The 72089-nt window shown below is 46.7% G+C and overlaps 1 protein-coding gene across 1 annotated transcript; it reads right to left on the reverse strand.

Moving 5' to 3' along the window:
• Positions 1-20626: 20626 nt before the first annotated feature.
• LOC149444177 (uncharacterized) lies at positions 20627-29490 on the reverse strand. The gene is given in 3 exon segments (XM_089654853.1): positions 20627-22329; positions 22332-23522; positions 28682-29490. Coding segments are annotated over 2 exon segments (2700 nt in total). The 5' UTR covers positions 23521-23522; positions 28682-29490; the 3' UTR covers positions 20627-20818.
• Between the last annotated feature and the right edge of the window lie 42599 nt (positions 29491-72089).

Below are 72089 nucleotides of genomic sequence, written 5' to 3' on the forward strand. Positions count from 1 at the left end.
CAATGCTGCAGCTAAATGACATTTACGTCTTTTTTTTTTTTGTACTAACTGAGCTTTCTTTCGGTGGTATTTGATCGCTTGTTCGGTTTTTATTTTTTGCGCTATAAAACAAAAAGATCGACAATTATTGAAAAAATAAATATTTCTGACTGTTTGCTATTAAACACATCCAGGAAAAAAAATGTAAAAAATCCAGTTTTGTCATAAGTTTGGGCTAAAATATATTCTGCTCCGTGTCTTTGTGAAAAAAAATCCCAATACGTGTAAATTAATGAGTTAATGTGAAGTTGTAGCGTCTACAATTGGCGGTATAGATACGGGGATTTTATTTCTTTTCTACTAGTAATGGTTGGCGATCAGCGACTTATATCGGGACTGCGGCGGGCATTCTGACACTGGGGGGGGGGGTGACTTGGTGTCACTGACATCCCCGGTGACACCAATACAGTGTTACAATTAGAAATGGGTGCCGCGCCCTATAGATGAAGGAATCTCTATTTTGAACACTGGCTGTATAATATTTCCCCAGACCAATGGTGTAGTAGGGATTATACCCGGTAACAATATATATTCAATGAGGTGCTGACAATCTTCTAGTATAACCTCCATTCAGCTGCATACAAGGGTTTCCCCCCCTTCATGACCAGGAACAATAGGGAGATGGAGCAAGCAGTGTAAGGAGGGAGATCCCACCATTCCTACACATGGTCACATCCAGGAAGTATATAGGAGAGCCATCAACTCATCCCATCCTAGAGGAATCTATTCCATCTCCTCCCAGGAAGCCATGTCAGCCTAATATTAGGCTTTGAGGAAGGTGAGCGCATAAAAGAGCGACTATCCAAGTCTATTATCTGTATACAGCTCTCCCATCAGCAGGCAGAAAACACATTGGACTTTAAGCACCTCCCACCATATAGTCCAATGACGGGCGCAAGGCGGTTCTCTCGTTCTGATAGGACGTCATATGACGTCCTCCCATTCTCACTGCGCATGAGCGGCTCAGGGAGCACGCAGCACGACGATCGCTGATGCGCTGTGTCCCTTGGACACAGTGGATCACGGAAAGACCCGAAGATGTCGGCTCGGTCATGTGATCTACTGTGTCCAATCACAGCTGATCGCATGTAAACAGGGAAATGCCGGTTATCGGCATTTCTCTCCCCTCGAGCTGTCATGCTGACAGAGGGGAGGAGAGCCGGTAATCGGCTTTCCGCGAAGGGGACATGTACACTGATCATATGAGCACTGATGATCAGTGTGCCCTGATGATCAGTATAGCCCCAGCAGTGCCACCTGTCAGTGTCCATCATTGCCTCGTGCCAGTGCACATCAGTGCTACATATCAGTGCCCATCTGAGCTGCTTTTCAGTGTCACCCATCAGTGCCAGTCAGCGCCACCTATCAGTGCACATCAGTGCCGCCTATAAGTGCCTGTCAGTGCCGCGTGTCAGTGCCAGGTATTAGTGCTGCCTTTCAGTGCCCATCAGTGATGCCTGTCAATGCCCATCAGTGCCACCTACCAGTGCTTCCTCATTAGTGCCACCTATCAGTGCCCATCAGTGCAGCCTCATTAGCGCACATCAGTGAAGGAGAAAAATCACTTATTTACAAAATTTTATAACAAAAACTAAGAAAAAACATTTTTTTTTCAAAATTTTCAGTGGTTTTTGGTTTGTTTAAGAAAAAATAAAAAACCCTGAGGTGATTAAATACCACCAAAATAAAGCTCTATCTGTCACAAAAAAATAATAAAAATGTCATATGGGTACAGTGTTGCATGACCGCACAATTGTCATTCAAAGTGCAACAGCGCTGAAAGCTGGAAATTGGCCTGGGCAGGAAGGGGGTAGAAGTGCCCGGTAGGCAGGAAGGGGGTAGATGTGCCCGGTAGGCAGGAAGGGGGTAGAAGTGCCCGATAGGCAGGAAGGGGGTAGAAGTGTCCTGTAGGCAGGGAGAGGGTAGAAGTGTCCTGTAGGCAGGAAGGGGGTAGAAGTGCCCTGTAGGCAGGAAGGGGGTAGAAGTGCCCTGTAGGCAGGAAGGGGGTAGAAGTGCCCGGTAGGCAGGGAGAGGGTAGAAGTGCCCTGTAGGCAGGAAGGGGGTAGAAGTGCCCGGTAGGCAGGAAGGGGGTAGAAGTGCCCTGTAGACAGGGAGAGGGTAGAAGTGCCCTGTAGGCAGGAAGGGGGTAGAAGTGCCCGGTAGGCAGGAAGGGGGTAGAAGTGCCCTGTAGGCAGGAAGGGGGTAGAAGTGCCCGGTAGGCAGGAAGGGGGTAGAAGTGCCCTGTAGGCAGGAAGGGGGTAGAAGTGCCCGGTAGGCAGGAAGGGGGTAGAAGTGCCCGGTAGGCAGGAAGGGGGTAGAAGTGCCCGATAGGCAGGAAGGGGGTAGAAGTGCCCGGTAGGCAGGAAGGGGGTAGAAGTGCCCTGTAGGCAGGGAGAGGGTAGAAGTGCCCTGTAGGCAGGAAGGGGGTAGAAGTGCCCGGTAGGCAGGGAGAGGGTAGAAGTGCCCTGTAGGCAGGAAGGGGGTAGAAGTGCCCGGTAGGCAGGAAGGGGGTAGAAGTGTCCGGTAGGCAGGAAGGGGGTAGAAGTGTCCGGTAGGCAGGAAGGGGGTAGAAGTGCCCGGTAGGCAGGAAGGGGGTAGAAGTGCCCTGTAGGCAGGAAGGGGGTAGAAGTGCCCTGTAGGCAGGAAGGGGGTAGAAGTGCCCTGTAGGCAGGAAGGGGGTAGAAGTGCCCGGTAGGCAGGAAGGGGGTAGAAGTGCCCGGTAGGCGAGGGGTTAATATTTATTTGGGACATTATTTACATCATTAATCTAGTTTTATGGAATTCACAATTGATTCTTCTATTTCTTTCCTTGTATGCAGCTGAATGGAGGTTCTACTAGATTTCTTTTATGTAGAAGATTGTCAGCACCTCATTGAATATATATTGTTACCGGGTATAATCCCTACTACACCATTGGTCTGGGGAAATATTATACAGCCAGTGTTTAAAATAGAGATTCCTTCATCTATAGGGCGCGGCACCCATTTCTAATTGTAACACGTCACCACATATGCAGACGAGAATGTGATTGGGAGCCAGCAAACTTTTTCATAATGAAAATCAACATCTCCGTGGCTCACAAGTCATTTTATATTCATTTTTCCTGCTAAAAATAACACTGACACTGTACTAATGGCACTAGGCAGCAAGAGATTGACATCTGGGGGGGCGATCAAAGGGTTAACTGTGTGCTTTTTCTCTATGTCCTGTGTCTGTGTGCTTCACTGTAATCACACTGCTTTGCATGGCTGTGCTGTTTTCAGCCATCCAAAGCAGTGTGCACGATCCGACAGGGAGGAGAAATGTTTTGTTTACAAACAGTTCTCCTCGTCGGAGATCCTCGGCAAACACCGGGCACCGGTGAGTGATAACCGGCACGCACCTGGTGATTGACAGCCACGACCACCAATGGCGGCACTTGTAGGGCGCGTACACACCTCTCGTGCGCCCCCTACCACAAATACAATATCACGTGTGTGTGTGTGTGTGATTTTGCACACCCGTGTCGCCCTGTAGCAGTATTTCAGCTATGGGGCGGTCGGGAAGCTGTTAATAATGAAACTAATATTTATAATGATAATAATCCCAATAATAATGGTAATAATAGTATTAAGAATGGAAATAATCATTTTTTATTTGTTTTATTTATAGGTGCGCAACAAATTCAATAAATCGTAATCTTCTCATCCATCAACCAATCACATGGTACACATAGTACAGGACCTCTACCGCCATGTCATTGGTTATAATGTATGCGGAATCTGCGTTTTGTTGTATTTGCTTCTCACCTACAAATAAAAAAAAAATCAATTTCTAATCCTATTATTGCCATTATTATTCGGATGATTCTCATTATAAATATTATTTCTATTATTAATATTATCACGCCAATACTAAGGAGGCGAAGCAGCCATCTTGGATATTGCGTTGGCTGGGAATCGAACCCAGTTCAGCTGCTTGGAAAGCAGCTATGCTAACCACTACACCACCAACACGAGGTTGCATGTTTTTAGAGTGTGGGAGGAAACCGGAGTACCCAGAGGAAACCCACGCAGGCACAGGGAGAACATGCAAACTCCATGCAGATAGGGTCCTGGTCAGGATTTCAACCAAGGACCCCAGTGCTGCAAGGCTAACCAATAAGCCTCTGTGCTGCCCATGTGTGGCCTCTGATGTATAAGGCCCGCCCCCGCGGAGCGGGGTAAATCAGTGATGTCCAGTAGAGATTAGAGATGATGTCTTCAGCTGTACATTATTGGGTGGACGGGTTCGGGGATGTCGTCCATCTTATTTCCCACATGAGTGTCCTGTCTGTGAACATGAGGAGAACTCTTTGTGTGAGATGTTGGTCTGTGGAGCGGCCATGTGAAGAACGCTTCGTGCTCATGTCTTCTGATGGTGAAGGTCTCCTCTGTGCCCCCAACCTGACCCTTAGACAACCTCATATAGGACGTCGCTGGTAGTCAGAGTTCTCATTGGCCCCAGCAAAAAAGGCCTCAAGCTGGGATGACGACTCCTCCCACTTCTGAAGCCAAGAAGCGTTCCTGACGTTTCTCTGAGACTTTAACCTCCAAGGCCAGACTTAAGCCAGGGGTCCAGTTCAGTCACAATCCTGGGGCCCCTAATACCACAAACCTACAGACAAGTTCTATTAAACATCCTAAGGGGAAGCCACCATTTCTCAAAGTGGGGGGACATCTGTTGGCCTTTGGGGTCACCTGGTCAGAGACATCTCTGCTTGGGTAAGAGACGTGGTGTCCAGAGGCTACAGGCTGGAGTTCCACTCCCTGCCCCCACCACGCTTCGTGTTGCCTTTGTCCCCGCATAGACTACTGGTCCTCCATGCTGCTCCTGCAGATCTTTTTGTTCTTTTTTTTTATTTCATGGCTTTCAAACTAACTGCACCGTGCAGCTTAGTACAGAATTTCATCAATGTCAGGATGACTGAACTCCCACGCCTGCGCGAGATTGAAGTCACCTTGGCCCAGCCAATTAAAATGGCTGGAGATTAGTGCCCAAGAGCCGGCTGGCTGAAGATGTCAGTGGCTGGTGGGGAGCTCCGGTACACCTCAGCACTGGAGCCAAGAAAAGAACAGTTCTGCTTTAAGACCAATGGAGGGCCTTTTTGGTTGGTCTACGCTTCTTCCGTCGCCGCAATAATTTCTGTAGGATAGAACGGGCGGTATCGCTAGGAATTGCTCCTCTGGATTGGACACTGGGATGGACAGTCATGGTTGTCCATTCTCACCTATTGTCAGAACTCGATCGTAGGATCATGTCTTTTGTTGGAAAGACGCCAGAAGTCGTTGATGGTAAAGTGTTATCTAATGCTGGAAAGAGTAAACCTCTTGTTGATGTGCTGGAAGGGTGACCACGGATGGGATCCCTGGGAGGTGCGACGCTGGGAATGGGAACGTCAGTATGATCCGTAGGGCTGTCCACATTTTCATTTTTTGGTGGGATGGTGTCACTCTCTGGTGGATTAAGCTCGTGGTGCCTGAACCCCTTGGTTGGCCTGCGCCTTTTCATTTGCCGGCATAAATCCTTTAGGCGAGCGCAGATGGGATCCCTAGTAGGTGCGACGCTGGGAATGGGAGAGTCAATCTTGTCCATAGCGTTGTCTGCATTTTCCCCTTTTGGTGGAATGATGACACTCGGTGGGATAATTTCTGTCTTCCGTGGGGTCTCCTCTTTGTGCTTGACCACCATTTTTGGCATGCGGTTCTTCATTTGCCGGCATAGGTGAACACTGAGGGAATCCCGAGGTGTGATGCTGCCAATGGGAATGTCGGTATCATCCGTAGCGTTGTCCGCATTTTCAATTGTTGGTGGGAAGGTGTCATTACTTTCTGGTAGAATGATGTCACTCTGTGGGCTGATGTTGCTACTCTGCTGACCCAAGGAGATCTCCCCATTGTACCAACAGCAGAAAGGTTTCCGGGTTTTTACTCCAACCGTTTCCTTGTTCTAAAGCCTCAAGGAGGACATAGGCTGCATTTACTGGGGGGATTAGGGGGCATACAGGGGATTCCTGGGGCTGGGATCACTGTGAATAGTGGGGGGTTGGCATTGCTGAAATTTCGCACTGAGCTGTGCGGGTGCAGCTTAGTGTACTGGGGTGGATAGGCAGGTAAGACACACATCACTCCACAATTGGGATGCCATTGTGATGGTGACCGTCTCTTTGGTGCCTCTTGAGACATCTCCATAAAGGACGTCACTGGCAGGAAGGGTTCTCATTGGCCCCAGCAGAAAAGGCCTCAAGCTGGAAAGACTCCTTCCACTTCTGAAGCCAATCAGAGTTCCTTTCTTTTCTCCCAGGCTTAGGCCTCTAAGGCCAAACCTAGGCCAGGGGCCCAGTTCAGTCACAATCCTGGGGCCCCTAATCCCCAAACCTTCAGACTAGTCCTATTAAACCTCCTGAAGGGAAGTCCCCATTTCCTAAAGTGGGGGGATGTCTGTTGGCCTTTGGGGTCACCTGGTCAGCAGACATCTCAGAAGCTCAGGTAAGAGACGTGGTGTCCAGGGGCTACAGGCTAGAGTTCATCTCCCTGCCCCCACCCCGCTTCGTGTTGTCCAAACTGCCGGTGTCCCCGCAGGGACTAGCGGTCCTCCATGGTGCTCCTGCAGATCTGCTGACCCAAGGAGATCTCCCCATTGGACCAACAGCAGAAAGGTTTCCGGGTTTTTACTCCAACCGTTTCCTTGTTCTAAAGCCTCAAGGAGGACATAGGCTGCATTCACTGGGGGGATTAGGGGGCATACAGGGGATTCCTGAGGCTGGGATCACTGTGAACAGTGGGGGATGGGAAGTCTGTACAAAGCAATGACAGGCTGAGCCGGGACCATTCCCATGTATCCGCACATCCATCGGTCATCTGTGGTCAGGGAAGGATGAGCGATCCTGGCCCTAACCGTAGATGACCGATGGATGTGCGGATACATGGGAATGGTCGCGGCTCCTGTCAGCCTGTCATTGCTTTGTACAGACTTCCCATCCCCCACTGTTCACAGTGATCCCATCCGCAGGAATCCCCTGTATGCCCCTAATCCCCCCAGTGAATGCAGCCTATGTCCTCCTTGAGCTCGGGTTCACACCAATGCGGTGCGGGAAACGCTGCGAATCCTGTACGTTTCCCGCACCGCATTGCAATCGCATCACGTTCATGCGATCTGGTGCGGGAGTCAGTAATAAATTATTGACACCCGAAACAGATGGCAAGACGCGATGTGATTGCCAGAAATCACATGACATGGGTGAGAAGACCCATACCATGTGATTCAGGTGCGGATCTAAAGACAGTCCTGCACCTTTGTGGTGCGGATGCGATGTGATTTGAGCCATAGGAAGTGTATGGCCCAAATCGCAGCGCACAGACATTTGCATGAAATGCGCAGAGGAATGCGGTGTGATTCCTGTGCAGACTCCATGCAGTGTCCCGCACCACATAGTGTGATCCGGCTGGGAGGCTTTAGAACAGGGAAAAGGTTGGAGTAAGGCCCCGGTCACAGGGGGCGTACTAATCCGTACAGCCGTGGGGGGCCGTGTTTACTTGCAGGGGATGTACCGGTGTTCATGCATCCCTGTGCAGGCAGGTTCATTGATGTCAGTTGGGATGCAGCGGCTGCATGGATACAGACACTGCTCCCAATGTAACATCTGTGCGGGTGAACAGCTGTGAACACAGATAGTGTGCGTTCAGGGCCATGCATCCATACGGATGTCAGATTGGGATCAGCATCTGTGTCCATGTTACCACTACGTCCCAACTGACATCAATGGAACTGCCTGCACAGGGGTGCATGAACACCGGGACATCCCCTGCAAATAAACACGGCCCCCCACGGCGGTACACATTGGTATGTCCCCTGTGAATGTGGCCTAAAAACCGGGAACTATTCTGCTGTTGGTCCAATGGGGAGATCTCCTTGGGTCAGCAGATCTGCAGGAGCAGCATGGAGGACCGCTAGTCCCTGCGGGGACACCGGCAGGTTGGACAACACGAAGCGGGGTGGGGGCAGGGAGATGACCTCTAGCCTGTAGCCCCTGGACACCACGTCTCTTACCTGAGCTTCTGAGATGTCTGCTGACCAGGTGACCCCAAAGGCCAACAGACGTCACCCCACTTTAGAAAGTAGGGAAATCCCTGCAGGAGGTTTAATAGGACTAGTCTGCAGGTTTGGGGATTAGGGGCCCCAGGATTGTGACTGAACTGGGCCCCTGGCTTAGGTCTGCTCTTGGAGGATGAAGCTTGGGAGAAAAGAAAGAAACTCTGATTGGCTTCCGAAGTGGGAGGAGTCTTTCCAGCTTGAGGCCTTTTCTGCTGGGACCAATGAGAACCCTTCCTGCCAGTGACGTCCTTTATGGAGATGTCTGAAGAGGCACCAAAGAGACGTTCACCATCAACATGGCGCCCCGAATGCAGTGTGATGTTGCTGCAATTGTCGCATGGCAAGACGCATGAGAATTGCGGGATGACGTGTGTGTTACATCGCACCTGGCTGAAGGCACCAAAGAGACGTCCACCATCAGAAGACATATATACAATGTTCTCTCTATATTGGGGTGTCCCCCCCCCCCATCATATCTGTATATACAATGCTCTCTCTATATTGGGGTGTCACCCCTCCCCCATCATATCTGTATATACAATGTTCTCTCTATATTGGGGTGTCACCCCTCCCCCATCATATCTGTGTATACAATGTTCTCTCTATATTGGGGTGTCACCCCCCCATCATATCTGTGTATACAATGTTCTCTCTATATTGGGGTGTCACCCCTCCCCCATCATATCTGTATATACAATGTTCTCTCTATATTGGGTTCCCCCCCCCATCATATCTGTATATACAATGTTCTCTCTATATTGGGGTGTCTCCCCTCCCCCATCATATCTGTGTATACAATGTTCTCTCTATATTGGGGTGTCACCCCTCCCCCATATCTGTATATACAATGTTCTCTCTATATTGGGGTGTCACCCCTCCCCCATCATATCTGTGTATCTAATGTTCTCTCTGAGTCTTCTGGCCGGCCTCTTCGGTTGGCCCGCGCTTCTTCTTTAGCCGCAATACATTCTATAGGTGTCAGACACCACCTGACGGTATCTCTAGTGGCCCACAGTGCGGGGTTCCTCAGCACGCGGGGTCTAAGTCCCAATCTGCTTATGCACCAGGGCCCCTGATGGTGGGGATGGACTTGGAGCAGACCGAGACCAGGGCGCGACCCCTGAGTATGTCCAGCAGTGGTAGAGAGTACCGTCAGAGGTGTTGCGGGAAATAGAGCCTAACAAGAAGAGGCTGGTGGGCCTTGCAGCAGGGACTGATCCTTGCGGGATGGATGGATGGACAGTCAGCGTGACGTAAGGCGTAGTCAGGCAGGCCGGGTCAGCAACGTGCGGGCAGTGAGGTACCGGAGGAGCAGGCAGGAGAGTGGTCAGGGTCACGAGCCGGGTTCAGCAACGTGCGGGCAGCGAGGTACCGGAGGAGCAGGCAGAGAATGGTCAGGGTCACGAGCCGGGTTCAGCAATGTGCGGGCAGCGAGGTACCGGAGGAGCAGGCAGCAGAGTGGTCAGGGTCACGAGCCGGGTTCAGCAACGTGCGGGCAGCGAGGTACCGGAGGAGCAGGCAGAGAATGGTCAGGGTCACGAGCCGGGTTCAGCAACGTGCGGGTAGCGAGGTACCGGAGGAGCAGGCAGGAGAGTGGTCAGGGTCACGAGCCGGGTTCAGCAACGTGCGGTCAGCGAGGTACCAGAGGAGCAGGCAGGAGAGTGGTCAGGTCAAGCCAGGGGTCAAGCAGGAGACAACCAGCAGGGTCAGGATCAAGCAGAGGTCGGCAACAGGAAACTTCACAAACCAGATGACAGGAACAGGATAATAAGACATACCTCCTGTCCTGTTTAAATAGCGCGCCCTGCGCTGTCATTGGTGCCAGGCGCCTGTCCGCGATCGGGAGTGCGCATGCGCGGCCGTCGCCGCCGCCACGATCGCCCAGGGCCCACTGGCTAGAGCGTGTCGGTGTTCTGTGCATGCGCCACCCGGCGTATCGCGGCAGAACACCCGACCCCTGACAATAGGTGAATACGGCTGCGATATTTAGGAGGTGACACAGTCGAAGATGAAACAGTCTGCTGGACATATAACTGGATGTCTCCCGCACAAGATGACGGCGACCTGGTATGAGGTGGGATTGTTGAGATTTTTCACCTTAGGTCGCTTGTGCTTCTTCTTTCGCTGGAATAAATTGCGTGGATTAAAGCGGGTGCCATCACTAGGAGATGCACCGCTGGGATGGCCAGTCGGTTGGTCAGTCCCAGAACTAATGTCATCGCTTGGTGGTTGGATGATGTCACTGATTGATGACATGGTAGAATATCTCTTAGGAATGATGTCATGCGTTGATGGGACGGCATCATCACCCTGTGGAATGACATCACTCGTTGATGGGACGGTATCATCAACCTGTGGAATGACATCACTCAGTAATGGGACGGTATCATCGTCCTGTGGAATGACGTCACTCATTGATGAGAACATTTTGCCATAACTGAACTCTGTGGTTGTCCAGCGCCTCTTCATTGCCCGGCATAAATCCCGTAGGATAAAACGGGCGGTATCGCTAGGAATTTCACCTCTGGATTGGACACTGGGATGGGCAGTCATGGTTGTCCATTCTCGACTATTGCCAGAACTCGATCGTAGGATCATGTCTTTTGTTGGAAAGACGCCAGAAGTCGTTGATGGTAAAGTGTTATCTAATGCTGGAAAGAGTAAACCTCTTGTTGATGTGCTGGAAGGATGAACACGGATGGGATCCCTGGGAGGTGCGACGCTGGGAATGGGAAAGTCAGAATCTCCCGTAGCACTGTCCGCATATTCATCTTTTGGTGGTATGTGGTCACTCTCTGGTAGATTGAGCTTGCGGTGCCTGAACTCCTTGGTTGGCCTGCGCCTCCCCATTGGCCGGCATAGATCCCGTAGGTGAGAACGGATGTCATCCCTGGGAGGTGCGACGCTGGGAATGGGAAAGTCAGTCTCTTCCATACGAAAGTCAGCCTGGTCCATAGTGATGTCTGTTGTTAGATTGATGTCAATCGTCGGTGGGTTGATGTTGCTTTTCGTTGGTTGGATCCATTGGTGAAATGGCTTGAAATATTTTAGGAACATTACCAGCAGCAAGATGATAAGTCCCAACAAGCATTCTGATTGGTGCTCAGCAACAGTATTTATAAGCATGGGTAGCACTGTGTTCCCTAAGGCCGCCCACCCATTGGACCAGACTGACTGGAGCTCAGCAACCATCCATTGGTAGCAGTCAGTGGCATTTATAAGCATGGGTGGGGCTGTGTTCCCTAAGGCTGCCCACCCATTGGACCAGACTGACTGGAGCCCAGCAAACATCCATTGGTAGCAGTCAGTGGCATTTATAAGCATGGGTGGGGCTGTGTTCCCTAAGGCTGCCCACCCATTGGACCAGACTGACTGGAGCTCAGCAACCATCCATTGGTAGCAGTCAGTGGCATTTATAAGCATGGGTGGGGCTGTGTTCTCTGAGGTTGGCCCCTCGCTGTACCAGACATCGAGTAGTTGATAAAAGAATTCAATCAGCTCCAGGAACATCAAATATTGTTCTAATATTGTGGCCAGATGATTCCTGCGCAGGATGTACCTCAGAATGAGAACACTTATCAGGACTGTCCCCTTATACCAGAATGGAATGGTGGCCAGTAGTGAAAACCAACTGATGGGTCCTGGGGACTCATTTTCCAATTCTCTGACCTTTTCCTGCTCCAGTTCTTCCATCATCTTCATGGTCCTCCCCTCCCCCATGCGTATATCTGGGGAGTCTTTGATGAAATATCGGTGTTCCTCCATCATCTTCATGCTCCCCCCCTCCATGCGGATATCTGGGGAGTCTTTGATGAAATTTCTTTGTTCCTCCATAATCTTCATATCATTGTCCTTGTCCATGCCGGTCTTTGTGGAGTCTTTGATGTCCTTCCTGTGTACTCCCCAAGGGAGCAACAGGATAACAATCGCGGCAAAGATTCTGCACATTTTTGTTTGTTTTTTTAGAAAAAAAAACAGGAGCTCTGTAAGGAAGCAGCTGTCTCTGGTGAGAGAAAACAGCAACTGAGGACTCACAGTGAGGGAGGTCATGTGACCACAGTGAGGGGGGCGGGGTTTATGTGTGACCAATCAGCAGCCTCTGTTCAGCCTGCTTTACTCTGATTGGCTCATCTGGGATCCAGTCTGTTTACAGTGCAAAGTCACAGTGAGGGGGGCGGAGTTTATGTGTGACCAATCAGCAGCCTCTGTTCAGCCTGCTTTACTCTGATTGGCTCATCTGGGATCCAGTCCAGGCGGCTTTGGATTGGATGTTGGGATGTAGAGCAGATCTAGATTGGATCCTATTATATAACATTGATAACATTTCCCTGTATTTATAATATAGACGCCTCTGTTTATATTCATACAATGTTATTATAATGTCATTTTATTTATTTTACTGTATTAATAGGATTGTAATGATTGATATGAATTGTAATATAAACAATAATGGGTGTAATATTAATAATCCCAATAATTATAATACAATAAAGCTGTTCTGTGTATTTGGATGACAGAAATCTCCTGGCCATTCTCTGTGCTGACATTTCCCTGATGTAATGCACACAGGAGCCGCTAGAGGGCAGCAACACTCAGCTCCTCCTGTAGTGTCCCATCACCATAGATTTCCTCCTGGAAGACCCATCACCATGGAGACCAGGCAGGAAGTGATCGGTGTTTTCATGGTGTCTGGAGGGGAAGTTGGGGAAGCTGCGCCCCGGGGTGGCCGGGAAGGGAGACACTGGGGGGGGGGAGACATGGGGGGGGGGGGGGGTCAGCCCCCATTATTATTATGGGCAATAAGATGTGTAATCATATATAATGTTATAGTGATACATCGTCATAACTCCTCTGATAGTCACACTTATTGTTATCATTAACCATCATTTCTATACCCGCCCCCCATCATCACTATACCCCCCATCATTTCTATACCCCCCCATCATTTCTATACCCCCCCTCCCATCATCACTATACCCCCCCATCATCATCGCTATACCCCCCCCATCATCGCTATACCCCCCCATCATCGCTATACCCCCCCATCATCGCTGTACCCCCCCATCACTGCTATACCCCCCCATCAACGCTATACCCCCCATCATTGCTATACCCCCCCATCATCGCTATACCCCCATCATCGCTATACCCCCCCATCATCGCTATACCCCCCCCCATCATCGCTGTACCCCCCCATCACTGCTATACCCCCCCATCAACGCTATACCCCCCATCATTGCTATACCCCACCATCATCGCTATACCCCCCCATCACTGCTATACCCCCCCATCAACGCTATACCCCCCATCATTGCTATACCCCCCCCATCACCGCTGTACACCCCCCCCCACCATCATCGTTGTACACCCCCCCCCACCATCATCGCTGTACACCCCCCCATCATCGCTGTACAACCCCCATCATCGCTGTACACCCCCCCATCATCGCTGTACACCCCCCCCATCATCACTGTGCACCCCCCCCCATCATCACTGTACACCCACCCCCCCATCATAGCTGTACACCCCCCCCCCCATCATGGCTGTACACCCCCCCACCATCATGGCTGTACACCCCCCCATCATCGCTGTACACCCCACCATCATCGCTGTACACCCCCACATCATCACTGTACACCCCCCCCCCATCATGGCTGTACACCCCCCCCCATGTTTGGGACCCCCTGTATGACCTTTACCGGGGTAATCAGGACGGATGGCGGATGCAATGCTTTACAAGCTGCTAATAAAACAATTATAAATACACATTTTTTTTACCTGCAAAACACGGCATTTATTTATTTATTTCATTGTTTTTTAAGGTGAACTTCTATTGTTGGAGAATATTTCTCTGGCTGTCAGTTTGCATTTGTATCTTCTATGCTGGGAAAAGGTTTCTTTGAGTTGTGATGATTTGGTTTGTGATTATGATGGGTCACCATTGTGAACTAACCATCCGTTTTACTCTTCTAGAAGATCAGGAAATATTCCCGGACACATTCCTTGCTGACCCCCCAACATTAATAAAAGGGGGCGTTCAGAAGAGGGCGACAGACCCCAGTGTAGGCGAAGGGATGATGGCGTGCCCCCTGTCTTCTCTGACAGCCAATGGTGAGTTCACATGGGGAATGCCCTTCATCACTGAGCTGACAACACTGTCTCTGCTGCACTGAAATCCCAAGCAGTGTTGTCAGCCCCGGCCAGTTCTTCTCTGTATTACTAATAGCGTGTTAGGAGGCCTGGATCCCAAATGGGAAAACAGATTTGATGAAGAGAGGCAGCTCTGTAATGTGGGGTATCCCTGAGGGTCCCCAGAAAAGTGTCCAAGGATGAGAGTGCCCCCGGATAGTGTACGTCCAGTAAATGTTTATCAAATGTTACTTCAACTTTAAAGGATAAATGTAAAGGTGTACAACCCCCCCTCCCATCCCCTGATACCTGCTGTACTTACCTTTGGGGTGGGAGCTGTCAGGGCTCCCACAGGTGACCCAGTAGTCCAGGGATTCTCTGGGCAGCACTTCCTGGAAGGAGCAGATGGATTCTGATTGCTCGGCGCTGTCACAGGGAGTCTATCTGGTCCGTCTTGTGAGCGCTGCACAGAAAAGAGCGGATATTTCACATTCCCTGACCACTGGACCTGCTGAAGAAACCCTGACAACTCAGGATGGCCAGAAGTAAGTACAGAGGGACCTGGGGGGGGGGGGGGTACGGTGTTCATACACCCTCTGCACTGCATTTGTATTGTGGAGCTCACGGTGAGCTGACTATCTTCTACCCCCTCTGCTATGATATGTCCCCCCCCCCCCATGTATGTAGGATGGCATCGGTCTTGGGCAAGCGCCTGGTGCTGAAATCAGCGCCATCCATCAACTCTCATCCATTCTTCTTCAAAACATCACGGTCAGACAGCGGTGGGGGGGGGATAGAGGGGCGTGCTGTCAGCCACGCTAGCCCCCAGTCTACAGCACATGTAATACATACATGCACTCTGTCACCTAGAGCTCAGGATGAAATACACATTATAGATTCTCCTTTGAAGCTGGACTCCAGGTATGAAAAGAACATCAATGAATCCTCATAATCTCCTGTACAGCAGAGCTCAGGCTGGGAGATGGAGGAGCATCAGAGGGAACCAATAGGAATAGATAGAATTTGTGGTGGTTTTTGCCCATGTGATTGGTTCTGGCCTCTTTCACATAACCGTTCCAATCAGGTCCACCTGTCAGTTTTTGGATTTGGCTAAACAGGCCAGACTTCCCTCCCCACCTCCATCAATGAGACTTCCCTCCCCACCTCCATCAATGAGACTTCCCTCCCCACCTCCATCAATGAGACTTTCCTCCTCACATCCACCAATGAGACTTCCCTCCTCACATCCACCAATGAGACTTCCCTCCCCACCTCCATCAATGAGACTTTCCTCCTCACATCCACCAATGAGCCCCCACTGGGTTGTTTTCTTTTTGTGCTAAAAAGATTGGGGAAAAAAAACCAAACCGTTTTCTTTGTTCTGTTATACAATTTTGCACATTCTCCTCCAGGTTGCTGATGCCTCTCCAGTCGCCGTCATCTCGTCCAGCGTGCCCGCCAGTACTGGGGTGCACTTACCTGCGGGCGCCGTAGTTACTTTGGCTCCGCCCCCAGACATCATCGGGATGAAGGACAGCGGAGGAGATGTAAGTCCCTGATTTCAGTCTTCTGCTTCATTCTGCCTCAAGTATTCAGGGAAAGGGAAAAGCTGTCACTTTGTAACAGGTTCTCTTTATAGCCCCGCCTCCTCTGCGGCTCTTTTTGTATAAACGGTTTGGTTAGGAAGGGAAGGATTACCATACACTTACAGATCTAAAGCCAGCGAGTTATAGAGGAAATAATGCAGCATGCAGACCTTTTACTAAAGCGCAACTCCACCAAAAAGGGGAAATTCCGCTTTAAAGTGACATCAACCACTTGCCTACCGGGCACTTTTACCCCCTTCCTGCCCAGGCCAGATGTCACACTTTGAATAACAATCGCACGGTCATGCAACATTGCATCCAAACTAAATTTATATCTTTTTTTTTGACAAATAGAGCTTTTTTTTGCTATTTAATCATCACTGGGGGAAGGGGGGGGAGGGGGGGTTATTTTGTGCTAAACAAAAGAAAGACCAAACATTATGAAAAAAATATATATTTTCTCTAAAGTTTTGTAAATAGGTGATGTTTCTCCTTCAATGATGTGTGCAGATGAGGCTGCACTGATGGGCACTGAGAGCCAGCACTGATGGGCATTGATTGGTGGGACTGATGGGCACTGACAGCCAGCACTGAGATGGCACTGATAGTCAGCACTGATGGGTATTGATCAGGAGGCACTGTTGAGGCTGCACCAATATGCAGAACTGATAGACGGCACTGCTGGGCACTGATAGGTAGCACTGATGGGCACAGACAAGCGGCCCTGATGGGCATTTATTGGAGGGACTGATGGGTACTGACATCCAGCACTGAGGAGACACTGATAGTGAGCACTGATGGGTATTGATGAGGAGGCCGTGTTGAGGCTACACCAATATGATGCACTGATGGGACCTTAAATTCAACACTTATAAGCACTGATAGCGTGCACTGATGGCACCGATACAAAGCACTGATGGGGCTACACTGATAAGTGCCCTGATGATCAGTGTATTTGTCCCCTCTGAGAAATGCCGCTTCCCAGCTCTCCTCTCCTCATGTGCTGTGAGCGGGAGGAGAGGACTGCCGATATCCAGCATTTCTGATTTACACTGATCGGCTGTGATTGGGCACAGCTGACCACATGGTAAAAGGCTGCTCTGATTGGCCCTATTCTTGGACATATGATCAGCTGTGGCTGAAGGAGACAGGGATCAAAGAATTCTATGTTTTATTGTATTTGCTTCTCACCTACAAATAAAAAAAAATATTTTTTCCATTTCTAATCCTATTATTGCCATTATTATTCGGATAATTATCATTATAAATATTTTTTCTATTATTAATATTATCACGTCAATACTAAGGAGGCGAAGCCGCCATCTTGGATATTGCGTTGGCTGGGAATCGAACCCAGGTCAGCTGCTTGGAAAGCGGCTATGCTAACCACTACACCACCAACACGAGGTTGCATGTTTTTAGAATGTGGGAGAAAACCGGAGTACCCGGAGGAAACCCACGCAGGCACAGGGAGAACATGCAAACTCCATGCAGATAGGGTCCTGGTCAGGATTTCAACCAAGGACCCCAGTGCTGCAAGGCTAACCAATAAGCCTCTGTGCTGCCCATATTTTGGCCTCTGATGTATAAGGCCCGCCCCCGCGGAGCGGGGTAAATCAGTGATGTCCAGTAGAGATTAGAGATGATGTCTTCAGCTGTACATTATTGGCTGGACGGGTTCGGGGATGTCGTCCATCTTATTTCCCACATGAGTGTCCTGTCTGTGAACATGAGGAGAACTCTTTGTGTGAGATGTTGGTCTGTGGAGCGGCCATGTGAAGAACGCTTCGTGCTCATGTCTTCTGATGGTGAAGGTCTCCTCTGTGCCCCCAACCTGACCCTTAGACAACCTCATATAGGACGTCGCTGGTAGTCAGAGTTCTCATTGGCCCCAGCAGAAAAGGCCTCAAGCTGGGATGACGACTCCTCCCACTTCTGAAGCCAAGAAGCGTTCCTGTCGTTTCTCTGAGACTTCAACCTCCAAGGCCAGACTTAAGCCAGGGGCCCAGTTCAGTCACAAGTCTGGGGCCCCTAATCCCCAAACCTACAGACAAGTTCAATGAAACGTCCTAAGGGGAAGCCGCTATTTCCCAACGTGGGGGGACATCCCAATATAGAGAGAACATTGTATATACAGATATGATGGGGGAGGGGTTATACCCCAATATAGAGAGAACATTGTATATACAGATATGATGGGGGAGGGGTGACACCCCAATATAGAGAGAACATTGTATATATGTCTTCTGATGGTGGACGTCTCTTTGGTGCCTTCAGCCAGGTGCGATGTAACACACACGTCATCCCGCAATTCTCATGCGTCTTGCCATGCGACAATTGCAGCAACATCACACTGCATTCGGCGCGCCATGTTGATGGTGAACGTCTCTTTGGTGCCTCTTCAGACATCTCCATAGAGGACGTCACTGGCAGGAAGGGTTCTCATTGGCCCCAGCAGAAAAGGCCTCAAGCTGGAAAGACTCCTCCCACTTCGGAAGCCAATCAGAGTTCCTTTCTTTTCTCCCAAGCTTCATCCTCCAAGACCAGACCTAAGCCAGGGGCCCAGTTCAGTCACAATCCTGGGGCCCCTAATCCCCAAACCTGCAGACTAGCCCTATAAATCCTCCTGAAGGGAAGCCCCCATTTCCTAAAGTGGGGGGACGTCTGTTGGCCTTTGGGGTCACCTGGTCAGCAGACATCTCAGAAGCTCAGGTAAGAGGCGTGGTGTCCAGAGGCTACAGGCTAGAGGTCATCTCCCTGCCCCCACCCCGCTTCGTGTTGTCCAACCTGCCGGTGTCCCCGCAGGGACTAGCGGTCCTCCATGCTGCTCCTGCAGATCTGCTGACCCAAGGAGATCTCCCCATTGGACCAACAGCAGAAAGGTTTCCGGGTTTTTACTCCAACCGTTTCCTTGTTCTAAAGCCTCAAGGAGGACATAGGCTGCATTCACTGGGGGGATTAGGGGGCATACAGGGGATTCCTGGGGCTGGGATCACTGTGAACAGTGGGGGATGGGAAGTCTGTACAAAGCAATGACAGGCTGAGCCGGGACCATTCCCATGTATCCGCACATCCATCGGTCATCTGTGGTCAGGGAAGGATGAGCGATCCTGGCCCTAACCGTAGATGACCGATGGATGTGCGGATACATGGGAATGGTCGCGGCTCCTGTCAGCCTGTCATTGCTTTGTACAGACTTCCCATCCCCCACTGTTCACAGTGATCCCATCCGCAGGAATCCCCTGTATGCCCCTAATCCCCCGAGTGAATGCAGCCTATGTCCTCCTTGAGCTCGGGTTCACACCAATGAGGTGCGGGAAACGCTGCGAATCCTGTACGTTTCCCGCACCGCATTGCAATCGCATCACGTTCATGCGATCTGGTGCGGGAGTCAGTAATAAATTATTGACACCCGAAACAGATGGCAAGACGCGATGTGATTGCCAGAAATCACATGACATGGGTGAGAAGACCCATACCATGTGATTCAGGTGCGGATCTAAAGACAGTCCTGCACCTTTGTGGTGCGGATGCGATGTGATTTGAGCCATAGGAAGTGTATGGCCCAAATCGCAGCGCACAGACATGTGCATGGAATGCGCAGAGGAATGCGGTGTGATTCCTGTGCAGACTCCATGCAGTGTCCCGCACCACATAGTGTGAACCGGCTGGGAGGCTTTAGAACAGGGAAAAGGTTGGAGTAAGGCCCCGTGTTAAATATCGTGACACTTATATTATTTAAGTGTCTGTCTTTAGGCGTTTGAGGTAAAGTGTTCTAGTGCCAGGCTGATTTAAAACAGTGTGACTTTTATTTAACTCACACTTGGCATCAAAAATGAATACAAAAGATAAAATAAAATACAGAGTAAAATATAACAAAAGTTGTAGATTATGGAAAAAGAAATGAGCTTTGGAGAAATGTCTAATCTCTTGCCTGTTCTATGACAAGTGTTTCAGTCTCGGCAAGGAAGACAACAGGTGTATCAAGGCTTTGCAGGCCTTACCAGGAGACAAATATGTCAGTGCGTGTCAGCTGTATAATGTCTTGATGTATGAGTGTGAGTGAGTGTATGTGTCTCTCTATCTCTAAGGCACATCTTATATATATTTTACCAGACCAACCCACTAAACAGTTATTTCCTAATTCAGTGTGAGCTAAATAAGTAAAACCCTTATTTGTGCTTCTTCTAAACTTATACTCTTAGGGGTTTATTTACTAAAGCTGGAGAGTCCAAAATCAGACTCCCTTCTGCATAGAAACCAATCAGCTTCCAGGTTTCATTGCCAAAGCTTCATTGAACAAGCTGAGGTTAGAAGCTGATTGGTTTCTATGCAGAAGGGAGTCTGATTTTGGACTCTCCAGCTTTAGTAAATAAACCCCACAGTGTCCATATATGTAAGCCTTCTAAACTATACTTAGTATGACGTTATTTGAAAACCTCTTAGAAGACAGAAATACATGATACTGTAATATAATATACACAATGGCTTCACATATCTTTAGCAAGGGACAATGTTCACATAAATGCATATAACCAACTATAATTGATACTAAACTTATCACACACTATTCCTAACTAATAAATTGATTATATGAAATAATTATCCAACTAACTATATTATGGATTAGACATGATTTTCTTTATAATAGACATATCCTTTCTTTGTTCTACTACATATCAATATCTTTTTACATTCCAATTGCTATTCTTAAAACTAAGCTTATGACCTGCTGACCTCTTAGACATGAACATACCATGGTTCATCTTTAACACCTGTTTTCCAAAGCTTCATTCACACGCAAAGTTAAAATTACTTCTCAATGACTTTTGCTGTCATTTTGAAAGATATGAGACGTCTGTTTTATGGTGAATTAATTTCTACAATATTCCCCCTAAATATAATTTATCATATAATATTATATATACATTCATACTTCATTCATGGCCCAACTATACGCGCTCTGAATCAGTTGTTCCAGATGCACCATTTTCTATAACCAGGTCAGTTAGGTCAGAGGTAACCTTCCTTCTAATAATACCTGACAGGATTTTTTCACCTTTTTTCATTTGTTTCTTAATCAATTTGTAAAATTGTTTCATTCTAATCATAATACATATTTGAAATAAAATACATAAAATCATAATAATAAATATAATAATTAATGGGTGTAATAATATATTTCCGACAGCTGCTGTTACTGAAGTTTTTCCCCACATTGATACAGTATTTTTAAATTTTGACCACCATGAACGACCTGAAAATTCAGACCAATCATGTTCTATCTCTAGTAGCTTTCCTTGTTCATGCTTAAATATTATTTCTGCTTTCTGAAGTTCTTCAGACAAAGCAATTAATAATCCCTTATCCTTTTGTATGATCTCTGCCCATTCCTTCCATGGAATCTCATCTACTTGAGATATATTATATTGTATAGATAGAACACTCACATTTTTCGTAAGTATATTAGTTAAATTTACTCTAATTTCATTTAAACTAATTCCTGTAAGATCTCCTTCTATACAATACAAGCCTCGACTCAGGATATCTGTATGTGTGCAGGATAGGAAGAAAGCTTTCACTGTTTCAGTGTCTGTCATGACTTGAAAACAGACTTTCCTTTTTCCTACAACAGTGACTAGGTCAAATGAAGTTTTTACTTTTTCTATTCTTGCTGTACATAATGAATGATTATGAAAACAAGAGTGAAAAATACTTTTGTCCTGATTAGGCAAACATATTACTTTTGATTGAAAATGTAAACAAGAAGATAAATCTAGTTGTTCTGGTTCAGATGTATTAGTATCCAAAGCAAAATCTACAAATTGTAATTGATAATATAACAACTGGGTATTACTAACTGGCAATCCTAAGACTGTAACTGGAACTAACATTTGTTCTTTCCCAGCAATGGGAATCATTGAGGTACCATAGCATTCATGTTGATTACATCCTACCCATTTATTTACCCATAAATCTGTATGATTTTTTGCAAATACATATTCATTAGGTAAACTTTGCAAAAGACTTAGAGGAGTTATTCCACTTTGGAATGCTTGTGCAATTATTTTAAAATTGGTAGAATACTCTGTCTGTATTTCTAGACATGTTCTGGCTATGTGGGAATGTTGTTCTCTGTCCATTAAATTCAAAGTAACATCTTGTAAGTGGACTACAGCTGGGCCTATAACCGTAGCTGTCTTCATTAACATATTTTCTAATATTTGATTTACATTTCTTTGAACTTTAATACTTTTACTACCCACTAAGCCCGCTGTTTCCAGATCAGACTGTAATGTATTAATATCCATACTATTGGTAATACTTCCAATAGTACCAATTCCACCTAAAATTCCTTCTATGATACCTCGTTTATTCCTGTTGTTATTTTTATTATTAGCTCCAAACCATTTATCCATACCCAATTCCATATTAATTAAGTATTCTTGACATTGAGGATACTAATTTTCCATTCAGAAACATTAAATTTCCAAAGTATAATCACAAAATGTCCTTCTCTTAAGAGATGTCTGGGTTGGAAATGATTAATTTGAAATGGACTAGAAGGAATACATTTTTCATCAGTACACTTAATGTTCTTAGGAGATGAAATTATAACATTTGCAGTATCACATTTCATTGGATTATTTTCTAATGATATGCAACATTCATATATGCCTCTGTCATTAAGATTTGGACTACTGTGTTGATAAATAAAGTTATTGTTAGTCCAATCTACATTTCCAAGATTACTCTTACAAATTATATTAGTAGAGCTATGGAAAAGACTGCCCAAAAATTCACCATTTCTTTTCCAAGTTAATAGGGAATTTTGAGGTAAATATATTTGTGTAGTACATATCAAATTTAAATCATCCTTTCCTTCAATAATTTTAACAGCTTGAGGGGATACTTTTATATCTGGAATAATCAAGTCTACAATTGAAATAGTCACTCTCACTTTAACGTGAGCTGAACCTCTTGTTATTTGAAAATCCCATACTCTAATTACATCTCCTTCTTCATCTCCTGTAATCTTTAAGTGTTCAGGATCCATAAACTGTAAATAATATTGGGTCAAAAACCAAATATCTGTTTTGGATCCTCCTACAGAAGAAGAACCTACTCTATCTCCAGTTACATCGCCAGTCCAAATTGTAGACTCATTTCCTTTTAAAACTATGGACCAGAAGCCCATCTCAGTTAAATTACATTCATATGTACCAGTTTTATTATTATGTACATATGATCCTTGCATTTTTGTAAACTTTGTTTTAGATTCTATTCTAGCTTGTATTTCAATAGAGTTACTATGAAGAAAATAAAACTGCATACAACAAGTAGCTCCATGACCTATACAAGCAAGTCCATACAAGTCTACGGCTGTGTCAATGTCACTGTATCTTGGAAAATGTCTCTTGTTTCTGGATAAAGGCAATTCTCTTTTATGCAGGGTCTCAGACTTGATCTTCTCTGCTGGGCTGGAAAAAGTCATATAAGTTTTTAGGAATAAAAATGTCATTAATGAGAAAAGGAGTCCTGTGATGACGAATTTTCTCCTTTTAATGTTCTTTCTTTCTTTCCACTTTTCTGATGTTGTCAGTATTTCTTTTTGGAGTTTGATGTTCCTCCATATTTGATTATCAGATGTCATTTCTGCAAAAGAAACGCAGTATCATTATCTTGGCATAAACAGCTTGCATTGATCAGTGTGAACCCATATTTTTTGTTGTCTCCGTGCATTTTTAACAGAATTGAGAGGTCTTTGGACTTGTATCATTACACCACGTGTGTCCAAAATTTCAAAAGGACCTTCCCAATTACTTTGCCACGGCCCACTTTTTCTAAATGTTTTAATCATGACTTGTCCACCTTTCTCAAATTTTGAGGAGTGTGGAGGGATCATTTTCTGCATGTGAGTAGCTGCATGTGGCAAAATGGCATTTAGATGGTCTTGCAACATCTGTAACCATTTGGTTTTCTCAATTGCTTCTTTCTGCGGAGTTGACAAAAAACACGGTTCATGTGGAAAAACAAGCGGCATTTTTCTAACTGTCATCAGTTCAAATGGACTGTATTGTGTAGATGAAGATGTTGTACTTCTGATACTCATCAGAACAAAAGGCACGGCATCTACCCATGTATGTCCTTTGTCTAGCAACATTTTAGCAATTCTGGATTTGATAGTCCTGTTCATTCTTTCCACAATACCTGCAGATTGCGGATGGTATGGAACATGAAATCTTTGCTGGATTCCCAAAATTTTACACATTGCCTGCATTACTTTACCTGTGAAATGAGTTCCTCGATCTGAACTGATGTCAATTGGGATCCCCCAAGTAGGAAAAACATGATTAATTAACATTCTTGCAGTTGTTAGTGCATCGTCTGTGCGTACAGGTAAAATCTCAACCCATTTTGAGAAAACATCAACAATTATGAGAGCATATTTGAAACCATTTTTTCCTGTTGGTAATGGTCCTATATAGTCAAGTTGTAATGTGGACCATGGACCATTAGCTGGAGGAGTTCTTTGTAAAGGAGGTTTCTGTCCTTTTGGCCTGGGGTTCACTTGAGCACAAATAAGACAAGATTGAATTACATTGTCTGCAGTCTCATCCATTTTTTCCCAGAAAAATTTCTCTTTGAGAATCTCTAACAATCTCTGTTTACCTACATGGCCTAAACTTTCATGATTGTATTTTGTGAACTCCACTTGTAAATGTTTTGGTATGACAGGACGCAGAACCCCGTTACAGTCATGAAACAAAATCTCGTTTTCAAAAACAAAGGAAGATTCTGTATCAACCTGAGAAGCAGAAAGGGACGGGTCCTTTTTCTGTTCTTCTGCAAATGAGGGGATCTGTGTATCTGTTTTTCTGACTGTGTTTACTGAAACTACTTCAGATGGAGTCTCTGACTGTTCATTAACAGCTGCTTCTTTTGCTAATGTGTCAGCTATCATATTTCCTATGCTCAGTTCATCATTGTCTTTCCTATGCGCTGGTACTTTAACAATTGCATAGGCACAAGGGTTTATCCCTGCTAGTGCAAAAATTGACTCTAGTATCTCTCTGTGTGCTAAAGCTTTGTTTGAAGCATCTACAAAACCTCGTCTTTTCCAAATTGGAAGATAATCAGTAAGAGAACGCACAACATATGAACTGTCACTATAAATCACTAGTGGACCTTGGTTCTCTTCTTTGTCTACAGTTAACACTGTCTCAATGGCTATCAGTTCTGCTTTTTGTGCTGAAAAGTGTCCTGGAAGTCTGTGTTGTATGGCATATCCTCTCTTTGGAAACCAGATTGCATAACCTGAAAAATACTCCCCTGAGACACAATAACGTGAACCATCCACAAACACAGGTTCATCAGTCTTCTCTGCTTCTCTGCGAAACAGAGGAGAGTGAGTGTCTTGGACTTCACATGAACACTCATGTTCTGATCCATTATATTCCATCAATTGAGGGAGTACATATTTGGCATTATGTTCAACCTGGATCTGTTTGGGTGATAAAGCCAACAACCATTGTGAAAATCTTTGATTGGAAACACCTGGGATGTTTTTTTCAAGGAGAAATTTCAGGGTGGAATGAGGTGTTTGTAAGATAATTTTGTTGAATCCTACAATGTGCTCAGTTGCTTTTACTGCATAGTGAACTCCTACCAATTGTTTAACACATATGTCAAAACCTTTCTCAACAGGTGTTAAAAGCCTAGAGAAATATGCTAGGATCCTCCAATTTCCTCCTTGTAGCTGAAGCAACACCGAAGAAATAGCAGTTTCAGATGTATGCACCTGCAAAGCAAACGGTGCTTGCTTTTCTACTGTAGTTAGGGCTGGTGCTGTCTGCAAATCTTTTTTCAAAGATTCAAAGGCCTTTTGCTGAACTTCTGTCCAAGGACCAAAACCATTTTCCTCATTATTCTTTAGAAGTTCATACAGAGGTTTTGCTTTATCAGCAAATGACTCAATGAACTCTCTAGAAAAATTCACTAATCCTAGGAATTGTCTTAGTGCTTTGAATGTTGTTGGTACAGGAAGTGCAGCAATAGCATTAACCCTTTCTTGCAAAGGTTGGCATTTACCCGGACTGATCTGAATGCCGAGAAACTTGACCTCGCTTTTCATGAGCTGAACCTTACGAGTATTCAGCTTGAGACCTGCATCTTGCAGCAGATCAAACAATTCTGCCAAAAGGGTTAAATGTTCTTGGTTATTTTCTGTTGATAACAAGATATCGTTCACATATTGTAGGATACAATCTGGCCTAGAAAATTTGGATAGGACTTCCGCTAAAGCTTGATGAAATTCGCTAGGACTCAAATGGAGGCCTTGCGGAAGACGATTAAAGGTATACTGAGAATTTGCGAAGGAGAAGGCAAATTTATATTGACAGCTTTTAGATAAAGAGATTGAGAAAAATCCATTTGCAATGTCAATCACAGAGAACACTTTTGCTTTTGCATCAATTCGGGACATTATATCTGGTGTATCTGCCACTATTGGAGCGCAGCTTGGGGTATATTTATTCAGCATTCTGAGATCTACCAGAAGCCTGAATGATTTAGGGTCATCACGTTTAGGTACTACCCATAATGGATTGTTTGTTACAGAATTTGTTTTTCTGATAATACCTTGTTGCAGAAGCTCCTGTATGACTATTGATACTGGTTCAATAGATTCTGGTGGCAATTTGTATTGCTTCTGTGGGGGCGGATCCTTGCCTTGCACGTCTACTTCTATGTCTTTAAATAGACCGGCCTCATTTTTGCCTTGGCTTCAAAGATTTTTGTATGATTTGACCAATTGTTCTAATTGTTGATTGTCACCACTATCTGGCCATTTATGGTCTGCAGCAAGCACTTCTGTTAAACAGATGCTGCCGACCTCACAGTAATCTGCTGGGTCAATTACCACAGGCTTACGATTAATGGAACCTTTCCATACAATGCCATTACCAAGGTCAATTATCCAACCTCTTCGTTGAAGGATATCTGTCCCAATGATATCAGTATCCAAATAATCAGGGATTTCAAATGAAACATTTTTACACATTGAAGCTTTCGAGTTACCTGATCCGTTAAATCCAACAACTGTACATACTGTTGCATCTGTCAAAAGAGGTAATCTTACACCAGTAATAGAAATTTCAGCACCTGTATCGATTAGAAACTTGAGCTTTTGTCCATTCAATTTTGCTTTAATGTAAGGGCGTCCACATTTATCTAGACATATTGGTGTTACATATTCTAGATGATGAGATTTTATTTCCTTTTTATTGTCTAGTCATGGAGTAGGCAATAATGGAGCTGAATTAACAGTGGTTGACTGCAAGTTCTTTTCAGTCAAACCGCTGCTGACCGATAACTCTCTGATTTGTTTTATCAGAGGAGCATAGGGAGAAGAAGATTGAGTTTCCTTCTGACTAGGAGGAGCAGATGGTTCAAGAGAAATAAGTCCATTTTCTTTACCTAAATTTCTTGAATCCTTTATCTGCATATCCTTTAAGAATTTTTTACACTTCCATTTTAAATGTCCAGGCTTTTGACAGTAGTAACAAGTTATTGGCTCTCTCTGTCTCACCTGCTTGTATCTGTCACTTTTACTAAGAGCAGTCATTCCTGTCTTAGCTGTAGTTTGACCGTTCCTATTTAAAGTGTCATTTTGAACTAGAGCTATCTTAGACTTGAGATAGTTCTGTTTCATTTGTCTTCTGATTTTATCAATGAATGAACAAGCATCTGTAATCGAAGTTTTATCTTGCACAATGGCCAAAGAAGTTGGATCAAGATATTTAAATTTTTTTACAAATGCTTTTATCATACCTGTATCGTTTTCATCATCTACGCCCAAGACCATTTTGTATGCCTTTGTGAATTTAATTTTAAATTCATAAGGGTCTTCTCTAACTGAAGTCTGTAATGAGTCTAGTACTTCTAAAGAAGGTACTTCCTCACCTGTGGTACATAACAACAATTGTCGTAATCTGTCTGATGCGTCACTATGTATCTCCTGTCCGTCATCGTCAATAACAGGTGATTGCACAAGTCGTCTAGCAAAATGAGCTGGGATCCAAAGATAATAGATACGGTTACGCTGTTCGTCAGTCAAGTGATAACGATCTGTATAAGACTCGAAGATGTCCGCATTATAAAAGGCATCGACCTTTGAGTCATACGCTGGAATATCTTTTAAAATTTTAATTAATTGATCATGAATTTGTAACTTTAATTTAGCTGCACGGTCTAGTAGTTTTTTCTTTCTAACTTCGGCTTCGTCATTTGCGTCATCTTCCCCCATTTCAGGAATGCAGGAAGCTTGAGGCTTTGACTGTTTAGAATCAGTCTTTTTACCACCTTTTGTTAATACAGCAACCTCTTTTCTGTCATTCTGCAGTCTTAACAAAAGATTTGTTTTAGAATCAATTTGCTCCTCAAGATTTTCTATGTAGTTACAAAGTATGTCACAATTTGAACAATTAAGAGGATCTTGAGACAAATGTTCATGCATTTCTGTGTTCTGTACAGTGCTACATTCTGTCTGCTTTAGTGTAGAAACACTTTTAGCAGGTAAATCAATATTCAAAATCATTTTCTTGAATATTCTTACCAACTTTAAGATATTAGATATCTTCTTATGCTGTTTGTTTACAGTAAATCTAGATTTATCTATCTGAACATTGGCCTGTAAACATTCCTTGTACATGTACTGCCATAATTTACCATCATCAGGATATAAAGAAACATCCTTAAACTCTAACTTGCTTTCTATAGCTAGTTTATCAATAAATTCCATAACTTTTACTCACCGTAATCAGATGATTTTCTTTTTTGCAGCCGGTGGCTCCGTCACTGGACCTCTCGTCCACGTCTGACGAAACACAAACGCCTTCACTTCTAGGTTCTTTGCACCGTGTTTTTCCAAGACTTGATCAGTCTGTGCTCTCTCCCCCTTTATCAAGGAATGAAAAACCCGGAAAAACGGTGGCGGAGGCTGGCTTAGCCAAATGTTAAATATCGTGACACTTATATTATTTAAGTGTCTGTCTTTAGGCGTTTGAGGTAAAGTGTTCTAGTGCCAGGCTGATTTAAAACAGTGTGACTTTTATTTAATGCACACTTGGCATCAAAAATGAATACAAAAGAAAAAATAAAATACAGAGTAAAATATAACAAAAGTTGTAGATTATGGAAAAGAAATAAGCTTTGGAGAAATGTCTAATCTCTTGCCTGTTCTATGACAAGTGTTTCAGTCTCGGCAAGGAAGACAACAGGTGTATCAAGGCTTTGCAGGCCTTACCAGGAGACAAATATGTCAGTGCGTGTCAGCTGTATAATGTCTTGATGTATGAGTGTGAGTGAGTGTATGTGTCTCTCTATCTCTAAGGCACATCTTATATATATTTTACCAGACCAACCCACTAAACAGTTATTTCCTAATTCAGTGTGAGCTAAATAAGTAAAACCCTTATTTGTGCTTCTTCTAAACATATACTCTTAGTGTCCATATATGTAAACCTTCTAAACTATACTTAGTATGACGTTATTTGCAAACCTCTTAGACGACAGAAATACATGATACTGTTATCTGATACAATGGCTTCACATATCTTTAGAAAGGACAATGATCACATAAATGCATATAACCAACAATAATTGATACTAAACTTATCACACACTATTCCTAACTAATAAATTGATTATATGAAATAATTATCCAACTAACTATATTATGGATTAGACATGATTTTCTTCATAAAAGATATATCCTTTCTTTGCTTTACTACATACCAATATCTTTTTACATTCCAGTTTCTATTCTTAAGAGAAGCTTATGACCTGCTGACCTCTTAGACATGAATATACCATGGTTCATCTTTAATACCTGTTTTCCAAAGCTTCATTCACACGCTAAGTTAAAATTACTTCTCAATGACTTTTGCTGTCATTTTGAAAGATATGAGACGTCTGTTTTAAGCTACATTAATTTCTACAGTGATGTTTCTCCTTCAATGATGTGTGCAGATGAGGCTGCACTGATGGGCACTGAGAGCCAGCACTGATGGGCATTGATTGGTGGGACTGATGGGCACTGACAGCCAGCACTGAGAAGGCACTGATAGTCAGCACTGATGGGTATTGATCAGGAGGCACTGTTGAGGCTGCACCAATATGCAGAACTGATAGACGGCACTGCTGGGCACTGATAGGTAGCACTGATGGGCACAGACAAGCGGCCCTGATGGGCATTTATTGGAGGGACTGATGGGTACTGACATCCAGCACTGAGGAGACACTGATAGTCAGCACTGATGGGTATTGATGAGGAGGCCGTGTTGAGGCTACACCAATATGATGCACTGATGGGACCTTAAATTCAACACTTATAAGCACTGATAGCGTGCACTGATGGCACCGATACAAAGCACTGATGGGGCTACACTGATAAGTGCCCTGATGATCAGTGTATTTGTCCCCTCTGAGAAATGCCGCTTCCCAGCTCTCCTCTCCTCATGTGCTGTGAGCGGGAGGAGAGGACTGCCGATATCCAGCATTTCTGATTTACACTGATCGGCTGTGATTGGGCACAGCTGACCACATGGTAAAAGGCTGCTCTGATTGGCCCTTTTCTTGGACATATGATCAGCTGTGGCTGAAGGAGACAGGGATCAAAGAATTCTATGTTTTATTGTATTTGCTTCTCACCTACAAATAAAAAAAAATATTTTTTCCATTTCTAATCCTATTATTGCCATTATTATTCGGATAATTATCATTATAAATATTTTTTCTATTATTAATATTATCACGTCAATACTAAGGAGGCGAAGCCGCCATCTTGGATATTGCGTTGGCTGGGAATCGAACCCAGGTCAGCTGCTTGGAAAGCGGCTATGCTAACCACTACACCACCAACACGAGGTTGCATGTTTTTAGAATGTGGGAGAAAACCGGAGTACCCGGAGGAAACCCACACAGGCACAGGGAGAACATGCAAAGTCCATGCAGATAGGGTCCTGGTCAGGATTTCAACCAAGGACCCCAGTGCTGCAAGGCTAACCAATAAGCCTCTGTGCTGCCCATATTTTGGCCTCTGATGTATAAGGCCCGCCCCCGCTGAGCGGGGTAAATCAGTGATGTCCAGTAGAGATTAGAGATGATGTCTTCAGCTGTACATTATTGGCTGGACGGGTTCGGGGATGTCGTCCATCTTATTTCCCACATGAGTGTCCTGTCTGTGAACATGAGGAGAACTCTTTGTGTGAGATGTTGGTCTGTGGAGCGGCCATGTGAAGAACGCTTCGTGCTCATGTCTTCTGATGGTGAAGGTCTCCTCTGTGCCCCCAACCTGACCCTTAGACAACCTCATATAGGACGTCGCTGGTAGTCAGAGTTCTCATTGGCCCCAGCAGAAAAGGCCTCAAGCTGGAAAGACTCCTCCCACTTCGGAAGCCAATCAGAGTTCCTTTCTTTTCTCCCAAGCTTCATCCTCCAAGACCAGACCTAAGCCAGGGGCCCAGTTCAGTCACAATCCTGGGGCCCCTAATCCCCAAACCTTCAGACAAGCCCTATAAAACCTCCTGAAGGGAAGCCCCCATTTCCTAAAGTGGGGGGACGTCTGTTGGCCTTTGGGGTCACCTGGTCAGCAGACATCTCAGAAGCTCAGGTAAGAGACGTGGTGTCCAGAGGCTACAGGCTAGAGGTCATCTCCCTGCCCCCACCCCGCTTCGTGTTGTCCAACCTGCCGGTGTCCCCGCAGGGACTGGCGGTCCTCCATGCTGCTCCTGCAGATCTGCTGACCCAAGGAGATCTCCCCATTGGACCAACAGCAGAAAGGTTTCCGGGTTTTTACTCCAACCGTTTCCTTGTTCTAAAGCCTCAAGGAGGACATAGGCTGCATTCACTGGGGGGATTAGGGGGCATACAGGGGATTCCTGGGGCTGGGATCACTGTGAACAGTGGGGGATGGGAAGTCTGTACAAAGCAATGACAGGCTGAGCCGGGACCATTCCCATGTATCCGCACATCCATCGGTCATCTGTGGTCAGGGAAGGATGAGCGATCCTGGCCCTAACCGTAGATGACCGATGGATGTGCGGATACATGGGAATGGTCGCGGCTCCTGTCAGCCTGTCATTGCTTTGTACAGACTTCCCATCCCCCACTGTTCACAGTGATCCCATCCGCAGGAATCCGCTGTATGCCCCTAATCCCCCCAGTGAATGCAGCCTATGTCCTCCTTGAGCTCGGGTTCACACCAATGAGGTGCGGGAAACGCTGCGAATCCTGTACGTTTCCCGCACCGCATTGCAATCGCATCACGTTCATGCGATCTGGTGCGGGAGTCAGTAATAAATTATTGACACCCGAAACAGATGGCAAGACGCGATGTGATTGCCAGAAATCACATGACATGGGTGAGAAGACCCATACCATGTGATTCAGGTGCGGATCTAAAGACAGTCCTGCACCTTTGTGGTGCGGATGCGATGTGATTTGAGCCATAGGAAGTGTATGGCCCAAATCGCAGCGCACAGACGTGCATGGAATGCGCAGAGGAATACGGTGTGATTCCTGTGCAGACTCCATGCAGTGTCCCGCACCACATAGTGTGAACCGGCTGGGAGGCTTTAGAACAGGGAAAAGGTTGGAGTAAGGCCCCGGTCACAGGGGGCGTACTAATCCGTACAGCCGTGGGGGGCCGTGTTTACTTGGGGGATGTACCGGTGTTCATGCATCCCTGTGCAGGCAGGTTCATTGATGTCAGTTGGGATGCAGCGGCTGCATGGATACAGACACTGCTCCCAATGTAACATCTGTGCGGGTGAACAGCTGTGAACACAGATAGTGTGCGTTCAGGGCCATGCATCCATACGGATGTCAGATTGGGATCAGCATCTGTGTCCATGTTACCACTACGTCCCAACTGACATCAATGGAACTGCCTGCACAGGGGTGCATGAACACCGGGACATCCCCTGCAAATAAACACGGCCCCCCACGGCGGTACACATTGGTATGTCCCCTGTGAATGTGGCCTAAAAACCGGGAACTATTCTGCTGTTGGTCCAATGGGGAGATCTCCTTGGGTCAGCAGATCTGCAGGAGCAGCATGGAGGATCGCTAGTCCCTGCGGGGACACCGGCAGGTTGGACAGCACGAAGCGGGGTGGGGGCAGGGAGATGACCTCTAGCCTGTAGCCCCTGGACACCACGTCTCTTACCTGAGCTTCTGAGATGTCTGCTGACCAGGTGACCCCAAAGGCCAACAGACGTCCCCCCACTTTAGAAAGTAGGGAAATCCCTTCAGGAGGTTTAATAGGACTAGTCTGCAGGTTTGAGGATTAGGGGCCCCAGGATTGTGACTGAACTGGGCCCCTGGCTTAGGTCTGGTCTTGGAGGATGAAGCTTGGGAGAAAAGAAAGAAACTCTGATTGGCTTCAGAAGTAGGAGGAGTCTTTCCAGCTTGAGGCCTTTTCTGCTGGGACCAATGAGAACCCTTCCTGCCAGTGACGTCCTTTATGGAGATGTCTGAAGAGGCACCAAAGAGACGTTCACCATCAACATGGCGCCCCGAATGCAGTGTGATGTTGCTGCAATTGTCGCATGGCAAGACGCATGAGAATTGCGGGATGACGTGTGTGTTACATCGCACCTGGCTGAAGGCACCAAAGAGACGTCCACCATCAGAAGACATATATACAATGTTCTCTCTATATTGGGGTGTCCCCCCTCCCCCATCATATCTGTATATACAATGTTCTCTCTATATTGGGGTGTCCCCCCCCCATCATATCTGTATATACAATGCTCTCTCTATATTGGGGTGTCACCCCTCCCCCATCATATCTGTATATACAATGTTCTGTCTATATTGGGGTGTCTCCCCTCCCCCATCATATCTGTGTATACAATGTTCTCTCTATATTGGGGTGTCTCCCCTCCCCCATCATATCTGTGTATACAATGTTCTCTCTATATTGGGGTCCCCCCCATCATATCTGTATATACAATGTTCTCTCTATATTGGGGTGTCACCCCTCCCCCATCATATCTGTATATACAATGTTCTCTCTATATTGGGGTGTCCCCCCCCCATCATATCTGTATATACAATGTTCTCTCTATATTGGGGTGTCACCCCTCCCCCATCATATCTGTATATACAATGTTCTCTCTATATTGGGGTGTCCCCCCCCATCATATCTGTATATACAATGTTCTCTCTATATTGGGGTGTCCCCCCCCCCATCATATCTGTATATACAATGTTCTCTCTATATTGGGGTGTCACCCCCCCATCATATCTGTATATACAATGTTCTCTCTATATTGGGGTGTCACCCCCCCCATCATATCTGTATATACAATGTTCTCTCTATATTGGGGTGTCACCCCTCCCCCATCATATCTGTGTATACAATGTTCTCTCTATATTGGGGTGTCACCCCTCCCCCATATCTGTATATACAATGTTCTCTCTATATTGGGGTTTCACCCCCCCTCCCCCATATCTGTATATACAATGTTCTCTCTATATTGGGGTGTCACCCCTCCCCCATATCTGTATATACAATGTTCTTTCTATATTGGGGTGTCACCCCTCCCCCATCATATCTGTGTATCTAATGTTCTCTCTGAGTCTTGTGGCCGGCCTCTTCGGTTGGCCCGCGCTTCTTCTTTAGCCGCAATACATTCTATAGGTGTCAGACACCACCTGACGGTATCTCTAGCGGCCCACAGTGCGGGGTTCCTCAGCACGCGAGGTCTAAGTCCCAATCTGCTTATGCACCAGGGCCCCTGATGGTGGGGATGGACTTGGAGCAGACCGAGACCAGGGCGCGACCCCTGAGTGTGTCCAGCAGTGGTAGAGAGTACCGTCAGAGGTGTTGCGGGAAATAGAGCCTGACGAGAAGAGGCTGGTAGGCCTTGCAGCAGGGACTGATCCTTGCGGGATGGATGGATGGACAGTCAGCGTGACGTAAGGCGTAGTCAGGCAGGCCGGGTCAGCAACGTGCGGGCAGCGAGGTACCGGAGGAGCAGGCAGGAGAGTGGTCAGGGTCACGAGCCGGGTTCAGCAACGTGCGGGCAGCGAGGTACCGGAGGAGCAGGCAGGAGAGTGGTCAGGGTCACGAGCCGGGTTCAGCAACGTGCGGGCAGCGAGGTACCAGAGGAGCAGGCAGAGAATGGTCAGGGTCACGAGCCGGGTTCAGCAACGTGCGGGCAGCGAGGTACCGGAGGAGCAGGCAGAGAATGGTCAGGGTCACGAGCCGGGTTCAGCAACGTGCGGGCAGCGAGGTACCGGAGGAGCAGGCAGAGAATGGTCAGGGTCACAAGCCGGGTTCAGCAACGTGCGGGCAGCGAGGTACCGGAGGAGCAGGCAGGAGAGTGGTCAGGTCAAGCCAGGGGTCAAGCAGGAGACAACCAGCAGGGTCAGGATCAAGCAGAAGTCGGCAACAGGAAACTTCACAAATCAGATGACAGGAACAGGATAATAAGACATACCTCCTGTCCTGTTTAAATAGCGCGCCCTGCGCTGTCATTGGTGCCAGGCGCCTGTCCGCGATCGGGAGTGCGCATGCGCGGCCGTCGCCACGATCGCCCAGGGCCCACTGGCTAGAGCGTGTCGGTGTTCTGTGCATGCGCCACCCGGCGTATCGCGGCAGAACACCCGACCCCTGACAATAGGTGAATACGGCTGCGATATTTAGGAGGTGACACAGTCGAAGATGAAACAGTCTGCTGGACATATAACTGGATGTCTCCCGCACAAGATGACGGCGACCTGGTATGAGGTGGGATTGTTGAGATTTTTCACCTTAGGTCGCTTGTGCTTCTTCTTTCGCTGGAATAAATTGCGTGGATTAAAGCGGGTGCCATCACTAGGAGATGCACCGCTGGGATGGCCAGTCGGTTGGTCAGTCCCAGAACTAATGTCATCGCTTGGTGGTTGGATGATGTCACTGATTGATGACATGGTAGAATATCTCTTAGGAATGATGTCATGCGTTGATGGGACGGCATCATCACCCTGTGGAATGACATCACTCGTTGATGGGACGGTATCATCAACCTGTAGAATGACATCACTCAGTAATGGGACGGTATCATCGTCCTGTGGAATGACGTCACTCATTGATGAGAACATTTTGCCATAACTGAACTCTGTGGTTGGCCAGCGCCTCTTCATTGCCCGGCATAAATCCCGTAGGATAAAACGGGCGGTATCGCTAGGAATTTCACCTCTGGATTGGACACTGGGATGGACAGTCATGGTTGTCCATTCTCGCCTATTGCCAGAACTCGATGGTAGGATCATGTCTTTTGTTGGAAAGACGCCAGAAGTCGTTGATGGTAAAGTGTTATCTAATGCTGGAAAGAGTAAACCTCTTGTTGATGTGCTGGAAGGATGACCACGGATGGGATCCCTGGGAGGTGCGACGCTGGGAATGGGAAAGTCAGAATCTCCCGTAGCACTGTCCGCATATTCATCTTTTGGTGGTATGTGGTCACTCTCTGGTAGATTGAGCTTGCGGTGCCTGAACTCCTTGGTTGGCCTGCGCCTCCCCATTGGCCGGCATAGATCCCGTAGGTGAGCACGGATGTCATCCCTGGGAGGTGGGACGCTGGGAATGGGAAGGTCAGTCTCTTCCATAGCACTGTCCACACTTTCACTTGTTGATGGGAAGATGTTAATGTTCCTGAGCCGCTTGTTTCGCTCGCTCCTCCTCATTTCCCGGAGTAAATCCGTTATGTGAGCACGGACGTCATTGCTAGGAGGTGTGAGGATGGGAGTACGAAAGTCAGCCTGGTCCATAGTGATGTCTGTTGTTAGATTGATGTCAATCGTCGGTGGGTTGATGTTGCTTTTCGTTGGTTGGATCCATTGGTGAAATGGCTTGAAATATTTTAGGAACATTACCAGCAGCAAGATGATAAGTCCCAACAAGCATTCTGATTGGTGCTCAGCAACAGTATTTATAAGCATGGGTAGCACTGTGTTCCCTAAGGCCGCCCACCCATTGGACCAGACTGACTGGAGCCCAGCAACCATCCATTGGTAGCAGTCAGTGGCATTTATAAGCATGGGTGGGGCTGTGTTCCCTAAGGCCGCCCACCCATTGGACCAGACTGACTGGAGCCCAGCAAACATCCATTGGTAGCAGTCAGTGGCATTTATAAGCATGGGTGGGATTCTGTTCCCTAAGGCTGCCCACCCATTGGACCAGACTGACTGGAGCTCAGCAACCATCCATTGGTAGCAGTCAGTGGCATTTATAAGCATGGGTGGGGCTGTGTTCTCTGAGGTTGGCCCCTCGCTGTACCAGACATCGAGTAGTTGATAAAAGAATTCAATCAGCTCCAGGAACATCAAATATTGTTCTAATATTGTGGCCAGATGATTCCTGCGCAGGATGTACCTCAGAATGAGAACACTTATCAGGACTGTCCCCTTATACCAGAATGGAATGGTGGCCAGTAGTGAAAACCAACTGATGGGTCCTGGGGACTCATTTTCCAATTCTCTGACCTTTTCCTGCTCCAGTTCTTCCATCATCTTCATGGTCCTCCCCTCCTCCATGCGTATATCTGGGGAGTCTTTGATGAAATATCGGTGTTCCTCCATCATCTTCATGCTCCCCCCCTCCATGCGGATATCTGGGGAGTCTTTGATGAAATTTCTTTGTTCCTCCATAATCTTCATATCATTGTCCTTGTCCATGCCGGTCTTTGTGGAGTCTTTGATGTCCTTCCTGTGTACTCCCCAAGGGAGCAACAGGATAACAATCGCGGCAAAGATTCTGCACATTTTTGTTTTTTTTTTTTTAGAAAAAAAACAGGAGCTCTGTAAGGAAGCAGCTGTCTCTGGTGAGAGAAAACAGCAACTGAGGACTCACAGTGAGGGAGGTCATGTGACCACAGTGAGGGGGGCGGGGTTTATGTGTGACCAATCAGCAGCCTCTGTTCAGCCTGCTTTACTCTGATTGGCTCATCTGGGATCCAGTCTGTTAACAGTGCAAAGTCACAGTGAGGGGGGCGGTGTTTATGTGTGACCAATCAGCAGCCTCTGTTCAGCCTGCTTTACTCTGATTGGCTCATCTGGGATCCAGCTTGAAAGGTTGTCCATAGCCCCTGGCTATCTGTCTTTATCAGGCCTGTTGAAGGTACGACGCGTCGGGGAGATTGACTTCATCTCAGAAAAGACAACAGACATACACATACACACAGTGATAGTTGAAATCAATCTCTCAAGTTTATTAGCGGGAAGAAAATTAATATAACAGAAAAAAGAAAGGTGGGGGGCACAGAGTATCAAAAAGCTGAGTTGTCAGTAATTGATTGGCTGAATACAAAAAGACAAACATTGACGTCAATTCTAAAAAGTGATGAGAAGCGGAGTTTCACTTTCCCAGGAATAAAAGTTTCTTCATTGTTTTAAAACACTTATCTACTACATACAATAGAATCTCGCTAGATACTTGTCAAGGCTGTGAACATGACTTTCTCAGGCCTTGAAATCAGTTACAAGTATCCAACAATTATTTTCCCATGGGACAGAAGTATTTGACTTTTAATTATATCATAACAGAAACAGGTGCTGGTAATGCAAAGAAATAATTGGATACTATCTCCTCTACCAAGGCTAACCTAACATAGCATATTTTCATTAACTCATTCTGGGTATAATACAAAACAATTATCACAAGAATGGAGTGGAGGGGAAAACAAAATGACAGACCTAAAAAACATACATTTCCCTTCAATCCCCTCTTAAAATCATTATTTACATATATGATTTTAATTCCCCCTTATACAACATAGTTCTTTTTCTGCTTCTTTCTATATTTGGCTAGATAACTGTGGTACTCTTTAGGTTTTGGGTTCAGTGGGGCAGTTTGTTCTTAGATCTCTTCTTCATACATAGTCATACCTATTCCTTTGTTCATAAGCTTCTTAATACACGGGAGGATGCATCAAACCACAAAACCTATGGTAACTAATATAATCAGGATAACAATAGCAAGCTGCACTAGTGTCTGTTTCCAGCTAGTGAACTACCCAAAATACTAATCCCAAAAATTGTCTAAACCGGAGTTCTTCTTAAACTCTATAGACAAGTCTTAAAGTTTCTTTATGACTAATGTGACTTTGCCATTTGGGCCTGTGTTGTCTAGAATGTAAGTGCAACAAATGTTTACCATGTCTATGTATTTTGCATGTACCACCCTTCTCAGCTAGAATCATATCTAGGGCCATTCTGTTCTAGAGTGTCATCTGTGGAGTGGCTTCTAATTGTACAGCAGTTCCCTTTAGGGCATCCCTAGTATAATTAACAAATCTTTGTTTATTGTAATAAATATAATTTATCCATCAATGTTCTTGTTTATGGTGTCAATGAAAAATATAGACTCAAATCCAGTTGCTGCTTGATCTTTTGGCCTTGAATTCGTCTGGAACCCCTCTTGGTACCCCTATGGCATCTATATATACATGGCTAACAGCATGTGCAGTATGATATATATTATACAAACAGAGTAAGTGGGAGTTATGGGGACATTGTACACTTTGGCAGTAATTAATAATGAAGGTGACAACCTCAGTATTTGATGAATTATACCACAATATGGTGTGGCCTGAGTCCTGTGTTATCACCACTTCACCATGGCTAGGTGCCAACAAAATCAGTATAATCAGGAGAAAGTGGCAGAACCATGGCCTAAAATTGGGGAAGCAGTTCATCTTCTTCAGGGTCAGGGTTTTCTACCCCCGTTAATACCCCCTTTCCTTGATTGTCCTGTTCGAGGTCAGGGCTTTCTGCCCCCGTTTGTACCTCCTTTCCTTGATTCCTTGGGTCTGGTCCTGGGCCTTTCTCGACCAGCTTCGCTCTGGAAGCATGGATCCAGGTGGAACTATGTTCAGTGAGGACTGCTGTTCTTGTTACTGCTATAACCGTAGTTTCTGGTCCATAGACAAAATCCTGCTGTTTCTTGTTTCTTGTCAGCTGTTTCACCACAATACGATCTCTGGCCTGGAATGGGTGGGTATTTTCCTGTAAAAAAACGGAAACTTGCGGATAACATCGTTCTCTTTTTGTGGGATACATTTCTAGCCATCGGGAAAACACATCTGTGACAACACAAGCTAGTTGTTGTCCTCCCTTTTGGTTTGGGGAATGTGTGTAAAGTCAATCTGAAAATGTGTAAAAGGTGTTGTGGGGTAAGGCAGGTTTTGATGCATGGCTTTATTTGGGTTGTTCCTGATACATGTGATGCATCTTTTCACATAATCTTGTACTAACTCCGCCATTCCTGTGATATAAAAATCTTTTTGGAGTAGTTTTAGGGTTGCCTTCCATTCTATATGTCCTATCCCATGGTATTGTGCAATGTATATCAGGGCGCTACACCGTGGGGTGCAAGGTTTCCCCTCTTTGCAGATTAATCCAGTCTTTGGATTCTTCTGTAAAATAGGGTAGCACCAGTCTTCAAGCTCCTTTGTGAAAGCTGACTGCTACAAAGTTGTGATCAATTGGGAATCATCTGGGAGGATGGGACATAAAGTGGGCATCTGCAGTAAAGCAAATTATTATTGAGCTACCTTTTTTGCTTCATAATCTGCTAGAGCGTTACCTTTTATTATATCATCGTCCCCTTTGGTATGTGCTCTGCGGTGTATGACAGCAAGTTCCTTGGGAAGTGTGAGAACCTTGAGCAAATTGGCTAATAGTTGGGAATGGGCAATCTTTTTCCCATCAGCTCCTATGTAGCCTCTGAGAAACCATAATACACCATGGTCATACACTGTTCCATAGGCATATTAGAATCCGTGTAAATAGTGACATACTGATCTTTGTACAATTCACATGCTTTAGTGAAAACAATTCAGCAGCCTGGGCTGATTGAAAAGGGATTTGTCATTTGGCCTAGTGCAAGAGCCATCTATGAAAACAACATCAGCATTTGGGATTGGAATCTTTTATAAATCTAGTCTGGGTGCAATATTAGCCTTAATGGATTTGAGGCAGTCATGAACCTCGGGTCCTAGATCGTTTGACAATTTGAGACCCAACAGTGCGTTTAGGATCATTGCTGTACCTGAGTTGTTTGCTCTATACTTGATATGCAACATGGGGTTGCTCATCAAGATAACCTCATATCCGCTGAGTTGTTGGGAGGACATGTGTTGAGTGTGTATATTTCTTAGTAAAATAGCTACATTATGCGTAGTGTGCAATATCATAGGGTGTCCTAAGGTGAATAACATAGACATCTCCACAGCCATAACATAAAATGCCAACACTTTGAGACACGCAGGCATGCCTTGGACCTGAACTGGCACCATTTTTGAGAAAAAAGCTACAGGGCAAAGTCTGCCTCCGTGCTCTTGGGCGAGTACACCAGCCATGGTCTTACAATTGTCCCTTGCATACACATGAAACATTTTTACATAATCAGGAAGGCTAAGGCCTGGGGCAGTTACCATTGCATTTTCAAATACACATATGCATCAACCATGTCATTTGACCACTTAACAATTTCTGACATTTTCTCTGGGTTGTGACTTATCATAATAGGAACAGTCAGGTATCCACTGGCGGCAGTAACCAATGGCTCCAAGAAAGGAGAGCATGTCTTTCTTGGTTTGTGGGCGGGCAAGTTTCAGGAGAGCCACAGCTCTCTTTGGACTGACTTTCCTTTCCTCCTTTTGTAAGCACAAAACCCAGATATTTAACATTTATTTTACACCATTGTAGTTTTTTCTTTGACACTTTGTGTCCACCTTCAAAAAGACATTTCAACAAACTCTCCCCATCCCTCAGGCCGGCCCCTTAGTGAGACTGCAGAGGCAGATGATATCCGCGTACTGCAGCAGGACTGACCCATAGTCCGGTGTCCACTCCCTCAGAGTGACCTGGAGAACAGTTGAGTAGATTACAGAAAAATCTACAAAAAACCCCGAGGAATTAAACAGAAAGCAAAAATGGGCTGTGTCTCTGCATCAACAAGGACGCTAAAAAATGCATTTGCTAAATCAATTACTGAAAAACATTCAGCATCAGATGGTATGGCTGCAAAAAAAAGAATGTCAAACACCAACAGAACAATGTTTTATAACACAGTCAATGTCCTCTATTTCTAAACATTTAATTATTAATATGTCTCCTACAGTGAGAAATGAATATTGCTTGGTCTGTGTTTGGTTCTACCTGCCCTTCCAGGACTGAAAATTGTATCTATTCCTGCTTTATTTGCCAAGTCTGCTAATAGGGACCCTGATATCTCTTTTAATCCTTCAGCAGAAAAGGTTTCCTCATTCTGTGTGGAATCAGGAATTCCTTGGGTGGGGGTTCAGGTTGGTCTTCCACCGCGTCCTGAACTGGGACGGTGGATGAGGCTGTGGGTTGGATTTGCTGCTGTGCTGCAATAAAAAAATCACATCCTCTTTGGAGAAGGAAAGATATATTCTGACAGTACGGAGCTGACAGTACGGAACGGGTCTAGTGACACATGACCACTTATCACTCTCAACAAAAGACAGACAATAAGAACTTAAATATTGACTCTATTTCAATTACTTTGACCCGTTCACTTACCAACCAGGTTCACTTTTTTTGCATAAACAAATTAACTTATACTATATGCATTTGATAGTAGAAGCAAAGAAAAGAAAGTTGGTTACCCTCAACAGACTAGTTAAGACTCTGTAATTAACCTAGACCCTGTCTAGGTATTTCAAATGTAGACCCCGTCTACATAAATCACCTTTCCTTATCTGAGTCTCCCGGAGACTCAATGAAGTATTCCCAGAATACTCCTGTCACAGTTCAGAGATCGAGAGTTAAGTCAGAGCCCACGGACAGCCGGACAGACAGACAGATTTTGTATATCTTACCGGGTGACCGCAAATGGGTTGACCTCCCGATCTCGGTGGGACCTCCAATTGAAAGGTTGTCCATAGCCCCTGGCTATCAGTCTTTATCAGGCTGTTGAACGTACGACGCGTCGGGGAGATTGACTTCATCTCAGAAAAGACAACAGACATACACATACACACAGTGATAGTTGAAATCAATCTCTCAAGTTTATTAGCGGGAAGAAAATTAATATAACAGAAAAAAGAAAGGTGGGGGGCACAGAGTATCAAAAAGCTGAGTTGTCAGTAATTGATTGGCTGAATACAAAAAGACAAACATTGACGTCAATTCTAAAAAGTGATGAGAAGCGGAGTTTCACTTTCCCAGGAATAAAAGTTTCTTCATTGTTTTAAAACACTTATCTACTACATACAATAGAATCTCGCTAGATACTTGTCAAGGCTGTGAACATGACTTTCTCAGGCCTTGAAATCAGTTACAAGTATCCAACAATTATTTTCCCATGGGGCAGAAGTATTTGACTTTTAATTATATCATAACAGAAACAGGTGCTGGTAATACAAAGAAATAATTGGATACTATCTCCTCTACCAAGGCTAACCTAACATAGCATATTTTCATTAACTCATTCTGGGTATAATACAAAACAATTATCACAAGAATGGAGTGGAGGGGAAAACAAAATGACAGACCTAAAAAACATACATTTCCCTTCACAGCTCAGGTGGCTTTGGATTGGATGTTGGGATGTAGAGCAGATCTGGATTGGATCCTATTATATAACATTGATAACATTTCCCTGTATTTATAATATAGACGCCTCTGTTTATATTCATACAATGTTATTATAATGTCATTTTATTTATTTTACTGTATTAATAGGATTGTAATGATTGATATGAATTGTAATATAAACAATAATGGGTGTAATATTAATAATCCCAATAATTATAATACAATAAAGCTGTTCTGTGTATTTGGATGACAGAAATCTCCTGGCCATTCTCTGTGCTGACATTTCCCTGATGTAATGCACACAGGAGCCGCTAGAGGGCAGCAACACTCAGCTCCTCCTGTAGTGTCCCATCACCATAGATTTCCTCCTGGAAGACCCATCACCATGGAGACCAGGCAGGAAGTGATCGGTGTTTTCATGGTGTCTGGAGGGGAAGTTGGGGAAGCTGCGCCCCGGGGTGGCCGGGAAGGAGAAGTGCTGGGGGAAAGGAGACACTGGGGGAAGGGAGACACTGGGGGGGGGGTCAGCCCCCATTATTATTATGGGTAATAAGATGTGTAATCATATATAATGTTATAGTGATACATCGTCATAACTCCTCTGATAGTCACACTTATTGTTATCATTAACCATCATTTCTATACCCCCCCCCCCATCATCACTATACCCCCCCATCATCACTATACCCCCCCCCCATCATCACTATACCCCCCCATCATCACTATACCCCCCCCCCATCATCACTATACCCCCCCATCATCACTATACCCCCCCCATCATTTCTATACCCCCCCATCATCACTATACCCCCCCCATCATCGCTATACCCCCCCCATCATCACTATACCCCCCCATCATCGCTATACCCCCCCCATCATCACTATACCCCCCCCCATCATCACTATACCCCCCCCCATCATCGCTATACCCCCCCCATCATTTCTATACCCCCCCCATCATCACTATACCCCCCCATCATCGCTATACCCCCCCATCATCGCTGTACCCCCCCCATCATTGCTATACCCCTCCCATCATCGCTGTACACCCCCCATCATCGCTGTACACCCCCCCCCACCATCATCGCTGTACACACCCCCCCCCCATCATCGCTGTACACCCCCCCATCATCGCTGTACACCCCCCCCATCATCGCTGTACACCCCCCACCATCATCGCTGTACACCCCCACATCATCACTGTACACCCCCCCCCCACCATGGCTGTACACCCCCCCCCCATGTTTGGGACCCCCTGTATGACCTTTACCGGGGTAATCAGGACGGATGGCGGATGCAATGCTTTACAAGCTGCTAATAAAACAATTATAAATACACATTTTTTTTACCTGCAAAACACGGCATTTATTTATTTATTTCATTGTTTTTTAAGGTGAACTTCTATTGTTGGAGAATATTTCTCTGGCTGTCAGTTTGCATTTGTATCTTCTATGCTGGGAAAAGGTTTCTTTGAGTTGTGATGATTTGGTTTGTGATTCTGATGGGTCACCATTGTGAACTAACCATCCGTTTTACTCTTCTAGAAGATCAGGAAATATTCCCGGACACATTCCTTGCTGACCCCCCAACATTAATAAAAGGGGGCGTTCAGAAGAGGGCGACAGACCCCAGTGTAGCCGAAGGGATGATGGCGTGCCCCCTGTCTCCTCTGACAGCCAATGGTGAGTTCACATGGGGAATGCCCTTCATCACTGAGCTGACAACACTGTCTCTGCTGCACTGAAATCCCAAGCAGTGTTGTCAGCCCCGGCCAGTTCTTCTCTGTATTACTAATAGCGTGTTAGGAGGCCTGGATCCCAAATGGGAAAACAGATTTGATGAAGAGAGGCAGCTCTGTAATGTGGGGTATCCCTGAGGGTCCCCAGAAAAGTGTCCAAGGATGAGAGTGCCCCCGGATAGTGTACGTCCAGTAAATGTTTATCAAATGTTACTTCAACTTTAAAGGATAAATGTAAAGGTGTACAACCCCCCCTCCCATCCCCCGATACCTGCTGTACTTACCTTTGGGGTGGGAGCTGTCAGGGCTCCCACAGGTGACCCAGTAGTCCAGGGATTCTCTGGGCAGCACTTCCTGGAAGGAGCAGATGGATTCTGATTGCTCGGCGCTGTCACAGGGAGTCTATCTGGTCCGTCTTGTGAGCGCTGCACAGAAAAGAGCGGATATTTCACATTCCCTGACCACTGGACCTGCTGAAGAAACCCTGACAACTCAGGATGGCCAGAAGTAAGTACAGAGGGACCTGTGGGGGGGGGGGGGGGGTACGGTGTTCATACACCCTCTGCACTGCATTTGTATTATGGAGCTCACGGTGAGCTGACTATCTTCTACCCCCTCTGCTATGATATGTCCCTCCCCCCCCCATGTATGTAGGATGGCATCAGTCTTGGGCAAGCGCCTGGTGCTGAAATCAGCGCCATCCATCAACTCTCATCCATTCTTCTTCAAAACATCACGGCCAGACAGCGGTGGGGGGGGGGGGGGGAATAGAGGGGCGTGCTGTCAACCACGCTAGCCCCCAGTCTACAGCACATGTAATACATACATGCACTCTGTCACCTAGAGCTCAGGATGAAATACACATTATAGATTCTCCTTTGAAGCTGGACTCCAGGTATGAAAAGAACATCAATGAATCCTCATAATCTCCTGTACAGCAGAGCTCAGGCTGGGAGATGGAGGAGCATCAGAGAGAACCAATAGGAATAGATAGGATTTGTGGTGGTTTTTGCCCATGTGATTGGTTCTGGCCTCTTTCACATAACCGTTCCAAGCAGGTCCATCTGTCAGTTTTTGGATTTGGCTAAACAGGCCAGACTTCCCTCCCCACCTCCATCAATGAGACTTTCCTCCCCACCTCCATCAATGAGACTTCCCTCCCCACCTCCATCAATGAGACTTTCCTCCTCACATCCACCAATGAGACTTCCCTCCCCACCTCCATCAATGAGTCTTCCCTCCCCACCTCCAACAATGAGACTTTCCTCCCCACATCCACCAATGAGCCCCCACCGGGTTGTTTTCTTTTTGTGTTAAAAAGATTGGGGAAAAAAAATCAAACCATTTTCTTTGTTCTGTTATACAATTTTGCACATTCTCCTCCAGGTTGCTGATGCCTCTCCAGTCGCCGTCATCTCGTCCAGCGTGCCCGCCAGTACTGGGGTGCACTTACCTGCGGGCGCCGTAGTTACTTTGGCTCCGCCCCCAGACATCATCGGGATGAAGGACAGCGGAGGAGATGTAAGTCCCTGATTTCAGTCTTCTGCTTCATTCTGCCTCAAGTATTCAGGGAAAGGTTAAAGCTGTCACTTTGTAACAGGTTCTCTTTATAGCCCCGCCTCCTCTGCGGCTCTTTTTGTATAAACGGTTTGGTTAGGAAGGGAAGGATTACCATACACTTACAGATCTAAAGCCAGCGAGTTATAGAGGAAATAATGCAGCATGCAGACCTTTTACTAAAGCGCAACTCCACCAAAAAGGGGAAATTCCGCTTTAAAGTGACATCAACCACTTGCCTACCGGGCACTTTTACCCCCTTCCTGCCCAGGCCAGATTTCAGCGCTGTCACACTTTGAATGACAATCGCACGGTCATGCAACATTGCATCCAAACTAAATTTATATCTTTTTTTTTTTTTTTTTTGACAAATAGAGCTTTCTTTTGTTGGTATTTAATCAGCACCGGGGGGGGGGGGGGGGGGTTATTTTTTTGCTAAACAAACGATGAAAGACCAAACATTTTGAAAAAAAAACATTTTTTTTTAATTTCTGTTATAAAATTTTGTAAATAGGTGATTTTTCTACTTCACTGATGAGGCGGCACTGATGGGCATTGATTGACGGCACTGACAGCCAGCACTGATGGGCACTGATAGTCAGCAATGATGGATATTGATGAGGCACTGATGACGCTTCTCCACTGATGGGCACTGATAGCCTGTACTGATGGGCACTGACCACTAGCACTGATGGGTACTGATAGCCATCACTGATGGGCACCCACACAAAGCACTGATGGGGCTACACTGATTGCCCTGATGATCAGTGTATTTGTCCCCTCTGAGAAATGCCGCTTCCCAGCTCTCCTCTCCTCATGTGCTGTGAGCGGGAGGAGAGGACTGCCGATATCCAGCATTTCTGATTTACACTGATCGGCTGTGATTGGGCACAGGTGACCACATGGTAAAAGGCTGCTCTGATTGGCCCTTTCCTGGACATATGATCAGCTGAGGCTGAAGGACACAGCGATCAAACATCGCGCCTGGGGGGGGGGGGGGTTGGGGGGGGGTTCTGGAAGGAGATTGATGGACGCCCTCTGAAAACTTCTCATGTCAATGGGGAGCCCCAGACCCCTCCCAGCCAGCTGCTTTGGGGAATGAAGGGGGTGAACAATAATCAAGCAGGTTAGAAAACCCAAAAACCTGTCCTGAATGTCCTTCCTCCCCTTCCAAGTATATCAGCCATGGGGGGGTGGGTCATGGTTTTACCACCCCCCAGACTGCTTGGATGGAAGGGGCTGTACACATGATTTGCGGATGCAGCAGAAATGATACCCTCTGTCACATTTGCCATCGGTACTGCTGAGTGTGAATGGGACCCGTCACAACTGCCCTGCATCCATGTACAATGCATGTGGTTGCTGCTCGGGGGCGGGGACTTTACAGGATTATATCACTTAGTGAGAAGGTGACTTCTCATCTCCCAGCTGCCTGTCAATTGCCCTCTGAAAAGAGATCCAACGGTGATCACTGTTAGAGGGCAATGCGGGTATAAAGAGCCCTTCCTCTGGCTGTGTGCAGAGATCTGCCCATGTGTATGTCAGAGGATTCCCGGCTCTGGAAACCTATACAATGTTCTTTTATACTTGGAGATGTAAACGGCTTGATACTGAAAGAGCCTTTACATGGTTAGTAAAAGAACTTCCTTCCCTATGAACAGCGAACCCCACCTGTGAACGGACTTCATGATCCAATCAATATTTGTCTGCAGACGTAACGACGTTCAATATAGAAATGTATTCTTCTATAAATCCCCGCTCCGCGCTTCTACTGTGCAAGACTGGAGGGGGGCCGGAGGGGGGATTTATTGTACCGTCATTGGTTATAATGTATGAGAAATCTACGTTTCATTGTATTTGCTTCTCACCTACAAATAAAAAAAAAAATATATATTTTCTGGCGTATAAGACTACTTGTTATACTTGAAAATATACCCCAAAAATTGGGGGTGGTCTGATACGCGGGGTATAAAATGTGACCCTTGAGTTTGTTTGGGTCAGGCTGGCTGAATGCAGTAATGTCCATACAGAACACCGCGCTGAGCCAAGCTGGCTGAAAACAAATGTCCCTGTGAGAGATGAATCTGTCAGCCCGCTGGATGTGCCGTATATACAGGATTCTGCACTGAGCCAAGCGGGTTCAAAACGTAGCGGTACGTCCCGACTGTAATCAGCCCGCTGGATGTGTGTATGTACGGTAGTTGCAGCTACATACAGTATACACTGGGCCAATCACAGCAAGCGATGTATACTACTAATGAATACAAAGGCTGCTTGGATTGGCTGAGTCAGAGAGGTGGGCTGATGTCACAACCCAGCCAATCCCAGCAGGCTTTGTATTCATTAGTCCAACACTGAGCATGGGCCCCCCCATATCCAATATACACCCTACTTCTATATACAAAGCGCTATATACATCTGACACACCGCACATATATATAGTATACAGGACACACCCCATATATATATAGTATACAGGACACCCCCCATATATATATACTGTATACAGGACACACCACACATATATACCGTATACAGGACACACCCCACATATATATACTGTATACAGGACACACCCCACATATATACCGTATACAGGACACACCCCACATATATATAGTATACAGGACACCCCCCATATATATATAGTATACAGGACACCCCCCATATATATACTGTATACAGGACACCCCCCATATATATACTGTATACAGGACACACCCCACATATATACTGTATACAGGACACACCCCACATATATACCATATACAGGACACACCCCACATATATACCGTATACAGGACACACCCCACATATATACCGTATACAGGACACACCCCACATATATACCGTATACAGGACACACCCCACATATATACCGTATACAGGACACACCCCACATATATATAGTATACAGGACACCCCCCATATATATACTGTATACAGGACACACCCCACATATATATACTGTATACAGGACACACCCCACATATATATACTGTATACAGGACACACCCCACATATATACCGTATACAGGACACACCCCACATATATACCGTATACAGGACACACCCCACATATATACCGTATACAGGACACACCCCACATATATACCATATACAGGACACACCCCTCATATATACCGTATACAGGACACACCGCACATATATACCGTATACAGGACACACCGCACATATATATACTGTATACAGGACACACCCCACATATATATACTGTATACAGGACACACCCCACATATATACTGTATACAGGACACACCCCACATATATACCGTATACAGGACACACCCCACATATATACTGTATACAGGACACACCGCACATATATACTGTATACAGGACACACCCCACATATATACAGTATACAGGACACACCCCACATATATACTGTATACAGGACACACCACACATATATACCGTATACAGGACACACCCCACATATATACCGTATACAGGACACACCCCACATATATACCGTATACAGGACACACCGCACATATATACCGTATACAGGACACACCGCACATATATACCATATACAGGACACACCCCACATATATACCGTATACAGGACACACCCCACATATATATACTGTATACAGGACACACCCCACATATATACCGTATACAGGACACACCCCACATATATACCGTATACAGGACACACCGCACATATATACCGTATACAGGACACACCCCACATATATACCATATACAGGACACACCGCACATATATACCGTATACAGGACACCCCCCATATATATACTGTATACAGGACACACCCCACATATATACTGTATACAGGACACACCCCACATATATATACTGTATACAGGACACACCGCACATATATACCGTATACAGGACACACCCCACATATATACCGTATACAGGACACCCCCCATATATATACTGTATACAGGACACACCGCACATATATACCGTATACAGGACACACCCCACATATATACCGTATACAGGACACACCCCACATATATACCGTATACAGGACACACCCCACATATATACCGTATACAGGACACACCCCTCATATATACTGTATACAGGACACACCCCACATATATACCGTATACAGGACACACCCCACATATATATACTGTATACAGGACACACCCCACATATATACTGTATACAGGACACACCCCACATATATACTGTATACAGGACACACCCCACATATATACCATATACAGGACACACCCCTCATATATACCGTATACAGGACACACCCCACATATATACCGTATACAGGACACACCCCACATATATATACTGTATACAGGACACACCCCACATATATACTGTATACAGGACACACCCCTCATATATACTGTATACAGGACACACCCCACATATATATACTGTATACAGGACACACCCCACATATATACTGTATACAGGACACACCCCACATATATATACCGTATACAGGACACACCCCACATATATACCGTATACAGGACACACCCCACATATATACCGTATACAGGACACACCCCACATATATACCGTATACAGGACACACCCCTCATATATACTGTGAGATTACCCTCCCCCCTTGGTCTATATATATATATTGTGGGAACTCACTTCAGAAGGGTGGAGCTCTTCTTGGTGAAGCACACAGCAACTCGCTTCTTTAAGGTCCTTTTTGCCCAATTTTATTTAAAAGAAAAAAGTTCAACAAAAATGTTTCCCACGCCGGGGTATCCGCCAGCAAACAAACGCAACAAAGATCAGCCTTCTGGCTCACATATACAATTTTCCACTAGCCTTCCACTTCAGGCTTATGTCCGTCTCCTGCAGACTCTTTCCAACATATGGCTCTCGCACACAGCTAGTCTGACTTCCCCCTCTCCTTGGTGAAGCCCTCCAACACACACAGCCCCCGAGTCCTTGGACCGCACACAGCCCCCGAGTCCTTGGACCGCACACAGCCCCCGAGTCCTTGGACCGCACACAGCCCACAAGTCCTTGGACCGCACGCAGCCCACGAGTCCTTGGACCGCACACAGCCCCCGAGTCCTTGGACCGCACACAGCCCCCGAGTCCTTGGACCGCACACAGCCCCCGAGTCCTTGGACCGCACGTAGCCAACGAGTCCTTGGACCGCACGTAGCCCCCGAGTCCTTGGACCGCACGCAGCCCACGAGTCCTTGGACCGCACGTAGCCAACGAGTCCTTGGACCGCACGTAGCCCACGAGTCCTTGGACCGCACGCAGCCCACGAGTCCTTGGACCGCACGCAGCCCACGAGTCCTTGGACCGCACGCAGCCCACGAGTCCTTGGACCGCACACAGCCCCCAAGTCCTTGGACCGCACACAGCCCACGAATCCTTGGACCGCACACAGCCCCCGAGTCCTTGGACCGCACGCAGCCCCCGAGTCCTTGGACCGCACGCAGCCCCCGAGTCCTTGGACCGCACGCAGCCCCCGAGTCCTTGGACCGCACACAGCCCCCGAGTCCTTGGACCGCACACAGCCCCCGAGTCCTTGGACCGCACACAGTCTCCGAGTCCTTGGACCGCACACAGCCCCCGAGTCCTTGGACCGCACACAGCCCCCGAGTCCTTGGACCGCACACAGCCCCCGAGTCCTTGGACCGCACACAGCCCACAAGTGCTTGGACCGCACACAGCCCCCGAGTCCTTGGACCGCACACAGCCCCCGAGTCCTTGGACCGCACACAGCCCACAAGTGCTTGGACCGCACACAGCCCCCGAGTTCTTGGACCGCACGTAGCCCACGAATTTTTGGACCGCACGTAGCCCACGAGTCCTTGGACCGCACACAGCTTTGGCTCACACAGAGCCACTCAATGTCAGCCACTCCACTTCCCCCTTGTAACTCTCAGCAAACCCTCATTATATGGGCTCTGAGCACCGGGGCCCAAACCCTGCTGGTTGACTTCAAATGCTGGACACTGGATTGGAGATTCCTTCCCTCCCAAGGCACTGTGAAATCTCCAGACCACGGAGCCCCATTCCAGCAATATCCAAATCTGGAGAAAACTGCCACAGCAGTATTCTCCACTCACAACCTACACTCCGTGGTTCTGCACTTCGCACATGTGCAGACCCTGTGCCCATCACCAGACCACCTCTACCTGCCTTTATCCCGTGACAGGGCCCTGCACTGTGACAATATATATATATACTGTGAGATTCCCCTCCCCCTTGGTCCATATATATATATACTGTGAGATTCCCCTCCCCCTTGGTCCATGTATATATATATATATATATATACTGTGAGATTCCCCTCCCCCCTTGGTCCATGTATATATATATCCTGTGAGATTCCCCGCCCCCCTTGGTCCATGTATATATATATCCTGTGAGATTCCCCGCCCCCTTGGTCCATGTATATATATATCCTGTGAGATTCCCCTCCCCCTTGGTCCATGTATATATATATATACTGTGAGATTCCCCTCCCCCTTGGTCCATGTATATATATCCTGTGAGATTCCCCTCCCCCCTTGGTCCATGTATATATATACTGTGAGATTCCCCTCCCCCCTTGGTCCATGTATATATATACTGTGAGATTCCCCTCCCCCTTGGTCCATGTGTATATATATATACTGTGAGATTCCCCTCCCCCTTGGTCCATGTATATATATCCTGTGAGATTCCCCTCCCCCCTTGGTCCATGTATATATATACTGTGAGTTTCCCCTCCCCCCTTGGTCCATGTATATATATACTGTGAGATTCCCCTCCCCCCTTGGTCCATGTATATATATACTGTGAGATTCCCCTCCCCCCTTGGTCCATGTATATATATATATCCTGTGAGATTCCCCTCCCCCTTGGTCCATGTATATATATATATACTGTGTGATTCCCCTCCCCCTTGGTCCATGTATATATATACTGTGAGATTCCCCTCCCCCCTTGGTCCATGTATATATATACTGTGAGATTCCCCTCCCCCCTTGGTCCATGTATATACAGTCAGGTCCATAAATATTGGGACATGGACAGAATTCTAACATTTTTGGCTCTATACATCACCACAATGGATTTGAAATGAAACGAACAAGATGTGCTTTAACTGCAGATTGTCAGCTTTACTTTGAGGGTATTTACATCCAAATCAGGTGAACGGTGTAGGAATTACAACAGTTTGCATATGTGCCTTCCACTTGTTAAGGGACCAAAAGTAATGGGACAGAATAATAATCATAAATCAAACTTTCACTTTTTAATACTTGGTTGCAAATCCTTTGCAGTCAATTACAGCCTGAAGTGTGGAACACATAGACATCACCAGACGCTGGGTGTCATCCCTGGTGATGCTCTGCCAGGCCTCTACTGCAACTGTCTTCAGTTCCTGCTTGTTCTTGGGGCATTTTCCCTTCAGTTTTGTCTTCAGCAAGTGAAATGCTCAATCGGATTCAGGTCAGGTGATGGACTCGGCCATTGCAGAACATTCCACTTCTTTGGTGTCTTTTGCAGTCTGCTTTGGGTCATTGTCCATCTGCACTGTGAAGCGTCCAATGAGTTGTGAAGCATTTGGCTGAATATGAGCCGATAATATTCCCGAAACACTTCACAATTCATCCGGCTGCTTCTGTCAGCCGTCACATCATCAATAAATACAAGAGAAGCAGTTCCATTGGCAGCCATACATGCCCACGCCATGACACTACCACCACCATGATCACTGATGAGGTGGTATGCGACGGATCATGAGCAGTTCCTTCTCCATACTCTTCTCTTCCCATCACTCTGGTACAAGTTGATGTCGGTCTCATCTGTCCATAGGATGTTGTTCCAGAACTGTGAAGGCTTTTTTACATGTCGTTTGGCAAACTCTAATCTGGCCTTCCTGTTTTTGAGGCTCACCAATGGTTTCCATCTTGTGGTGAACCCTCTGTATTCACTCTGGTGAAGTCTTCTCTTGATTGGTGACTTTGACACACATACACCTACCTCCTGGAGGGTGTTCTTGATCTGGCCAACTGTTGTGAAGGGTGTTTTCTTCACCAGGGAAAGAATTCTTCGCCCATCCACCACAGTTGTTTTCCGTGGTCTTCCGGGTCTTTTGGTGTTGCTGAGCTCACCGGTGCGTTCCTTCTTTTTAAGAATGTTCCAAACAGTTGTTTTGGCCACGCCTAATGTTTTTGCTATCTCTCTGATGGGTTTGTTTTGTTTTTTCAGCCTAATGATGGCTTCACTGATAGTGACAGCTCTTTGGATCTCATCTTGAGAGTTGACAGCAACAGATTCCAAATGCAAATAGCACACTTGAAATGAACTCTGGACCTTTTATCTGCTCATTGTAATTGGGATAATGAGGGAATAACACACACCTGGCCATGGAACAGCTGAGAAGCCAATTGTCCCATTACTTTTGGTCCCTTAACAAGTGGGAGGCACATATACAAGCTGTTGTAATTCCTACACCGTTCACCTGATTTGGATGTAAATACCCTCAAATTAAAGCTGACAGTCTGCAGGTAAAGCACATCTTGTTCGTTTCATTTCATATCCATTGTGGTGGTGTATAGAGCCAAAAATGTTTGAATTGTTTCGATGTCCCAATATTTATGGACCTGACTGTATATATATATATATATATATATATATACTGTGAGATTCCCCTCCCTCCTTAGTCCATGTATATATATACTGTGAGATTCCCCTCCCCCCTTGGTCCATGTATATATATACTGTGAGATTCCCCTCCCCCCTTGGTCCATGTATATATATACTGTGAGATTCCCCTCCCCCTTGGTCCATGTATATATATATACTGTGAGATTCCCCTCCCCCCTTGGTCCATGTATATATATACTGTGAGATTCCCCTCCCCCTTGGTCCATGTATATATATACTGTGAGATTCCCCTCCCCCTTGGTCCATGTATATATATATATACTGTGAGATTCCCCTCCCCCTTGGTCCATGTATATATATACTGTGAGATTCCCCTCCCCCTTGGTCCATGTATATATATATACTGTGAGATTACCCTCCCCCCTTGCTCCATGTATATATATATCCTGTGGGATTCCCCTCCCCCCTTGGACCCTGTATATCTGCGGCGTGGCAGGGAAGCGGTTATACCGGGTCTCGGTTGAGGTTACAGCCATGATCCCAGATACATTTTTTTGTGTTTTTTTACTTTCATGTAGAAATAATCCGGGAGGCTTTACTTTTCCGGGTGATGGAAGGGGGCCCCCCCCCAACGTTGCCCCTTATACCAGGCCCCCCCAAGCGATCAAGGAGCCCAATAAGGATGTGACTGGCGGCCATCTTGCCCCGGCGCACAGTGAGAGGAAATGAAGTTGCTCCTCCCACTGTGTGATGTCACATCCCGGAACATCCAGGATTTAGTCCCTTCCGGTTCCGGCTCTTTGTTTTCTGGCCGGCTACCGCCCAGCGAAGCGACCAATCAGAACGATCTCTGTCTGATTGGCTGCACTGGAGCCTAAAGGAGAGATGGGGGTTCTAATAGACACCCCTCCCCCCCAAACTCTCCATACAGAGAGGACCTGTCACTGCCTATTGCTGTCACAAGGGATGTTTACATTTCTTGTGACAGCAATAAAAATGGTCTGCTGGCCGGCCAATGGGAATACCTGTGTGATGTGCCCCTCCCTTCCCCCACAAGAGGGACCCCTCCAGGATGCCATCGGTGAGGAGAAAGACCCGGCTCTGGATGATCACACCACTGCGGCTACAGGTAAGTGACAACCAATGGGGGTTTACAGAGAGTTTTTGTTAGAGGGGGGAGGGGGGGTTGGGATTTCCCCTTTATTATCATGTTTGTGTCAGTATTTATCATAGATGGGGGACCCTCTATGGAGACATTCTTATACTGGAGATGTCTTCATAAACCCTCATTAGATATGCGCTTCAAAGGCTCCTCCCATCCAGGATAAATAGTGACACAAAGGTGGTAATAATTCATTCCATGATGGCCGTGGTCAGATGAGTATCCCGGAGGATCCGGCCATACCCATAATTCAGTGTGTGGAAAGTCTGACATCGAACTAATCCTATCGGTTTACTGGCTTTTCCACAGTGAATTATGGGTATGGTTGGTGACTCCGGGATACTCATCCGACCACGGCCATCATGGAATGAATTATTATCACCTTTGTGTCACTATTTATCCTGGATGGGAGGAGCCTTTGAAGCGCATATCTAATGAGGGTTTCTGAAGACATCCTTAAAGCAGAAGTAATTCCGATGACGGAACAGTTTCTTCACAATGAATGATGTGTATGATTGGCTACTCCGAGGTCCTCATTCCAACCACGGCCTTCATTGAATGAATTATTACCACCTTTGTGTCACTATCTAGCATGGGTGGGAGGAGCCAATCCTCCAATTATTCAATAATTGTAATAATGACAACGATAATGATAATAATAATCCTAATATTAATGGCAATAACAATATTAACCCCTCCCCCTCCAGAGGATTCCCCCTCTTCCTGACCAGACCATTTGTTGCATTACAGCGCTGCTTTACTTTAACTGACAATTGCGCGGTCATGCAGTCATGCAATGCTGCAGCTAAATGACATTTACGTCTTTTTTTTTTTGTACTAACTGAGCTTTCTTTCGGTGGTATTTGATCGCTTGTTCGGTTTTTATTTTTTGCGCTATAAAACAAAAAGATCGACAATTATTGAAAAAATAAATATTTCTGACTGTTTGCTATTAAACACATCCAGGAAAAAAAATGTAAAAAATCCAGTTTTGTCATAAGTTTGGGCTAAAATATATTCTGCTCCGTGTCTTTGTGAAAAAAAATCCCAATACGTGTAAATTAATGAGTTAATGTGAAGTTGTAGCGTCTACAATTGGCGGTATAGATACGGGGATTTTATTTCTTTTCTACTAGTAATGGTTGGCGATCAGCGACTTATATCGGGACTGCGGCGGGCATTCTGACACTGGGGGGGGGGGTGACTTGGTGTCACTGACATCCCCGGTGACACCAATACAGTGTTACAATTAGAAATGGGTGCCGTGCCCTATAGATGAAGGAATCTCTATTTTGAACACTGGCTGTATAATATTTCCCCAGACCAATGGTGTAGTAGGGATTATACCCGGTAACAATATATATTCAATGAGGTGCTGACAATCTTCTAGTATAACCTCCATTCAGCTGCATACAAGGGTTTCCCCCCCTTCATGACCAGGAACAATAGGGAGATGGAGCAAGCAGTGTAAGGAGGGAGATCCCACCATTCCTACACATGGTCACATCCAGGAAGTATATAGGAGAGCCATCAACTCATCCCATCCTAGAGGAATCTATTCCATCTCCTCCCAGGAAGCCATGTCAGCCTAATATTAGGCTTTGAGGAAGGTGAGCGCATAAAAGAGCGACTATCCAAGTCTATTATCTGTATACAGCTCTCCCATCAGCAGGCAGAAAACACATTGGACTTTAAGCACCTCCCACCATATAGTCCAATGACGGGCGCAAGGCGGTTCTCTCGTTCTGATAGGACGTCATATGACGTCCTCCCATTCTCACTGCGCATGAGCGGCTCAGGGAGCACGCAGCACGACGATCGCTGATGCGCTGTGTCCCTTGGACACAGTGGATCACGGAAAGACCCGAAGATGTCGGCTCGGTCATGTGATCTACTGTGTCCAATCACAGCTGATCGCATGTAAACAGGGAAATGCCGGTTATCGGCATTTCTCTCCCCTCGAGCTGTCATGCTGACAGAGGGGAGGAGAGCCGGTAATCGGCTTTCCGCGAAGGGGACATGTACACTGATCATATGAGCACTGATGATCAGTGTGCCCTGATGATCAGTATAGCCCCAGCAGTGCCACCTGTCAGTGTCCATCATTGCCTCGTGCCAGTGCACATCAGTGCTACATATCAGTGCCCATCTGAGCTGCTTTTCAGTGTCACCCATCAGTGCCAGTCAGCGCCACCTATCAATGCTAATCAGTGCCACCTATCAGTGCTTCCAATCTGTGCTGCCTATCAGTGCACATCAGTGCCGCCTATAAGTGCCTGTCAGTGCCGCGTGTCAGTGCCAGGTATTAGTGCTGCCTTTCAGTGCCCATCAGTGATGCCTGTCAATGCCCATCAGTGCCACCTACCAGTGCTTCCTCATTAGTGCCACCTATCAGTGCCCACCAGTGCAGCCTCATTAGCGCACATCAGTGAAGGAGAAAAATCACTTATTTACAAAATTTTATAACAAATACTAAGAAAAAACATTTTTTTTTCAAAATTTTCAGTGGTTTTTGGTTTGTTTAAGAAAAAATAAAAAACCCTGAGGTGATTAAATACCACCAAAATAAAGCTCTATCTGTCACAAAAAAATAATAAAAATGTCATATGGGTACAGTGTTGCATGACCGCACAATTGTCATTCAAAGTGCAACAGCGCTGAAAGCTGGAAATTGGCCTGGGCAGGAAGGGGGTAGAAGTGCCCGGTAGGCAGGAAGGGGGTAGATGTGTCCGGTAGGCAGGAAGGGGGTAGGAGTGCCCTGTAGGCAGGAAGGGGGTAGAAGTGCCCGGTAGGCAGGAAGGGGGTAGAAGTGCCCTGTAGGCAGGAAGGGGGTAGAAGTGCCCGGTAGGCAGGAAGGGGGTAGAAGTGTCCGGTAGGCAGGAAGGGGGTAGAAGTGCCCGGTAGGCAGGAAGGGGGTAGAAGTGCCCTGTAGGCAGGGAGGGGGTAGAAGTGCCCGGTAGGCAGGAAGGGGGTAGAAGTGCCCTGTAGGCAGGAAGGGGGTAGAAGTGCCCGGTAGGCAGGAAGGGGGTAGAAGTGCCCTGTAGGCAGGAAGGGGGTAGAAGTGCCCGGTAGGCAGGAAGGGGGTAGAAGTGCCCTGTAGGCAGGAAGGGGGTAGAAGTGCCCTGTAGGCAGGGAGAGGGTAGAAGTGCCCTGTAGGCAGGAAGGGGGTAGAAGTGCCCGGTAGGCAGGAAGGGGGTAGAAGTGCCCGGTAGGCAGGAAGGGGGTAGAAGTGCCCGGTAGGCAGGGAGAGGGTAGAAGTGCCCTGTAGGCAGGAAGGGGGTAGAAGTGCCCGGTAGGCAGGAAGGGGGTAGAAGTGCCCGGTAGGCAGGAAGGGGGTAGAAGTGCCCTGTAGGCAGGAAGGGGGTAGAAGTGCCCTGTAGGCAGGGAGAGGGTAGAAGAGCCCGGTAGGCAGGAAGGGGGTAGAAGTGCCCGGTAGGCAGGAAGGGGGTAGAAGTGTCCGGTAGGCAGGAAGGGGGTAGAAGTGCCCGGTAGGCAGGAAGGGGGTAGAAGTGTCCGGTAGGCAGGAAGGGGGTAGAAGTGCCCGGTAGGCAGGAAGGGGGTAGAAGTGCCCTGTAGGCAGGAAGGGGGTAGAAGTGTCCGGTAGGCAGGAAGGGGGTAGAAGTGTCCGGTAGGCAGGAAGGGGGTAGAAGTGCCCGGTAGGCAGGAAGGGGGTAGAAGTGCCCTGTAGGCAGGAAGGGGGTAGAAGTGTCCGGTAGGCAGGAAGGGGGTAGAAGTGCCCGGTAGGCAGGAAGGGGGTAGAAGTGCCCTGTAGGCAGGAAGGGGGTAGAAGTGCCCTGTAGGCAGGGAGAGGGTAGAAGTGCCCTGTAGGCAGGAAGGGGGTAGAAGTGCCCGGTAGGCAGGAAGGGGGTAGAAGTGCCCGGTAGGCAGGAAGGGGGTAGAAGTGCCCGGTAGGCAGGGAGAGGGTAGAAGTGCCCTGTAGGCAGGAAGGGGGTAGAAGTGCCCGGTAGGCAGGAAGGGGGTAGAAGTGCCCGGTAGGCAGGAAGGGGGTAGAAGTGCCCTGTAGGCAGGAAGGGGGTAGAAGTGCCCTGTAGGCAGGGAGAGGGTAGAAGAGCCCGGTAGGCAGGAAGGGGGTAGAAGTGCCCGGTAGGCAGGAAGGGGGTAGAAGTGTCCGGTAGGCAGGAAGGGGGTAGAAGTGCCCGGTAGGCAGGAAGGGGGTAGAAGTGTCCGGTAGGCAGGAAGGGGGTAGAAGTGCCCGGTAGGCAGGAAGGGGGTAGAAGTGCCCTGTAGGCAGGAAGGGGGTAGAAGTGTCCGGTAGGCAGGAAGGGGGTAGAAGTGTCCGGTAGGCAGGAAGGGGGTAGAAGTGCCCGGTAGGCAGGAAGGGGGTAGAAGTGCCCTGTAGGCAGGAAGGGGGTAGAAGTGTCCGGTAGGCAGGAAGGGGGTAGAAGTGTCCGGTAGGCAGGAAGGGGGTAGAAGTGTCCGGTAGGCGAGGGGTTAATATTTATTTGGGACATTATTTATATCATTAATCTAGTTTTATGGAATTCACAATTGATTCTTCTATTTCTTTCCTTGTATGCAGCTGAATGGAGGTTCTACTAGATTTCTTTTATGTAGAAGATTGTCAGCACCTCATTGAATATATATTGTTACCGGGTATAATCCCTACTACACCATTGGTCTGGGGAAATATTATACAGCCAGTGTTTAAAATAGAGATTCCTTCATCTATAGGGCGCGGCACCCATTTCTAATTGTAACACGTCACCACATATGCAGACGAGAATGTGATTGGGAGCCAGCAAACTTTTTCATAATGAAAATCAACATCTCCGTGGCTCACAAGTCATTTTATATTCATTTTTCCTGCTAAAAATAACACTGACACTGTACTAATGGCACTAGGCAGCAAGAGATTGACATCTGGGGGGGTGATCAAAGGGTTAACTGTGTGCTTTTTCTCTATGTCCTGTGTCTGTGTGCTTCACTGTAATCACACTGCTTTGCATGGCTGTGCTGTTTTCAGCCATCCAAAGCAGTGTGCACGATCCGACAGGGAGGAGAAATGTTTTGTTTACAAACAGTTCTCCTCGTCGGAGATCCTCGGCAAACACCGGGCACCGGTGAGTGATAACCGGCCCGCACCTGGTGATTGACAGCCACGACCACCAATGGCGGCACTTGTAGGGCGCGTACACACCTCTCGTGCGCCCCCTACCACAAATACAATATCACGTGTGTGTGTGTGTGTGTGATTTTGCACACCCGTGTCGCCCTGTAGCAGTATTTCAGCTATGGGGCGGTCGGGAAGCTGTTAATAATGAAACTAATATTTATAATGATAATAATCCCAATAATAATGGTAATAATAGTATTAAGAATGGAAATAATCATTTTTTATTTGTTTTATTTATAGGTGCGCAACAAATTCAATAAATCGTAATCTTCTCATCCATCAACCAATCACATGGTACACATAGTACAGGACCTCTACCGCCATGTCATTGGTTATAATGTATGCGGAATCTGCGTTTTGTTGTATTTGCTTCTCACCTACAAATAAAAAAAAATCAATTTCTAATCCTATTATTGCCATTATTATTCGGATGATTCTCATTATAAATATTATTTCTATTATTAATATTATCACGCCAATACTAAGGAGGCGAAGCAGCCATGTTGGATATTGCGTTGGCTGGGAATCGAACCCAGGTCAGCTGCTTGGAAAGCAGCTCTGCTAACCACTCCACCACCAACACGAGGTTGCATGTTTTTAGAGTGTGGGAGGAAACTGGAGTACCCGGAGGAAACCCACGCAGGCACAGGGAGAACATGCAAACTCCATGCAGATAGGGTCCTTGTCAGGATTTGAACCAAGGACCCCAGTGCTGCAAGGCTAACCAATAAGCCTCTGTGCTGCCCATATTTTGGCCTCTGATGTATAAGGCCCGCCCCCGCTGAGCGGGGTAAATCAGTGATGTCCAGTAGAGATTAGAGATGATGTCTTCAGCTGTACATTATTGGGTGGACGGGTTCGGGGATGTCGTCCATCTTATTTCCCACATGAGTGTCCTGTCTGTGAACATGAGGAGAACTCTTTGTGTGAGATGTTGGTCTGTGGAGCGGCCATGTGAAGAACGCTTCGTGCTCATGTCTTCTGATGGTGAAGGTCTCCTCTGTGCCCCCAACCTGACCCTTAGACAACCTCATATAGGACGTCACTGGTAGTCAGAGTTCTCATTGGCCCCAGCAGAAAAGGCCTCAAGCTGGGAATACTCCTCCCACTTCTGAAGCCAAGAAGCGTTCCTGTCGTTTCTCTGAGACTTCAACCTCCAAGGCCAGACTTAAGCCAGGGGTGCAGTTCAGTCACAATCCTGGGGCCCCTAATCCCCAAACCTACAGACAAGTTCTATTAAACATCCTAAGGGGAAGCCACCATTTCTCAAAGTGGGGGGACATCTGTTGGCCTTTGGGGTCACCTGGTCAGAGACATCTCTGCTTGGGTAAGAGACGTGGTGTCCAGAGGCTACAGGCTGGAGTTCCACTCCCTGCCCCCACCACGCTTCGTGTTGCCTTTGTCCCCGCATAGACTACTGGTCCTCCATGCTGCTCCTGCAGATCTTTTTGTTCTTTTTTTTTATTTCATGGCTTTCAAACTAACTGCACCGTGCAGCTTAGTACAGAATTTCATCAATGTCAGGATGACTGAACTCCCACGCCTGCGCGAGATTGAAGTCACCTTGGCCCAGCCAATTAAAATGGCTGGAGATTAGTGCCCAAGAGCCGCCTGGCTGAAGATGTCAGTGGCTGGTGGGGAGCTCCGGTACACCTCAGCACTGGAGCCAAGAAAAGAACAGTTCTGCTTTAAGACTAATGGAGGACCTTTTTGGTTGGTCTACGCTTCTTCCGTCGCAGCAATAATTTCTGTAGGATAAAACGGGCGGTATCGCTAGGAATTGCTCCTCTGGATTGGACACTGGGATGGACAGTCATGGTTGTCCATTCTCACCTATTGCCAGAACTCGATCGTAGGATCATGTCTTTTGTTGGAAAGACGCCAGAAGTCGTTGATGGTAAAGTGTTATCTAATGCTGGAAAGAGTAAACCTCTTGTTGATGTGCTGGAAGGGTGACCACGGATGGGATCCCTGGGAGGTGCGACGCTGGGAATGGGAACGTCAGTATGATCCGTAGGGCTGTCCACATTTTCATTTTTTGGTGGGATGGTGTCACTCTCTGGTGGATTAAGCTCGCGGTGCCTGAACCCCTTGGTTGGCCTGCGCCTTTTCATTTGCCGGCATAAATCCTTTAGGCGAGCGCAGATGGGATCCCTAGTAGGTGCGACGCTGGGAATGGGAGAGTCAATCTTGTCCATAGCGTTGTCTGCATTTTCCCCTTTTGGTGGAATGATGACACTCGGTGGGATAATGTCTGTCTTCCATGGGGTCTCCTCTTTGTGCTTGACCACCATTTTTGGCATGCGGTTCTTCATTTGCCGGCATAGGTGAACACTGAGGGAATCCCGAGGTGTGATGCTGCCAATGGGAATGTCGGTATCATCCGTAGCGTTGTCCGCATTTTCAATTGTTGGTGGGAAGGTGTCATTACTTTCTGGTAGAATGATGTCACTCTGTGGGCTGATGTTGCTACTCTGCTGACCCAAGGAGATCTCCCCATTGTACCAACAGCAGAAAGGTTTCCGGGTTTTTACTCCAACCGTTTCCTTGTTCTAAAGCCTCAAGGAGGACATAGGCTGCATTTACTGGGGGGATTAGGGGGCATACAGGGGATTCCTGGGGCTGGGATCACTGTGAATAGTGGGGGGTTGGCATTGCTGAAATTTCGCACTGAGCTGTGCGGGTGCAGCTTAGTGTACTGGGGTGGATAGGCAGGTAAGACACACATCACTCCACAATTGGGATGCCATTGTGATGGTGACCGTCTCTTTGGTGCCTCTTGAGACATCTCCATAGAGGACGTCACTGGCAGGAAGGGTTCTCATTGGCCCCAGCAGAAAAGGCCTCAAGCTGGAAAGACTCCTTCCACTTCTGAAGCCAATCAGAGTTCCTTTCTTTTCTCCCAGGCTTAGGCCTCTAAGGCCAAACCTAGGCCAGGGGCCCAGTTCAGTCACAATCCTGGGGCCCCTAATCCCCAAACCTTCAGACTAGTCCTATTAAACCTCCTGAAGGGAAGTCCCCATTTCCTAAAGTGGGGGGATGTCTGTTGGCCTTTGGGGTCACCTGGTCAGCAGACATCTCAGAAGCTCAGGTAAGAGACGTGGTGTCCAGGGGCTACAGGCTAGAGTTCATCTCCCTGCCCCCACCCCGCTTCGTGTTGTCCAAACTGCCGGTGTCCCCGCAGGGACTAGCGATCCTCCATGCTGCTCCTGCAGATCTGCTGACCCAAGGAGATCTCCCCATTGGACCAACAGCAGAAAGGTTTCCCGGTTTTTACTCCAACCGTTTCCTTGTTCTAAAGCCTCAAGGAGGACATAGGCTGCATTCACTGGGGGGATTAGGGGGCATACAGGGGATTCCTGGGGCTGGGATCGCTGTGAACAGTGGGGGATGGGAAGTCTGTACAAAGCAATGACAGGCTGAGCCGGGACCATTCCCATGTATCCGCACATCCATCGGTCATCTGTGGTCAGGGAAGGATGAGCGATCCTGGCCCTAACCGTAGATGACCGATGGATGTGCGGATACATGGGAATGGTCGTGGCTCCTGTCAGCCTGTCATTGCTTTGTATAGACTTCCCATCCCCCACTGTTCACAGTGATCCCATCCGCAGGAATCCCCTGTATGCCCCTAATCCCCCCAGTGAATGCAGCCTATGTCCTCCTTGAGCTCGGGTTCACACCAATGCGGTGCGGGAAACGCTGCGAATCCTGTACGTTTCCCGCACCACATTGCAATCGCATCACGTTAATGCGATCTGGTGCGGGAGTCAGTAATAAATTATTGACACCCGAAACAGATGGCAAGACGCGATGTGATTGCCAGAAATCACATGACATGGGTGAGAAGACCCATACCATGTGATTCAGGTGCGGATCTAAAGACAGTCCTGCACCTTTGTGGTGCGGATGCGATGTGATTTGAGCCATAGGAAGTGTATGGCCCAAATCGCAGCGCACAGACATTTGCATGGAATGCGCAGAGGAATGCGGTGTGATTCCTGTGCAGACTCCATGCAGTGTCCCGCACCACATAGTGTGAACCGGCTGGGAGGCTTTAGAACAGGGAAAAGGTTGGAGTAAGGCCCCGGTCACAGGGGGCGTACTAATCCGTACAGCCGTGGGGGGCCGTGTTTACTTGGGGGATGTACCGGTGTTCATGCATCCCTGTGCAGGCAGGTTCATTGATGTCAGTTGGGATGCAGCGGCTGCATGGATACAGACACTGCTCCCAATGTAACATCTGTGCGGGTGAACAGCTGTGAACACAGATAGTGTGCGTTCAGGGCCATGCATCCATACGGATGTCAGATTGGGATCAGCATCTGTGTCCATGTTACCACTACGTCCCAACTGACATCAATGGAACTGCCTGCACAGGGATGCATGAACACCGGGACATCCCCTGCAAATAAACACGGCCCCCCACGGCGGTACAGATTGGTATGTCCCCTGTGAATGTGGCCTAAAAACCGGGAACTATTCTGCTGTTGGTCCAATGGGGAGATCTCCTTGGGTCAGCAGATCTGCAGGAGCAGCATGGAGGACCGCTAGTCCCTGCGGGGACACCGGCAGGTTGGACAACACGAAGCGGGGTGGGGGCAGGGAGATGAACTCTAGCCTGTAGCCCCCGGACACCACGTCTCTTACCTGAGCTTCTGAGATGTCTGCTGACCAGGTGACCCCAAAGGCCAACAGACGTCCCCCCACTTTAGAAAGTAGGGAAATCCCTTCAGGAGGTTTAATAGGACTAGTCTGCAGGTTTGGGGATTAGGGGCCCCAGGATTGTGACTGAACTGGGCCCCTGGCTTAGGTCTGCTCTTGGAGGATGAAGCTTGGGAGAAAAGAAAGGAACTCTGATTGGCTTCAGAAGTAGGAGGAGTCTTTCCAGCTTGAGGCCTTTTCTGCTGGGACCAATGAGAACCCTTCCTGCCAGTGACGTCCTTTATGGAGATGTCTGAAGAGGCACCAAAGAGACGTTCACCATCAACATGGCGCCCCGAATGCAGTGTGATGTTGCTGCAATTGTCGCATGGCAAGACGCATGAGAATTGCGGGATGACGTGTGTGTTACATCGCACCTGGCTGAAGGCACCAAAGAGACGTCCACCATCAGAAGACATATACAGTTGCAAGAAAAAGTATGTGAACCCCTTGGGATTACATGGAGTTTTGCATGAATTGGGCATAAAATGTGCTCTGAGCATCATCTAAGTCACAACAATAGAAGAACACAGTCTGCTGAACATAATACTACACAAACATTAGATGTTGCCATGGTTTAATTGCACATACCATGTAAACATTCACAGTGCAGGGAGGAAAAAGTATGTGAGGCCCTAGCTTATTGACTTCTCCCAGAGCTAATTGGAGCCAGGAGTGAGCCAACCTTGACTCCAATCAGTGGGATGATATTGGATGTGTTGCTGACAGCTGTCCTGCCCTTAAAAAACACACACCTGTTTTGGGTTTACTGGTTTCAAGAAGCACTGTCTGATGTGAACCATGCCTCGCAGAAAAGAGCTCTCAGAAGACCTACGATCAAGAATTGTTGACTTGCATGAAGCTGGAAAGGGTTAGAAAAGTATCTCCAAAAGCCTTGATGTTCATGTGTCCACGGTAAGACAGACTGTCTACAAGTGGAGAAAGTTTAGCACTGTTGCTACTCTCCCTAGGCATGTTCGTCCTGTAAAAATGACTGCAAGAGCACAGCGCAGAATGCTGCATGAGGTAAAGAAGAATCCCAGAGTGTCAGCTAAAGACCTACAGAAATCTCTGGCACATGCTAACATTTTTGTTGACACATCTACAATAAGGAAAACATTAAACAAGAATGGAGTACATGGGAGGACACCACGGAGGAAGCCATTGCTGTCCAAAGAGAATATTGCAGCACGTTTGAGGTTTGCAAAAGAGCACCTGGATGTTCCACAGCACTACTGGCAAAATATACTGTGGACAGATGAAACCAAGATTGAGTTGTTTGGGAAGAACACACAACACTATGTGTGGAGAAAAAAAGGCACAGCACACCAACATCAAAACCTCATCCCCGCTGTAAAACATGGCGGAGGGAGCATCATGGTTTGGGGCTGCTTTGCTGCCTCAGGGCCTGGACGGATTGTTGTCATTGATGGGAAAATGAATTCCAGAGTTTATCAAGACATTTTGCAGGAAAACGTACGACCATCTGTCCGCCAACTGAAGCTCCGCAGAGGATGGGTGATGCAACAGGACAATGACCCAAAGCATACAAGTAATTCAACAAAACAATGGCTGCAACAGCACAGAATACGCCTTCTGGAGTGGCCCAGTCAAAGTCCTGACCTCAACCCGATTGAAATGCTGTGGCATGACCTTAAGAGAGCGATTCACACCAGACATCCCAAGAATATTGCTACACTGAAACAGTTTTGTGAAGAGGAGTGGTCCAAAATGACTCCAGATCGTTGTGCAGGTCTGATCTGCAACTACAGGAAATGTTTGGTTGAGGTTATTGCTGCCAAAGGAGGGTCAACCAGTTATTAAGTCCAAAGGTTCACATACTTTTTCCTCCCTGCACTGTGAATGTTTACATGTTATGTGCAATTAAACCATGGCAACATCTAATGTTTGTGTAGTATTATGTTCAGCAGACTGTGTTCTTCTATCGTTGTGACTTAGATGACGTTCAGAGCACATTTTATGCCCAATTCATGCAAAACTCCACGTAATCCCAAGGGGTTCACATACTTTTTCTTGCAACTGTATACAATGTTCTCTCTATATTGGGGTGTCCCCCCCCCCATCATATCTGTATATACAATGTTCTCTCTATATTGGGGTGTCACCCCTCCCCCATCATATCTGTATATACAATGTTCTCTCTATATTGGGGTGTCACCCCTCCCCCATCAAATCTGTGTATACAATGTTCTCTCTATATTGGGGTGTCACCCCCCCATCATATCTGTGTATACAATGTTCTCTCTATATTGGGGTGTCACCCCTCCCCCATCATATCTGTATATACAATGTTCTCTCTATATTGGGTTCCCCCCCCCCATCATATCTGTATATACAATGTTCTCTCTATATTGGGGTGTCTCCCCTCCCCCATCATATCTGTGTATACAATGTTCTCTCTATATTGGGGTGTCACCCCTCCCCCATATCTGTATATACAATGTTCTCTCTATATTGGGGTGTCACCCCTCCCCCATCATATCTGTGTATCTAATGTTCTCTCTGAGTCTTCTGGCCGGCCTCTTCGGTTGGCCCGCGCTTCTTCTTTAGCCGCAATACATTCTATAGGTGTCAGACACCACCTGACGGTATCTCTAGCGGCCCACAGTGCGGGGTTCCTCAGCACGCGGGGTCTAAGTCCCAATCTGCTTATGCACCAGGGCCCCTGATGGTGGGGATGGACTTGGAGCAGACCGAGACCAGGGCGCGACCCCTGAGTATGTCCAGCAGTGGTAGAGAGTACCGTCAGAGGTGTTGCGGGAAATAGAGCCTGACAAGAAGAGGCTGGTAGGCCTTGCAGCAGGGACTGATCCTTGCGGGATGGATGGATGGACAGTCAGCGTGACGTAAGGCGTAGTCAGGCAGGCCGGGTCAGCAACGTGCGGGTAGCGAGGTACCGGAGGAGCAGGCAGGAGAGTGGTCAGGGTCACGAGCCGGGTTCAGCAACGTGTGGGCAGCGAGGTACCGGTGGAGCAGGCAGGAGAGTGGTCAGGGTCACGAGCCGGGTTCAGCAACGTGCGGGCAGCGAGGTACCGGAGGAGCAGGCAGAGAATGGTCAGGGTCACGAGCCGGGTTCAGCAACGTGCGGGCAGCGAGGTACCGGAGGAGCAGGCAGAGAATGGTCAGGGTCACGAGCCGGGTTCAGCAATGTGCGGGCAGCGAGGTACCGGAGGAGCAGGCAGCAGAGTGGTCAGGGTCACGAGCCGGGTTCAGCAACGTGCGGGCAGCGAGGTACCGGTGGAGCAGGCAGGAGAGTGGTCAGGGTCACGAGCCGGGTTCAGCAACGTGCTGTTGTGGGCTTTTGAATCACGTCTCAAGAATATGACTTTTATCAAGTATTATATGGCAAACAGCTCAGCATAACCGGATGTTAAGAGTTAATTTTGTCTTGGTTGAACTACCAAGAATTCTAGTTAAAGAACTGGAGAGAATGGGTGAAGGGATTGTTTTTCTTTCCTCCTAGAGACAATACTATTTTAAAGTTCTACAGGTGATCAAACACCATTATTCAGACTTCAATAAGCAGGTAAACATATACAAGGTCTGGACAGGACAATAGAGGAACCTGATAAAGACCTCATGGAAAGACCTGACATCTGAAGAAGATCTCTGCTGAAATAACTACTCTTCCATCTTTTCAAACTTCCTAAAACTTTAAACCTCTAAACTTATAACTTCCTACATTCTCCCCTATTGAATCTATCACTTGCCTATATATCAGTCTAAAGGCGTTCCACTGCCAGCTAAATCCACGGGAGAGTTGCCTAGTCTGACGTCCGGGTGTGGTGAGATGTTTATTTGATTTTGTATTAATTACTTTCTCTGTTGTGTAGAATCATAAAATTACCTTAGTGTATTACAACAATATTGGGTAGTTAGATATATGTAGAAAGATACTGTGTTACTGTTAAAAATTGTTTATTGCCATATTATAAATTTTTCCATATTTCATAATTTATTGAATATTAATAACCAGAGTATCACATATCAAGGGCTTACTTCTTGCAATCCTATGGCCACGGCGTGCGAGAATATAACCTTTGAGATATTCGAAATTATTAATTATTAATAAATTTAATAAATATCATATCATTTAAAATTTGTGATTGATGTAATTAGTTAGAGACATTATTAGTGTGTCTTACATTGGTAGGATATATTTTTGATTGTGTGTACCAATGTTCATTTATCACCAGTCTTTTGCGTTTTGTGTTAATATATATATAATTTTTGTACATAAATAAATTTTTATATTTATCTATTATAAGGCAAATTTTGTGTGTATGGTACGAAATCATATTGGCTAAAAGAATTCAAGGTATAATAATAAGTGGTGATCAAATTATCAAAGTGTCCAAATTATTGGTTTATTAAATATTTGCCGTATTTTAACGGCTGGAGGCACTGTAATATTTCATCTAAGGGAAAGGGACACGCCCTTTATAAATAATATATATCCTTACATAAACCACCACGACATAAATTTGGAGGCACTGCTGAGATCCATAGAAATCGTGCCATAACACAAAACGCACTGGTGATTGTATATTTGTACACTTGGTCAAACATATATTTTGTATCAAAATGGCATCCAGTAGTCACGGATCCACCTCTTCCAAGCATAACGAGGAAAATATGGCGGCTCAAGGCAGTGAGCAAGAAGCTATGAAGCCAGCTCGGAAAGCTGCCGGTGCTTGGCAGAAGTATGTTGAAAATGAAGTAATAGATTATCTCCGCAAGAGATTAAGTTTGGGGGATAGCAATAAGGAATTTGTGGATGAAGAGAAAAAGCAGGCTATTAGCACTTTTGAGGACCTGTTCAACCAAAAGGGCCAGGTTGTTGGGTTTTTAATAGCATTTGCTGGAGCAGAAAGTGATAGAAGCCGTGACAGACTTCTCCTAGAAGCTTGGCCCATGTTATGGTTCATGACCGCTGGAGCTGCCCAGCAGACCATGACTCTAAGGGAAGAGTTGTCAGAGGCCCGCCTCTTGTTAGAAAGCAAAAATCAGGACATTGAGTCTTTGAAAGGGAAGCTTGGTCATGCCGGTATTCGTTTAGACGAATCCGAGAAACATTATGATAGATTGGTCGGAGACTTTCGAAGTGCTCAGGACCTATATGAAAGAAACTTTCAGGAATTAAAACAACTTCAAAAGAAGTATCAGGACTTAAAAGATGAGGTGGAGTACTTCAGATCAGAGAGGTTATCTCCTGTCAAAATTAAAGTTCACCCAGGGGATAAGCATGACCAGTCAGAACTTACCTTGATAAAATCTGAGCAGAAAACTCTGGAGGAGCAGATTATAAGGTTGACGGCCCAAATAAATTCTGGGGTCCAAAGACGGACCAACCCAGTCAAGCCAGAGGCTGATGAGCGGAGATACCCGCATCACAGCGAAGTATCTGATAGTGAGTCAGGGTCAGAATATAGGTCACCTCCTAAGCTTTCAAGATACACTCCAGAGCGCTCTGAAGAAAAATATGAGGTTTCATATAGGCAGGAAGGGAAATCCCAGGGGTCATTCAGGAGATATGACACCCCAAAGGTCATTAAGTTCCTGAAGGACACTGTTCCTATGTTTTCTAAGAAAGGGTCCCTTGAGATCACCGAACACATGAGAACATATGAACAGACGTTAGAGATTCTGGGCATTAGAGATGACCACACCAAAATAGA

The sequence above is a fragment of the Staurois parvus genome, unplaced genomic scaffold (assembly GCF_062004578.1).
Source record: "Staurois parvus isolate SC_StPar_1 unplaced genomic scaffold, SC_StPar_1.0 ptg000809l, whole genome shotgun sequence".
Lineage (NCBI taxonomy): Eukaryota > Metazoa > Chordata > Amphibia > Anura > Ranidae > Staurois > Staurois parvus.